Below are 72,089 nucleotides of genomic sequence, written 5' to 3'. Positions count from 1 at the left end.
TATTTCCTGCTTGAAATCAAATGTCTGAAATGGAGGTTCAGAATTTTTTTTTTTAAACCACAAAGATTCTGTGACTATTCCCAAGGAATCAACAAACAGGGAAATGAAAGTCAAAGTTGAAGCTGTCTGTGAGGCTGTCTGGGTCTCAGGAAATGCACTCTGCATTCTGGTGTGGGTACTGCTCTTCATAATTTTTAATGGTGAGGTTGTGATTGTTGTCTCATCTGGTCATTGCAAATCCACCCTCCTGTCCTTACTGAGGTAGACAGAGACTGCTAGCCCCATTTCACAGATTAGGAAACTGAGACCTAGAGTGGTAGGATAGAAGGAAAGAATCATGAGCAATGAAGTCGGTGGGGATAGGTCTTGAATACTGCATTCAGGGTCTTCACACCACTCCTGGTGTAATCTAGCACGTGTGCTCAGGCACTGTCATGTCTGACTCTTTGTGACCCCATGGGCTGTAGCCCGCCAGGCTCCTCTGTCCAGGGATTTTCCAGACAAGAATACTGGCATGGGTTACCATGCCCTTCTCCAGGGGAGCTTCCTGACCCAGGGATCGAACCCGTGTCTCCTGCATTAGCAGGTGGATTCTTTACCACTGAGCCACCTGGGAAGCCCAGTATCTCCTTAGACCAAGAAGGAGTCTTGGTCTAACTGGTTGCACTTGGGCCTCATGCCATCGCCTGATAAGAGCTGGGTGGCAAGAGGTGGGGCCTGAAGGAGGGGCTTCTGTGGGTTCTGTGTGAGAGAGCATCCCATGTCGCACCACAGCCATGTAAAATGGAGAACAGGAAATCTCCCTGAATGTAACAAGGGCTGTTAAGGGGGCAATAAAGAATGCTGGAAAGCCCGACATCCCCACCCTCGCCCCCAGACATCTACTAAGAAGGAACCAGACAGAGGCAGGCAGACTTGTTTAGGAGGCCATTGTCCAGATAAGAGTGAGAGAAGTCTGAAGTCAACCAGTGGAGAGGGAGTAGATCCAGAACTTAGAGGAGATTAAAAACCAGAAATGATGATTGGCTTTTAGGAGGAGAGAGAGAGTGAAGACAAAGACTCCTGTGTGTCTTGGGTAGACAGTGGGGAGGCCCCTGGGAAGATGGGGAGTGAGTTTGAGGGGCAAGACAGTGGTCTCAGATACAGCCAAGGGGTCAGGATCATAGTCAAGTAGAGCCCAGCAGGCACTTGAGTCAAGGATCAGGGGCTCAGAAAAAAATTCTGCTGGGAGTACTGGCCTAAGGCCATGACCACTCAAGTAACAGGAACCCTGAGAATGAGTAAGATCACCAGAGAAAGAGAATTCTGCCCAGGGCAGAATCCTACGGTACAGTGACACTTGAAGTACCAATCAAGGTGTGGGTAGGTGACAAAGGAGAAAGAGAAGGAAAGGCTTGAGACATGCGACAACCAACCAGGAGAGTGGGTTGCCATGGAAACCAAGGTAGTGAAGGGTTTCAAGGAGAAAGTAATCAACACTGTCAAATGCAGCAGAGAATTCCAATAAGATAAAGACAGACTCCCCCCCCCGCACCCCCGCCTTTGGATCTGATGATTAGTAAGCTTTGGATGCCCTCAATAAGAGCATTTTGGGGGAGTGATGGGGCAAAACTTGAATAATGTTGAGATGTGAGGAGGAGGTGAATTCGTCACCGAGAGTTCTTTGAGGAGTCCGGAAGGAAGACTTGGAGATGTGAAGGACAAGAGTGGGGAGGTTGAGCAAAGGGAAGACAGGAGCAAGTTCATAGGCTGATATCCACTCCCAGATTCGATAAGTGTTGTTTAGTGACAAAGTTGATTCATTCCACATATTCTAGTTTACCACCTGTTTGTGCCTGGCAGTCTGCCCAGCATTGTGGATTCTGTGGTGAATGAATTGAAGTAGGCAGATTTCTGTTCTTGTGGCATTTATATGATAGTAGGGGAGAAAGATGTGAATCACGTAATCACACGCATACATGTGTGATTTCCAGCATTGACAGAACACACTCTGAAAGAAAGGTAGCGAGTGCTGGAGGGTGTACCAGGGCCCCTGCCCCAGGCCAACTCCAGAGGCCTCCCTGCAGCGGCGACACTTGAACCAAGCTGTTAGGGGGACAGAGTTCATGGGACTGAACAGATTTGAGAGCCTGCTGGCCTTCTGGCCAGAGGGACCCGCCCGCCTGTGCACAGAGAGGCGCACTGAAGCCAGAGAGGCAGGCAGGGCTGGGTGGGCAGAGCTCTGGAGGCCGGGCTGAGCTCCTGTGTACCTCCCGAGAGTGAGGGAAGCGTGTTCGAGACCTGCCTGAATATTTTCTGTGCTCTGAGACTGGCTGGTCCTGGAGAAGTCATTAGAGGAAGCACAGGTGGACTTAGGGAGACAAGTTGGGAAGTTACTGTTGTCCTGGTGGACAGTATTTGGACAACACATTCTGGTCGGTCTTGGTGCTGGATGGAAGGAAGATGAGTAAGGAGGGGAGGAGGTGTTCCAGACGACCCCTGAGTTTAGGGCTTGCCTTACTGGTGGTGTGGCAGTGCTTTCCTCAGAACTGGGGAGCCCTACAAAGAAATGAGGTCTGTGAGGCAGACCCCCAAGTCTGGTGGTAGACAGCTGAGACATGCAAGCTAGGAGCTGGGGAGGAAGTGGTTGAATGCGTGGACCTGGAACCCAGAGTGAGAAATCACAGAGACCGTTTCAGTACTCCTGCGGGATCCTGAGTGAAAATGTGAACTGAAGTGGCATCAGGTTTCTGGAGCATTCTGAGGAGATGAGGGAGGCTGAGGAAGAAGAGGCCAAGCATCAACATTTGGGGGCCTGTAGAAAGAAAGATCCTCTTGGGGCACAGAAAAGAAAGGGCGAGAGAGGTCTTTCAACAGAAAGATGGAGTGGTCAGCAGTGGTTATGTGCAGAAAGGTCAGAGGTCAAGGGCAAATCCAGGAGCTCTTCTGAGGTGCAACTGCCCAATCGCCATGGCACCCCTGGAATTGGGCAGTGTAGTGTCTCTCCTGATTGGTACCCCCCCAGGGCCCATGGGAGACCTCAGGGGACCGTAGCAGAGACAGCCTGCGTGGGGGTGATTAAGGAGAGAAGTGAGGGAGCAAAGTCTAAGGCCTTTAAATGAAATTTTAGTCTTCAAGGAAATAGCAATACTGGCATACAGATATTCTGAGGGAAGGGAGCCTGAGTAATGGAGTGATTAAGGATGGAGACAATTAGTGAAATGAGTTCCCACAGGGGTTGGGTTCAAGTGTAGTGGTGGATAAATTAGTTTGGGGCAATAATGTATATTTGACTGAATGGGGCAAAACTTAATTATTTACCTTTTAGACAGTATCTTGATCTCCATGTTCTTTTGGGAGCTTTTATCTGACCTGTGTACCAAATACAACTCTAATTAGCACCACTTTTATCCTGTCTCAGGGTTGGGATCATGTCTTATTATTTTTGGTGTTTCTCAGCACCTAGCAACAGGCAGTAAGGTCTTTGGGTGCCGAATCAATATTATCTGCCTTGGAATGAAAAATCTGAAGTCAACATTCAAACTTTTTGACCAAAAAGAATCTGTGATAATTCTCCAGAAGTACAGTGTGGGAAAGAATTGGTATAAAGTCCTGGTGGCAGGAGTTTGGGGTGGTGGGGGGTGGAGAGAGAGTACAAGAGTCAGCTGTCTTCATCCTTATACATTCTGTCCCATTTATGCCTTTCACATTCATCCTCTCATATGAACTTCACCTCCCCCGGAAGAAGGAGAGCATCACCTCCCATCATAGAGGAGGGAGCAGAAACCAGAGGAGGGGAACGTCCTCTAGTGGTCCAGTGGCCAAGAATCCACCTCCCAGTGCAGGGGATGTGGGTTCAACACCTCAGGGGAACTAAGATCCCACATGCCTCAGGGCGACTAAGCTCACACACCGCGATGAAGACCTAGCATAGTGCCCCCTCCCCCAAAAAAACGGAAGTGCCTTGCTGACATCAAGCACAAATAACAGGAGCTGGATTCAACCTCAGTCCGTCGAGGATCACAGTCCGTCTTTCCAGGATCAGGTTGAGCTGAGAGAAAGAGGAAGAGGAGTCTGTGAGGTGCAGGTGGACACTCCACCTGGACATGTGCGGAAGGTTGGAGGCACGCTCCGACAGGAGACCGGATATTAAAGCATCATATAAAACTTCGGTGATAACATCTGCAATGCTAGCACCAGAGCAGATAGCTCATCCGTCTTAAGAAGCCTCCCTACCTTGTGAATGATACACACATTCTACATTTACACTGAAGACATCTGTATTTTTTTTCAATGTTTGTCTTTAGACCCATCTTAAATGTATTTTCACGTTTAATGTGACACAGAGATCTAATTTGATCTTTTTCCTAACGGATAACCAGGTGGCTAAGCACCATTTATTGTTCCAGCACTATCTTTTCTCCCAGTTCCCTATGTCTACACTCTGTTCAGGTCTGTTGATCTGTTTGTCTACTTCTGGGCCAGCACCAGATTTTAATAAGCAAAAGCTTCATCTTCCTACCTGATCAGGTAAGTGCCCCTCCCTTCCTGGCCCTTTATTCTTTTTTTATTTTATTATTTTGTTTTCCTTTATTCTTTTTTTTAAAGTACGTTGGTTGTATTGCACATTTACTTTTTCACACACACACTTTAGAATCAGCTTGTCGAAGTTCCATGAAAATCCTGTGGGAATTTTGAGAGGGATTTCACTGAAGGGAGAAATGACATCTTTGGGATACCTGTTCTTCCCATCTGTGAACTAGTATCTGTCTCCATTTAATCAAAGTCTTATTTGTTTGGGTTGATTTTTAATGCCTTTTAATAAAGGTTGGTCGATTTTGTCGTAAAGGTTTTTCACATTTCTTATTAGGTTTATTCCTGAGTACCTTATCAGTTGTGTTCTTTTTATGAGTGTAAAAGGCTTTTCTTTTTTTCTTTTTGCTTTCCAAATTTTAATCAGTTTACTAATCATGATGCTTCATTCACTGACACACTCTCGGAGTAAATGTGCTTTGTCCCTGGGTACACAAATGAGAACACAGCACACATATAAAGTAGAACTAATTGACTGGAAATGAATTAGAATTTTTGAATTAAAATTTAATTATACAAGTAATACATGAATACATTTTCCTTTCAATAAGATTAGAGTATTACAGATAAAGAAGTCTCTACTGAATACACCCCACCCCCAGCCTCCAGCAAGACCCCTCTCGCCCTGCTGAGGTAACTGCTCTTAGGTTTTTTGCTGCTTATCCAAAATGTTTTCCAAAGCCCACTGAAGCATGTCTTCTGTTCTCTTTTGTGTGTTTGTTTACACAGACATGGTGTGTACAAGCTGGAGGTGTTACTCAGCTTAGCACACTGTGAGACTCCTGGAATAGCTGACACTGGGCCACAGAGCTCCTTGCCACTGGCAGCTGGCAGCCCTAGCCAGTTACACTGTGTTTGATTTCCTATTTCCTATTGATTGACTATTAAAGCGTTTCCAGTGTCATTCCATTAAGACACACCTGTAAGAGCCTCTTAGGATTGCTCATTTTGCACATGTACAAGTATTTCTCTGGGATAGATACTTAGAAATGGAACTGATGGATTGTAGGGAATGCATATCTTAAATTCTAATAGAGATTTCTAAAAATGTTCTCCATTTGCTCCTTTCTCCTGCTCAGAGTGTGTGTGTCCATTTCCCCAGACCATGTCCAGGTTTTCCATTTTTAACCAGTGAAAAATAGTATCTTGCTTTAGTTGGTATTTTTCTTAATTACCTACGAGGCTGAAGTCTTCATGTGTTTACTGTCCATTTTTTGTCTTTTTGCTATTGATGTTTAAGAGTTCGTTATGTATTTGAATATTAATACTTTGTCATGTATATTGCAGATGTTTTCTACATTGCGATGTGTGTCATTTAATTGCATAGTACCTTTTTGTCTTCGAGAAATTTAAATTTGATACAATCAAATTTGTCAATCTTAATGTTATGCCATTTTTGCAGTCTTATTGAAGAAAGCCTTTCCTATGTCAAGGTCATAAATATTTCCTGTATTTCCTTCTCAAAAATTTATAGTTTCTACATACATACATATTTAAGCTCTTATACTATATCTAAAAAATAAATTCCTTATGCACAAATCTTAGGGTCTAACTTTAATCCCTTCCCATTCCCCCTAAATGGATAGGTAATCGTCCCAACACCATTTATGGAGTAATGTATCATTTCTCCACTGATTTAAAATTGCTGCCTCTGCCTGATACTAAACTCCAGTGGGGGTCTATGTGAGATCTCTTTCTTGTCCACTGATCCATTTGTCTACTCCTGAGCTTGATAATATGCTTTGCTAAGTGACGGGACAAATCCCACCCTCTTTGTTGTTTTTGTAAAATTGCCTTGGTCATCCTTGCATATTTGGCCTATCACATGAATTTTTAAATAGCCTGTCAAGTTTCAGGAACAATTTTGCTAGTATATTGGGATCACATTGAGTTTTGGATATCTTTGAAGAAAATTGACACCTTTTTCATATTTGAATCTTTCTCCCACTGCTTATTGCTCTGTCTCTCAGTTCTGGTCATCTTTTATGTCTTTCAGGGAAGTTTTATTTATTTATTGTAACTGGAGGCTTTCTCTAGTTAAAATCTTGCATATTTCTTGATAAATTTCTTCCTAGGTTTATTACAGGTTTTGTTGGCAACTGTGAATAGGATCTCCTCTCCCCTTGTTTGTTTGGCCCTTGTTTTTCCATATTTAATTTCAACCTGTTTACTAATCAGTGGGCTTGACTTGCAGGCACACATGCAAAGTAACATTCTTCCTCCTTGGGCACAAACATGCAAGCACAACCACACTTGCAGAGCCGGCATAATTGGCTGAAATAAATTAAATCTCTCCAGATTAGACTTTAATTAAAGAAGTAAAGCATGAATACATTTCCCATTTAAAAGTAGAACAATATGAATGTAATTAACGTTTCCTTTGGTCACCTGAGATCCTGGTCCCTTCCCCCTCCACACAGGTGACCACTGTTCAGAGTTTTATGTTTTGCCTTCCATAGTAAATATATAGATAGTATTGATGGAGGTATTTTCAATAAATTATACCGAGTCATAGGTCTTATACTGTATCCTGCATTTTTCCTTTAATCTTATATTTGGGGGGAGTTCCCCAGGTTAGTGATATAGCAGCTCCTGTTCCTGCTTTTTAACAGCTGTCTGCTTAGTATAGTATTCATGCTCACAACTGTACTGTTTCCCCTTCTCTGACATCCATAGACCGGGGGGTTCCTCCTCTCTGCCCACTATAATGACGAATACTGCCAGGAACACCTTGGCACCTGCCAGCTCCTGAAATGTTTCTCTAGGGTAGTACCTGAGAGTAGAACTCTAGCCTCTATGGTGGCCACTGTTTCAGTTTTCATAGACACAGCCCAGGTCAGCTTTGAAAGCTGCTGTGCCAATTTAAGATCCTTCCACAAGTAAATGTCAATCTCCCTTGTTTCAGACCATTGACAGCTTGTAAAGCTTATGGATCTGATGGATGATAAAAAGTGGTTTCTTCTTGGTTTCATTTGTGTTTTCCTGGCCACACCATGGCCTCTTCCCAAGTCTCCTGGCCATTCTTATTTCCTCCCATTGGGGTCATCTGTGCATCTCCTCTGTCCATCTTTCTTCTGTGTTGTTCATTTCTTCCTGACTTAAAGGATCTCTTAATTTTGTATATTAATTCCTTGTTTACTCTATGCGTTGCACATAATTCTCTACCATTGTGACCCTTGTCATTTTAACTGTATTGTATCTTTCATCATAGAACTTTTCATTTCTATGTCAAATTTAGAATCTCATCTTGCCTTAAGAAGGCCCTCTCTATACTAAGATCACAACCATTTTCCTGTGTTTTTCCTAAAGCTTTTGTAATTTTCCTTCTTGCATATATGTTTTATTATTTTCACATTTAAGTCTTTATTGAATATGAAGCTAATTTTAAGTGTGATATCAGTGCTTAATTTTTTAAAATGTCAAAATTGATAACCAATTTTTTCAATACCATTTATTGGATAACATGTCATTTCTTCAGTAATTTAAAATTGCTGCCTCTACCTGACACTAAATTCCATTGCGGCTTTATGTCAGAGCTCTTTCAGGTCCACTGATCTATTTATCTATTCCTGAGCTTGATAAAATGCTTTGCTAAGTGGTGGGACAAATCCCACCTTCTTTGTTGTTTTTGTAAAATGGCCTTGGTCATCCTTGCATATTTGGCCCACCACATAAATTTTTAAATAGACTGTCAAGTTTCAGGAACAATTTTGCTAGTTTTTTAAATTGGGATCACATTGAGTTTTGGATAAGTTTGAAGAAAATCGACACCTTTATCATATTTGAGCCTTCCCCTCGATGCTCACTGCTGTATCTCTCAATTCCAGTCCTCATCTATGTCTTTCAGGCAAGTTTTATGGCTTTCTCTAGTTAAAGACCTACGTATCTCTTGATAAATTTATTCCTGGGTTTATTACAGACTTTGTTGTCAACTGTGAATAGGACTTCCTGTTCTCTTGTTTGTTTGGCCCTTGTTTTACCATATTTCATTTCAGCCTGTTTACTAATCAGTGGGCTTGACTTGCAGACACGCATGCAAAGTGAATGTTCTTCCTCCTGGGCACAAACCTTTGAGCACAACCAAACACACAGAGCTGGCATAATTGGCTGAAAACAAATTAAAATCTTTTCTGATTATACTTTAATTAAAGAAGTGAAGCATGAATACATTTTCCTTTTAAAAGTAGAACAATATGAATGTAACTAAAATTTCCTTCGGCCATCCTCCAAGTCCTGGTTCCCCTGCCTTCCTCACAGTTTTATGTATCTCCTTCCATATAAATGTAGAGTATTGATGGAGGTATTTTGAATGAGTCATCCCACTTTATAGAGATTTTACTGTAAGCTGCATTTTCCCTCCACCATATATTTCTAGGATATACTCATATTGATACAAATAGCCCTTGCCAGTTCCTTTTAGTAGCTATGTTATATTCATTCCCATGAATGGGCCACGTCTTTCCTTCCTTAAGATCTGTGTACATCTAGTTCTATCTTATCTTTCCTCCTTCATAAGCAATGCCACTGAAAACAGCCTCACACTTGCCTCTTCTGTAATGTTTCTCTAGGGTAGTGGTTGAGAAGTGGCATTTTGCTTCTCAAGGTTCCCACGTTTTTAGTTTCAGATATTACCAAAGTGTCCTCCATAATCTCTGTACCATTTACACTTCTGGCCAGAGGGTATGAGAGGATTCCAATCCCCACACCATAAGTAGTTGTTTTAAATATTTGCCAATTTGATGGGTGAAATGGAATCGTTTTTTAAAGTTTATACATACTTGTTTGCTAGTGAGATTTTCAGATGTGTATTAGACATTTGTATTTTCTATTTTCTGAATAATCTATTTTTGCTCATTAAAAAAATTAGGTTGTTTGTCTTTATCTTACTGATTTTATGAGTCTCATGATATAATCTGTTAATCTTTTGTGTGTATGTGTATGTGTGTGGGCAGTTATTTACTTCCAGCTTGTCTGTTGCCTTCAGATTTTTTTAGGAACTTTTGTTAGAAGTTATCGATTTTGACATAACCAAATTTATTATTTTTTTTCCTTTATTCCTTTTATTTGTAGGTCGTGTTTAGGCCTTTTTTACTCCTAAGGTTTAAATATATTCTGCATTCCCTTCTAGTAATTTTGTTTTTCTGTGGGTCTTTAGTGCAGCTGGAATGTATGTTTATGATTGAAATGAGATATGATCTAACCTTTCTCCAAATGTACAGCTGATTATTACAACATGATGGATTGACTAGTTCATTCTCTCCACTGAGCTGAGATGAAGCTCCCTCACACACTGAATCGCCATGTCTAGGTAGGTCTGAGGCCCTTGTTCTGTTTCACCGGCTGTGTATTTCTGTCTGCTTCAGACTCTTTCACCATAGCTTTAGACCACCTTTTGGTACCTGTTAAGTGAAATGCTTCATTTCAGTGTGCTTCCTTTTCAATTATCTCTGCTATTAACTCCTCTTCATGAATTTGAAAACCTGCTTGTCAAGTTCTGTGAATTTAAAGATTAATTTGGGGGAAATCGACATTAATACAATACTAAGGCTTTCAATCCATGAACACAGAAGATCCCTACACTTATTCTGATCATCTTATCTCCCCTTCAGTCCCATTTTATGGTTTTCTTCATAAAGAACCTACCCATTTCCTAATGTGTTTGTTTATTCCTATACTGTTTTATTATTGTTGTCAATGAGTTCTCTCTACTTCCTCCGCTTTGTTTTTTCTCTTGCTTGCTACATTTTTTTAAATCTACTAATCACTGTATTTCATTCATAGACACACACAAAGTGAACGTCCTTCCTCCCTGGACACAAACGTGCAAGCACTGCCAAACACGCAGAGCTGACATAATTGGCTGGAAATGAATGGGAATTTTTCCAAATTAAAGTTTAATGACACAAGTGCAACATGAATACATTCTCCTTTTTAAGAAATAGAACATTGCGGATGAAGCTCAAGTCCCTTTTGGCCACCCACTGCCATCCCATTTCCTTCTTCTTCCCCCGAGGCTGCCACTGTGATGGGCTCAGTGTTCACTTTCTAAAAACTCGTAAGTACATAGTAGGTCCCCGCGGGGACTGATGGTATCGTTGACTCAAATGATGAGAAGTTTATCTTTTCCTTTTCACTTTTCATTGAGAGTCAGTTTTTGTATTGACCTGGATTTTATTGATGTTATAGTTACTGAATGGAATGTCAATATCATCCATCATAATGTTAAAGTGAAGATACGGAAGCTGGGAGACAGCAGTGGAGGGAAGCGGGTCAGAGGACTGACAGGGGTGCAGGGGGAGGCACAGGAGCATCTGTGGACACACAGTGGAGTCAGTCAGGAGTGGAGAGGAAGTAGATTTCTTAAAATGAGACCATAATTCAGAAAGATACGTGCACCGCAGTGTTCACTGCAGCACTGTTTACAATAGCCAGGACGTGGAGGCAACCTAAATGTCCATCAACAGAAGAATGGATAAACAATGGATATTACTTAGCCACAAAAAGCAATGAAATTGGATCATTTGTAGAGACATGGATGGACCTAGAGTCCATCATAGAGTGGAGTAAGTCAGAAAGAGAAAAACAAATATCATATTTGATTTTGTTCAGTCTCTAAGTCGTGTCTGACTCTTTGCAACCCCACAGACTAGCACGCCAGACTTCCCTGTCCTTCACTCTCCCTTGGAATTTGCCCAAACTCATGTCCATCGAGTCAGTATATTAACACATAAATGTAGAATCTAGAAAATGGTACTGATGGGCCTATTTGCAGGGCAGAAAGAGAAACGCAGATGGAGAGAACGGACGTGGGCTCGGGTGGGGAAGGGGAGGGCGGAGTGGGCTGGGAGGTTAGGATTGACATGGCTGATGTACAGTGACCACCGTGTGTATAACAGGTAGCTAGTGGAAACTGCCGTAGAGCACAGGGAGCTCAGCTCGGGGCTCTGTGGAGACCAAGATGAGTGGGATGGGATGCGTACATACAACTGATTCACTTCATTGTACAGCAGAAACTGCACAACATTGTAAAGCAGTTATCCTCCAAAAAAAATAAAAAGATAACCAGCAGAGCTATTTGACAGCTTTGGTGGGAGAATCAAGGAGGGAGGGGAGCAGCTTCCAAGTGACCCAAAGCCTCATCTGCCACATGGGACATTAGTGGGTCTTATGAACTAGAAATCGGGTGTCGTAAATGCTGGTCCGAGAACTCTCATGACCTAATTTTGACTAGGGTCTTGTTCAGGGACATTATGAGGCAGCTTTAAGGAAGCACTTTCCTCCCTGATTAAAGAGATGCATCTGGAAGGCTTTATTGGCCCTGCCCCTTCCTTTCCGCTTAGGTGCTGTTGGGTGAAAACATGATGCTTGGAGCTCTGACAGCCATCTTGTGACCAGGAGGGGAAGGCCAGGAGATGCAACTCTGTGCTGACTCCAGCTTGAGCACCTGGCACCACTGACTTCTGGACTTTCTTTGAAATAAATAAAATGCTCTTACTGTTTAAGTCACTCTTGGGTGTTTTGTTAGCTGGTGAAAGCAGCCTTCCTAATACGAGGGATCTAAGAGCTTCTTAGAGCTGGGAGGTGACCCCAAGGAGCAGATCACATATTCTGAGGTGAGAGTTTGGGGATGGGGAGAAGGCTGCTCTTCTATCTTCTTGTTAATATGTGGACAGTGTTTGCCTCTGGGTACTTTGGGTACTTAGCACTTTTCTAAGATGTCCACAAATTACTTTTGCAATTACAGAAATGCAAAGACCCAAATTCTTAGGAGATGACACTGAGAGAGATAAATTTTAATACAGGAAAAGGAAGGGCCCAGAGCTTAAAAGAAACATCCTGGGTAAAATCCTAGATAAAGAGTTGGCTTCAAAAGATTTGAGAGCTGCAAGATTAGGGGAGGGCAGTGGAGCAGGCAAAGTGGGCATGGATCTCATTGCTTACCGGGCCCCTGTATGGCCAGCAGCCTCCGTGGGACACACCAAGGACAGAAATGAGTCCAGCATGGGTGGGGCACACAGGTTTGGGGTGTGAATGCAACTGGAGGGAGAGCAGTGACTCATGTGTCAGGCTGAGGAGTTTGGGCTTTTATCCAAAGACTGCCACTGCTGTCCAGGTGAGAAGAGATGCAGGGCTGAGCCGAACCACAGGGCAGGTGGGGAAGAGGTGGATTCAAGATACAGAGGTAGAGGGGCTTCTCTGGTGGCCCGGTGGTAAAGAATCTGCCTTCCAATGTAAGAGACACCGGTTCTGTTCCTGGTCCAGGAAGATCCTGCATGCTGCAGAGCAGCTAAGCCTACAAGCCACAGCCACTGAAGCCTGTGCATCTAGAGCCCGTGCTCTGCAACAAGAGAAGCCACCGCAATGAGAAGCCCACTCACTGCAGAGAGTAGTCCCCACTCTGAGCAACTAGAGAAAGCCCTCAGCGACGAAGACCCAGTGCAGCCAAAAAATATATATTTTTAGAAGTGAGATGGTTAAAAGAGCAACATTAGAGGTAGAGATAGGAAGCTTGAGTCTGGCAAAGCACAAGAGATGAGAAAGAATGAAAAGTTGAAGATGGCCCCAGTTTGCTGGCCCAGAAACTGCCACAAACAGAGCCTTGCCAAAATACAGCTTCTTTTATTTCTCCATGATCAAGGTCACTCTTACCTGCACCCCTACCCCTTTCTGTTCAGAAGCACAAAATCTTTTCAGTTCAAGGTAAATGCAGTTGCATCTGGATGTTTCCTAAGTCTCTCTTAAGTAGATTCTTGGTCTGCTTCCATCTTCTCTGCTTTCCACTGCTCCTTCCCTTCTCCTGAGGGTGCATCATGTTCTGGGATCTCCTGTTTTGACCTGGTCCCAGGGCATGCATCTGATCCTAGATCACAGGCTCTATCAACTGCCATCCTCTGAACCAGCACGTCACCCCTGAATCCTTGTCCTGACCACAAAACATTTTTAAGTCCACCAGCTGTACTCACTGGCTATACTATGCCCTCATCACCCCTACCTTGCCACAAGGACTCACAGGACCGTGGAGGACATCCCAGGCCCATCTGTCAAACACCATCTCCCATCAGGGCTCTCAAGCTCTCCAGCCCTTGCTGGGAGGTGTTGGTTTCCTGGGAAATACCATGAGAAACCAGGCAATATTCCCTCCTACTCTGGGATACTCCCAAATTTCTTTCAGGAGATGTAGCATCTACTGTTAGTTCTGTCTCCATGTGATTCCCCTCCTTCTGCTAGATGGTCAGAATTTTATTCCTTCCAGGCAGAAGGACAGCTTCTGCGTTATCCCTGTTTCATGTTCATGGCATCAGTTTCCAGTTCTGAGTCCCCTGAGTTCTTTTCTGTTTACAAACCATTGACCACAACCAAACACCCTATCTCTGTTGTAGGTTTCAAGAGACTACTTGAAACCATTGACTTTCTTTCTCATTGCCTTCATGCTGTCACAACCCAAATCTTCCCCCAAAGCTGCGACTGAATGCAGAGAGGGTGACCACGGAAGCTAGTTTCCAACGTGGCTGCCAACAATTCCTGCCTCCTCGTATGCACATACTACTCACATCAAGAAGCAGGGTCTACTTTCTCTCCCTGTGAATCTGGGCTGCTCTTAGTGTTTACTTGGCCAACAGAACATTAGGCCAATGGCAGAAAAGACATTCTGGGACTTGTGAAACTAGGTCATTAGGAGCCTTGTAACTTCTGCACAGGCTTCTTGAAACACTTGGTCTCAGGACATTCCCTCTTGCAACCCAGCTGCCATGTTGTGAAAAGTCCAACCCATATGAATCCACATGTGAGCACTCTGACCCACAACCTTGGTTGCCAGCTTTGTGAATCTTGCTCAGTAAGCCCTGTTGAGCCTTTGATGACTTGAGCTCCAGCTGCCTTCTGCCTGCACCTGCATAAGTGACTTTAAGCAAGAACCACCCAGCTGAGCCCTATCAATCCCCAGAACCATGAGAAATAATAAATCATGCCTTTAAGTAGGTAAAGTTTGGGCCTGTTTGTTATGCATCAAAAGAGTGACAGGTAAGGAAGTATGTGGGGGAACACATTGAATAACGTATAGAATAGTGTCCAGCAACACATCGTGTAAGTGGACCATTATAATACAGCATGGTAAGTGCAATCATGGAACACAGATGTGTACAGAACTTTCCAGAGCAAGTGACCACTGGCCTGATTTCTTAAAGATAAGTAGGAATGAGCAAGCTACAAGGGATCGGAAGGACATTCCAAGCAAAGGAAGCAGCAAAGCAAAGCCCCAGGAGTGAGGAGTAACTAGAGTGAGCTTGAGGTGTTCCTGGAATACGAGAGAAGAAAGTGAGAATGTAATAAGTGGACTGAAGATGTGAACAGAAATCAGACCCCTCAGGGCTGTGGATGCCCTCCATATCAAGGAGTTTGGACACCATCCTGCAGCCAGTGGGTGCTGTTTTCACATTGGTGATGTGTTCAGATTTGTGGCATGGGAAAATCACTGTGGAAGCCCTGTGAAGGCTAGATTTGGAAAAGTGACAGTCTCCAGCTAAGGAGATCAATTCATAGATTCTGGTCATGGTCCAGGCAAGGTAGGATGAGACCTGACCTGGAGCAAGGGCAAGAAGGATGGACAGAACCTGGAAACTTTTAGAAAAGAAATGCACAGTGATTGTTAGCTGTCAGGATGAAAGTGAGGGTAGAGCTAAGGGGGATGCCCATGTGTCTTGGGTGGGACCCTCCGTGGATGGTGGCGGGCAGGGATACTTGGGAGGGGAAACAATACGGGGGCCAGTTTGAGGGGTATAACAATGGGCTTAGTCTCAGGTAGAGCTGTTTGGGGCTGGAAGCTGCAGCCTGGTGCGGCCCAACTGGATCCTAGACCAGGAAGAGTTTTGACTGGAGGGGTCTACCCTGGGACAGAGGTTAACGGATAATTCTTACCTAAGAATGAGTAAGGTCCCCAGAAAGAGAGTGGAGGGAGAGGACCCAGGGTGAGTTACTGTGACATTTGAGGGGCTGACTGAAGGTAGGTGGTCGACAAAGGAGAGGGAGAAGGAAAGACTTGAGGGATGAGACAACTAGGAGAGGGGGGTTGCCAAGGCAACCGAGGTAGTGAAGAGTTTCAAGGAGAAAGTAATCAACTCTGATATGGCCCAAATCTCAGAAAAATGAGAGGCCAAGTCCTTTGAATTTAGCAATCAGGGGGCTATTATGAACCTTAGCAAGTACTGTTTCAGGGAGTGAAGGGGCAAAAGCTAGTTTATAGGGGGCGCTGGAGTGACTGGGTGAGGAGATACAGACTTCTCCCACATAAGGGTTAGGAGACTAGGGGAGGAGCTGGGAGGCAACAAGAAAAATGCGAGTGATCAATGGAGGGTTTTTTTAAATGAGAGGTCCTAGAATTTCCTCCTCTTGAAAGAAGGGACACCTGCAGAGAGGGAGGGGATGAAAAGAGAATGATTTGTGAACTGGGATCCATCTTCTGAACCTGGCTGAAAGGAACAAAGTGGGTATGATTGGAGATGTCTCAGGGGAGGAGAACGGACCATGGAGAAGTCTCCCTGTGATGCCCTCTCCGATCCTGAAAACCTGGAGGCCAGGTTGTCTGATTCTGCAGGGTGGTGAAGACTGACAAGAAAGGGGAAATAGCTGGAGGGTCATTGGGTGACTGTTCTGGACATTCTTCACTGGTCCCTCCAGAGCCATCCTCTATCTTTCTGCATCCTGTCGCATGCCCTAGATGGCCAACATGTACCACCACCCATGCTCCCTGCCCTCTGGCTTCTAGTTGAGTTTAACCAATGGAAGAACCAGTGGGAGAGTCGAGGGGAAGGGGGAGTGAGTCTCCCCTGATCATCTGCCTGTGGGCTGTGGGTTTGCAGTGACACCAATCCTTACTCATGGCCACAGGTGGGGTCCCTTTCTTAAAGCCACAGCTTTCTCTCCAGGTTCTGAAAAGCCACAGCCTCCTCTCATCTCTTTAGGCCTAGAGGGCTTCCCTGGTGGCTCAGATGGTAAAGAATCCTGACTGCAATGCAGGAGACCCAGGTTCAATCCCTGGTTTGGGAAGATCCCCTGGAGGAGGAAATGGCAACCCACTCCAGTATTCTTGTCTGGAGAATCCCATGGGCAGAGGAGCCTAGGGGCTACAGTCCCTGGGGCTACAAAGAGTTGGACACAACTAAGTGACTAACAAGAGGTACTGATGGTTTCCAACCGTTGTTCGTCCCTGGGTCCTTTGTCATTGCTGGAACCTTTATCCCTGCCACACCCTGGGAGTCATCCTTTCATTAAAGTAATTTCTGTCAAATTATTTTGGTTGCACCACCTTCTAGGATCCTGACTATCCATGAACTTGGTTCATCTAAACAGTGGGACAGTTGTGTCTGAAGGTACACAACACTGAACAAAGACAGGCCTCATCTTTCCCCACCTAGAACTGCCACTCCAGCAAGGGAGCCAGATATTAATCAAGACAATAAAGAAATCCCTAATTTTAAACTCTGATAGTGCCATGGAGACATCTTCCTAGGTCAGAGAAGTAACATTTGATCAGGGGAGTGGACATTAACTAGAAATGAGAAGAGCTCTGCACATAAGGATATGCCATCTGCAGAACTCTGCTGAGTGTATGATATATTCCAGAAACCAGAAGGCCATCATGGCTACAGCACTTAACAGTAAGAATGATTTTGACACAAGTGACTGAAAACCCAATTCAAAAATTGTTAAACAGAGATTTGTTCCCATGCATAACAAGGAGTTGCAAGGGAGGAGCTCTACTGTCATCACGGACCCAGTTTTTGTACATCTTTCAGTTCGCTCAGCCCCTGAGTATGGGCTCCTGTCCCCATGGTCACAATATGGCTGCAACCACTCCAGGTATTATATCCACAGTACCAACATCCAGAGATGGATGGGAAAAAGTGGTTCTTCCTTATACTTCTTTTTGAGGACTAAGAAACCCTTCCCAGAAGACTCTACCACCAAAAACTCTCATTGATCAGATTTGCACCAAATACCTACTCAGAAGCCAGTCACTGATGAGAGAAATAGTCCTGCCCTTTGTGACTGTCAGTGATCAGTCTGTGTCATGAGGAGTGGTTTATGTTAGCAACAAGCAAAGAGAAATGACTGTCAGGTGGGAATCATGTCAAAGACCAGGGAACCATGATATATGATGAGACTGGAGAAATCGAAGTCCATCTTGCTTTGAAATCGTTCAAACCATTGAACAGGATGTGGGCATGAAAAAGATATGTATTCTTTTTTTTTTTTAACTTTTTTTTTGGCTGCACTGGGTCTTTGTTGCCACACACAAACTCTCTCTAGTTGCAGTGAGCAGAGGCCACTCCCCAGGTTTGGTGCACCAGCCTTCTTTGTTTCGGACCATGGGCTCTAGGTGTGTGGGCTCCAGCAGTTGTGGCTCCTGGGCTCTGCAGCACTGACTCAGTACTTGTGGCTCACAGGGCTACTTGCTCCCTGGCATGTGAGATCTTCCGGAACCAAGAATCGAACCTGTGTCCCCAACACTGGCAGGTGAATTCCCAACCACTAGACCACCAGGGAAGCCCAAGATGTGTACTCTTAAATGACCACTCTGGCTGCTCTGTGAAGATTGGATCATTGGAAGCAAGGGTGGATTTGAGGAGACAAATTAACAGATAACTGCACTGGACCAAGCAAGAGATGATGGCGTGGACCAAGCTAGTGGTGATGATGGAAAGGGTTAGGAGGTAAGATCCACAGCCTCGTGATGGTATGTTGCAGGTGAGGTCAAAGGAGATTCTAGGTGACTGCTAAGTGTCTCCTACATAGCAGGGGCATCATTCTCCAAAATAGGAAACCCCAGATGAGGATGGCTGGCGGGAAGAAGGATTAGGAATTTGAATGAAAAAAAAAGGATAATCAAGTGATTAAAAACAGATCAGGAGGACTTCCCTGGTGGTCTGGTGGCTAAGACTCCATGCTTCCAATGCAGGGGGGCTGGATTCTATCCCTGGTCAGGGGATTAGATCCCACATGGCCCAACTAAGAGTTTGCAAGCTGTAACTGAACATCCTGCGCGCTGCAAAGATCCCGAATGCTGTAGCTAAGACAGCCAAATAAATTTTTTTTAAAAGACCAAGAGTTTCGTTTTGGTCACAGAGTTGAGGTGTCTGAGTTGTTGGTAGATGACTGGCTCTCAGGTTCTGGAGCTCTGGACTGCACGTGGGAGGGTGGTAGTTAAAGAGAAGGATGAATGTGTTGGTCTAGAGCTCAGAGGAGGCTTGGACTGGACAGTCAGTTTGGAGAATTAGCTCCCAGTGGGTCTGCAAAGCATTAAAGATGTATGAGATTGAGAGGAAAGGTACTCAGTGAAAGAGCACACAGAGCCCTGGATGACACTGACGTTGGATGGGACCAGTGTAGGCACGAAAGTAGAGTTCGAGAAAGAGAAGATAAGGAAAGGTGGGCCTCGAAAGCCCCTGAAGAGGAGTTTCCAGGATGGAGTGGCCACTGATGGGCCAGAGGCACAGACACTGGGGGAGATGAGGTCATGCCCTGGACCTGGACTGTGGGGACCCCTGCCACTGCAACTTTGGGGAAGGGAGCAAAGCCCAACTGCATGGAGGATGAACTAGAGGCTGACTGAGAAAGCAGGAGGGAAAAGTGGGGTTTGGGGGGGACAGAAGTTTCTAGAAGGTGCTATTTCTTTCAGACTGACATTTGGAGAGAGGATGGCTGTGTGAGCCCGAGTTTGAAAAGCAGGGACAGGTAAAAGAGATGGTGGGATTAAGTGTATAGGTGAAGGGATTAGTTGTGTTTGCAGAAAGGGGCAAATTAAATCATGTATGTATTACCAAGGAACCTGATCTCCATGTTTTTCTGGAGGCTTTTTCTCTGCCCTCTGCATAGTGACTGCATCTCTAATTAGCAGTGGTTTCATCCTGCCTCATGTCTGGGGCCATGTCTTTATTCGTTTTTTCTTTTTCTTTTTTTTTTTTGTAACTCTTGGTACCTAGCAACAGGCAGCGAGCTCTAGGTAGAGACAGGATAATTATTTTCTGCTTGAAATTGAATGTCTGAAATGGAGGTTCAGAATTTTTTTCTTTTTACCAAAAAGACATTATAAGAACTTCTAAGGGAGTGAGATTAGAGGCAAAAGGAAGCTCTGAGGGTTGGTGGGGATGGAAGGGTTGGGGGCCGGGACCCGGGAGATGTGCTCAGAGGATGTACTCAGGAGGAAGGACTGGGACTTCTCCTGCCAACATGGACCAGCTCTTCATAGGTGATGGCGCTGCCCACTGGCTGGGCATCATCCCCACCTGTTCTTTTCAACAATTCCCATTGGCCCGTTCAGCTTTTCCCCCCTTCCCTCACTCAGGCTTGTGGCAGCTTCTGATCCAGCTGACATTTCTTCCTGAAAACACCTTTCCTTGGCCTCCGTGACACCAAGACCTCCCAGTTAGCCTCCCCACTAGGGACTTCCCTGGCAGTCCACTGGTTAAGACTCAGCCTTCCATTACAGGGGTATGGGTTCGATCCCTGGTCACAGAACTAAGGTCCTACATGCTGTGGGGTGCAGCCAAAAATTAAAAAAAAAAAACCTCCCCCCTCACTGTCTTCTCCATCCACCATCTAAGTGGTGATTTCCCTCAAGACTCATGGATGGGCTCTTCCATCTTCCTCTATGTTCTCATCCTGGGTAGAACTCATGACTCCAATTGCAGGTCCCTAGCCCTGCCCTCTCAAGACTGGCCTGCCCAAGCTACCCAGCTGACAGCTCTACACTGATGTTCTTCAACTTACCAAAGCCAATCACAATGCTAACTTCTTCTCCCCAAACTTGCCTTGCCCTGGACTTCCCTGGTGGCTCAGAAGGTAAAGCGTCTGCCTACAATGAGGGAGACCTGGGTTCAATCCCTGGGTCGGGAAGATCTCCTGGAGAAGGAAATGGCAACCCACTCCAGTACCCTTGCCTGGAAAATCCCATGGACAGAGGAGCCTGGTAGGCTACAGTCCATGGGATCACAAAGAGTCGGACATGACTGAGCAACTTCACTTTCACTTCTCTGCAAAAGGCCCAGCCTTCAATCTGGTTTCCCAAACCCAGCCCTTTGAGTCAGCCTGGAGTCTACCCTGCCCTCCCCGCCTCCCATCGAGTCCCAGGAAATCCTGCCATTTCCATCTCCAGAATCCTCCCCAGTCTGACCCTTCCCCCTCCACTACCACCTGCTTCACCCCCCACCCCCCATCTCCTTGCCACAAGTGCCTCACAGCCTTCCTTCCTCCTCCTCACCTCTCTCCTTATCACACAGCAGTAAAAGCAGATCCTTAATACATAAATAAGATCATATCATTTTTCTCCCTAACACCATCCCTCAGTGACTTCCCATCCCCCTTAGAACAGAATCTGGGCTCTGTCTCTCAAAGCTGACAGGGCTCACCAGATCTGCCCATTCATCTCCTCAATCCCCTTGGATGTTCAACTCATGGTACTCAGCCTGCGGCGAATTCCTCCAGTTCCTCTCTTACAGCCTTTGCTCGCTTAGTCCCTCATCCCAGGAAAGCTCTCCCACACCTCCTCCTCTCAAATGTCCAGAGCAGGGTCCCTGCCCCCTTCTTTCCTCAACATTCCATTCACTTCCCTCATGGCCCTTCTAGTCATTTCTTTGGCAGTTGCCTTTTCCCTCTGTTTTGAAGAGTGTTAGTCTCTCAGTCATGTCTGACTCTCTGTGACCCCATAGACTGTAGCCTGCCAGACTCCTCTGTCTGTGGAATTCTCCAGGCAAGAATACTGGAGTGGGTTGCCATTCCCTTCTCCAAGGGATCTTCCCAACCAGGGATTGAACCCAGGTCTCCTGCATTGCAGGCAGATTCTTTACCGTCTGAATCATGAAGCTCCACTGAAAGAGCCCTAATTCTTACTTTTTCTCCTAAAAGCTTCCTGAAGGCCATTTCTTCAGATCATTCCTTCCTTGCCCACTCTGGAATTCCTGCTCCTCACACACAGTTGTTGATTGGAGAATGAAGTTGTGTTGATGCTCTCTACTCATTTGGTTACAATAACCCCATTTTACAGAAAAGGGAACTGAGAAGTCCAGAGACACAGTGCCTGGCTGACTGGGGCAGCGCTAACTCCAGATCTCCTGATACTGCCTCCAGATTTCAGGGTTGTACCCACCCCTGGGCTGCCCCTATGGAGGCCAGTGTTGCAATTTTATTTCCATAGAGAAGAAATAGCTCGAAAAATGTATACATGTGTGGACAAATGGTGTTGTGGGAAACCCAAGATGAGACAGAAAGTTGGACATGGAAGTTGGATGCTTGGGCAACCGATCTGATAAGAAATAGAGATTTAATGTTTGTTCATAACAAGTCGGTGGACCTCTTGTACAGTACCAAAGAGAAAGAAACAGAAAAGTCAGTCTTCTAAAAAATGATATGGTGATTAGCTCTGCTAACCCTAGTGCACCTCATTGGGTACACACTGGGTAACCCAAGTACCTCATTGGGACCACATTGGGTAACCCAAGTACCTCATTGGGACAGGTGGCTCTTTCTGGAAATTGTCTTTATGAGGACAGAATTGTATTTCTTCAATTTAGTATGGCTACTCCAGGTAAGTGGGTGAACTCAGTGTTCTGGGCTATGCAGTGCAGAATCTAGTTATGGAGTTTAACTACTTGCTTGTAACTTAGTCAGAAAAAAAAAAAAAAAACTCTATAATTTCAATGTCTGCCACAGAAACTAGAGGTTTTTATCTTTTTGTTCTGTCTCCGACACTGTTCACATGTACAATACACTCCCATCAGTAAGTTCTAGACGAAGAAGAATAAAAAAAAAGAAATAGAGGTTTCAAGAGTTCTAACCCTAACAGATATTGCAGTATAACATAAAATGAAATAATTTTTTTTCAAACATAGGAAGACATCTCAATAGAATAGAACAGAAAACCCAAATGAAGATCCACAGATTATCACTGTAGTTTCTGAGAAGAACAGAAACATTACGAATGAATAGAGAATGGAAGGATTGTTCACTAAGAGGGGATGGCAAGTGATATTTATTTGGGAAACCAAAAGCAATTTTTACCTCCCCCTCCCTTTATCTTAATGATCAAAATCAATCCCAGGTGATTTATTTAAAGAGTTCAATGCAAAAAAGAAAAGAAAAGAAAAATACTACTAACTAGAAAAAGAAGTAGAAATGATTCATTATATCAACTGTGATTGAGGAAGGCCATTGTAGACTTCACAGCCATGGAGAGAATTATAATGGAAAATACAAATATAATTGATACAGGACAAGTTAGGTTCTGAGTGCTGAAAGTTCTCATAAATAAAACATTCACAGAGCAGTAAGAATTTTCATAATGAAATGTTGGGGCAATAAAAGACAGTAAGAGTCCATTTATGAAAGATGAAGTTCAAAAGGCCATCTCCGTTGAAAATGTTGAAGTTAGTTACAATAAAATAAATGTAAATTAGGATGGAGAGTTACCACTTTGGGCCCATCGAAGGAGCACTACAAAATGAGAGGCTGGCGGTGCTGGCTCCGTCCTGGTGGCGTGGGACCTCTTGTTCACAGCTGGCAGGACTGTGAAGTGGCAAAACCTTTCTAGAAGGCAATTTGCTTAAGATGTTGAAGAGCCTCCAAAGCTTCATACTGTTTAGTTCAGGAATTCCATTTGCAGGAAGTTCATCCCAAGAAAACGATCTAAAAGAAGGAAAGATGGGTACAGAAAGATGTGCCCTGTGGCTTTATTTATAAAAGGGAAAGGGAAGAAAAACAATAAAGCTATCAACATCTCCCACCCCAGGGGAATGGTTAACCAAATTATGTTTCATTCATTAGGTAGATTATTAGGCAGCCATTAAACATAATAATTACAAAGAATGTTGACTAACACAGAGAAATGCTTAGCATATAATCAGTGTAAGAGGATGGTGCAAATTACATATATAATAAAGCTATTTATTGAAAACAAATGCATAAAAAAGACTAAGAAAAGATGTGCTTTTCAGATGCATTTTCCCAGAACACATCTGTGGGTGCTGAGGTTCAAGATGTTTCTGTTCTCCATGCGTTAGTCACGTGCACATTTTCTGCAATGACCAGGTAGCACTGTTTTTATGATAACAGATTTCAAAAATACAAACGAGAACAAGAATAGTGTGATGAACACAGTATGCAATGTATTCACCCTCTAAGATCTTTTTATTACTTTTATAATAGGAACCCCCCCAAAAAAAAAAAAAACAGACATCACATAAAAGTTCAGGTCTTAAGAGAATGGTACCTGCATCAGGCAAGTTTTGAAGGTAGGAAGTAGGGATGATCAGAAACGGAAAGAAAATGGTCCAATGTCGGGGAGGCTGCTTGGGTGGGCCCCTTTCAAAGAGCCGAGAAATGCGGAGCTTTGTGCTCCTGAAATGCCCATCCTAGAACATGGCAGGAACTCTTCAGTTCTATAGATCAGTGTGTCTGTTCCTGGCCACATTGTTTAATCACTGCTGCTTTAGTCTATGCTACCTAGTAGGGTAAATTCAATCCTTTCCCTCCTATTGTGTTCCCACCACTTGTTTTACTTTCTCAAAATTATCTTGGCTATTCTTGCCCATCTCCTCTCCCTTATGACCTTTCGAATCAGCTTATTAAGTTTCCATTAGAAAATCCTGGTGGGATTTTGATTAGGAAGGCATTGAATTTGTACATTAATTTGGAGAAAATTGACATCTTCACAATATCGAGTCTTCAGGACCCTAACATTTCAAGGGTGGTTGAGTCAGAGGCTCTGATTAATGAGACTGGGAAGGAAAAAGCGTCATAGAGATGGGTTAAAAACAAGGAGAGGGTGTTGTCATGGAAACCGAGAGAGCCGAGCATTTCAAGAAAGCGAGGGTGATGAACAATATCAGACCCTGCAGAGAATTCCAATAAGACAGGGATGGAAAAACACCCACTGAAGTTGGTAATTAGGAGGTTATCGGAGCCCTCAGCAAGAGCAGTTTCAGGGGTGAGACAGAGCAGAACCCTGAGTGCAGCGCCTGAGGAGAATAGATACTCAGCGAAGACGCCCCTTTTGCCGAAGTTTAGATAATTAAGTTTAGATAATTAGAAAAGTTTCGAGGATTGTTTAGAAGCTAGAGAGCGAAGTCAGGGGAAAGTTTTCAACTCAAGTCAACAAATGTTTCCCAAGCATCTCCTTCCTACGTGCTGGCTGGCTGCTGGGGAGACGAAATGAACAGGACAGACACGTACCTGCCTACATGAGCTACACGTCTAAGCAGGGAAACAGACATGAGTGAAGCAATCACAAGAATAAGTGGTTATCAAAAATGATAACCATGAAGGACAGGTGTGTGTGATGCTGAGAGCAGCCAGGGATGGGAGGGTCTGCTGATACTTCCCAAAAGAGATCTGAAGGATGAAAGGGTATGGACCACTAAGGGGCATCAGAACAAGAGTTCCAGGGGGAGGCCCTGCAGCGGGAGGGGCAGGACTTGTGGGAAGGGAAGGGCCGAAAGGTGGGTGTGTGACAAGAAAGAGGGTGAGAAGTCAGCTGGAGAATTCAGCAAGCGGGGGATGCTTGGGGCTTGATCCCAAGAGTGATAGAAAGGGGTCTTTGGAGGAGTTTTTAAAAGCCACGACATGATGCCAACTGCATGTTGAAGGTATCATTCTGGTTACTGGTGAGGAAAGGATTGCAGGGGAGCAGGAGGGACCTCCAGGAAACCTGGGAGAGGGCAACTTACCATCCATGATCCAGACCAAGGCTGGGGTCTTGGACTAGCGTGTTGCCAGTGAACTTGAAGAGAGCTGGAAGGATTCAGGAACCATTGGGAGGTCAAGTCTCGAAGGCAGGAAGCTGGCCTGTGAAGGGGGGATGGGTGCACGTAAGCGGAGGAGGAAGATCCCAGGTGTCCATTTGGTGATGTCAGTCCATGAGACCCAGGCCTCTAGTGAAGAACCAGACTGTAGACAGACAGACTTGTGTGTTGAGTGTTTGCTGTATGAGACGCCTTCAGACTTCTGGGTTCTGGAGCTCTGGGCCTAGTGATGAGGACTAGGGGGGTGATGACACAGGCGGGGGTGCAGGGGCTTTGAAGCAACTCGGGCGGTGGATGACATTAAGAACTAGAGTATGGAGCGAATGAGCAGAGGACAGAGGCTGAGGCGAGCACAGCATTTAGAGGTCTGAATATGGAAAAAGGAGGCTGAGAAGGAGAAGCAGAAGGGAAAAGTCAGCTGCAGCGGAGGGGTTCCTAAGAGCCCAGGGAGGAGAGTTTCCAAAAGGACAAGAGCAGGGACTTCCTGTGGTCAGGGGTTAAGAATCTGCCTTCCAATGCAGGGAACATGGGTTCGATCACTGGTCTGGGAAGATTCCACATGCCTCAGGGCAACAAAGCAGGTGCACCGCAACTAAAGAGACGCCCACAGGCTGCAACGAAAGCTCCCGCGTGCTGCAACGAAGACCCAGTGCAGCCAAAAATAAATAAAATAAATAAATATTTTAAAAGAAAGAAGCCAAAGCACAGAGTGGCTGCCAGTGGGCCATGGTCAGAAGTGTCAGGGGAAATAAAAGCTGCCAGGCTTCCCCAGACTTGGTCTTCGGGACCATTTGCCAGTTTTTTGGGGGGTGAAGTCTACCTGTGAAGGAAGGAGGGTAGATAAAGTGTGCAGGGTTTTTCATCTGGTTTGGTTATAATAGAAGATCAATTTGTGTTAGTAGCTCATTTGTGTCCGACTCTTTGTGATCCCATGGACTGTAGCCCACTAGGCTCCTCTGTCCATGGAATTCTCCAGGCAAGAATACTGAGTGGGTTGTCATTCCCTTCTCCAGGGGATCTTCCCGACTCAAGGATGGAACCCAGGTCTCCTGCATTGCAGGCAGATTCTTTACCATCTGAGCCAGCAGGGAAGCCCAAGAAGAGCAATATCTGCATATTAATTTTCCCAGAGGAAGACACCTGTGGGACATGAGCCATTGCAGAACAGGGCAGTTAGCTAAATGAAGCCCCCAAGGAAATGAGGCCATATGGACCAGAAGGATCCATCCTGGGCAATAATGTGCATCCAACTCCCGGGAGAGAATTCAGGACTCAGCCTTTTACCAAGTAACCTGTGTCCCACTTCCTTTCAGGGAACTTGGATGTGACCTCTGTGACTTACCCATGTCTCACATTAGCAGAAACTTTTCATCCTGTCCCTGGCCAGGACTCTTGTCTTACTCATTTTGGAATCGTTTCCAGCCTGGGGCAGCCAAGGAAGAGCCGCTGAAGAAATTATTTTCTAACTTGAAACAAAATGTCTGAAATGGAGGATCAAAATCTTTTAGCTGGGACTTCCCTGGTGGTCCAGTGGTTAAGAACCCGTGTGCCAATGCAGAGGACGTGGGTTTGATCCCTGGTCCAGGAAGATCCCAAATGCTGCATGACAACTAAGTCCATGTAACACAGCTGGTGAAGCCTGAATGCCTAGAGCCTGAGCTCTGCAACAAAGAGTAACCCCTATTCGCTGCAATCAGAGAAAGTTCACACACAGCAAAGAAGACCCAGGGCAACCACAAAAAAAAATTAGTTTTAATTAATTAATTAAAAAAAAACTTTTAGCCAAAAAGAAATTGGTGATCAATGGAACAATCAGAAAAATATTTTGGGGCGTGTGCTGAGTCCTGCATAGCAGAGTGAATGAGAGCCTAGGAGAGGTGGGTTTTGTGAGGGAGGAGGAGGATTAGATGGTTGGCATTCTTGCTAAGCAGGACCCATGGAATATGGGGAAAAGAGGTCTGCTTGTGAGATAGAACCAAGACAACCCACATCAGCGTGGTACAGGTCTTTATACTTTACACAGTTGGGTCATAGCCACCATCTTGTGTGGTCATCACAGACCCTGTGAGGCAGATAAGGATTGGTAGCCCATTTCACAGACAAACGGCAAAGGAAGCTGAGCCCAGCAAGGGACATAGGCTGTGGAAGACCTCAGAGTGTGCTGGTGGCTGGCTGTCCTTGCTTCTGACTCCAGCATCCCAGCCTCTCTCCATCCCAGGATGAGCTCCAAAAGGAGCTTGGGTTCAAAAGCTGCCTGCTAGCAGAAATCAAGTCCTGAACCTGAAGGAAAAGTTGTGCAAGTGTTAAGAGGGTTGGAACTCTCAGTCCTCCCCGCTCCCTACCCCTCACCTGCAGAGAGAGAAGAGGGGCTTGAGATTGAGTTCAATCACCAATGGCCAATGATTCAATCAATTCTGCCTATGTAATGAAGCTTCCAAAAGGATGGGGTTCAAGGAGTTTCTGGTGGATGAGCACTTGGAGATTTGGGAAGACTGATTCAAGGGAAAGGGTACAGGAGCTCCGAGCTCCTTCCCACATACCTTGCCCTATACATCTATCTCTTCATTTGGCTGTTCATCCATTTCCTTTATGATATCCCTTATAATAAACTGGCAAACATAAAGAAAAAAAAAAAAAGAGGAAAAGTTGTGAAACATGAAAGCAGAATTTGTGGGTCATCAAGAGAAGACCTTTGGCAGAAGGCTTACTGAGGCTTGAGGTTGGACCACCCTCTTGGATATCAAAACCTCAACAACAACAACAACAAAAAACAACAAAATCAAAACAAACAAGGACATCAAAACCACATCAATGAGGCTGCACTAGCTGGGTGTGGGTCCAAGCCCTAGGCTCAGGGAATCAGTGTCAAGTGCTCACACAGCTAGTCTGCTCAGCTCCATCCTCATGTGACAGCAATCACAAGCCATCATTCTGAATCCTCCCCAGCTTCCCTTAGTCTCCCCAGGGCCCCTCAGCTCACTCAGCCCCACCAGTCCCTTTGCAGACACCCCAGACATGCTCAGATGCCATCACGAGCCTGTACCAGTGCTCTGGCTGTGCCCTCTGTGGTGTGAGCACCATGTTGGGCTGATGACTTCTGCTCTGGGATTACCCAGACTAATCTGGGACCTGAACCTATTCCTCCCTGGGACTCAACTTAGGGGCTGAGCTTCTCCTGGAGCCAAAGTTCTAGTCAGTCCACTTGAATTTCTCTCTTTCTGCCCAAAGGTTCAACTCTTTGCCCTACTCATGGGGCCCAAGCACAGTGTTGTGAATTGTTTTGTCAATCTACTGTCTATGCAGAAGCTCTTTGCCTCTTTCATTATAACTGAAATGTAGTTGATTTACAATGGTGTGTTAATTTCTGCTGTACAGCAAAGGGATATATGTATATATATATACATATATATATATCCATATATATATATCCATATATATATGTATAATGGATATATATATATCCATTAGCTTGGTCTCATGGGTCCATGGGGTCACAAAGCCTCAGACATGACTGAGAGACTAACACTTTCACACTTTCATATATATATGTGTGTGTGTGTGTATTCTTTTTTATACTCTTTCCCATTATAGTTTATCCCTGGATACCTCTTCCATTAGCTTTGACTCCAAGTCCTCTAAGCTTTGTGAAATCCAGAGTTTTGCTTTTCTCAAGCCCCAGCTCTCACCCTGAAAAGCTATGGCTCTCACTCCATAGGCTCTCTTGTACACAAAAGTCTCCGCAACCATTGTCTGTGCTGTGGGCTTACAAAAGCGTAGAAACTAAAAGCCAGGTCAGAGGCTCTGTGTCATGGCGTCCTGGGCCCCTGAGAAAAGCGTACCCAGGAAGCTTGGGCAGTGGGGTGGAGGTTGAGGTAGAGGGAATTCTACCCACACGTAGCACAGGAGAAAAATATTACCGTACTGACATAGTTAAAAGAGGGCACCCTGAAGCAGTGAGCAAAGGAAGGTTTTTAGTCAATAAAAGGTATTGGAACAATTGCTAAGCTGTTTGGAAACACAAGTCCACCTTATTCTTCACTTCATGTCATACATCAGCATCAGGTTTAGGCAGATTAAGGATTTAAATTAAAAAATCACACGTGAATAAAGTAGAATTGAATATGCATCCCAAAACTCTGGATAAGTGTTACCTTCTAAGCTTAAAAGCAAGGGAAGCATTCACAAAGAAAAGACAGAGAAAACAAGTTTGAAATTCTGGACTTATGTATAAGGACACTGAAAACAACTTCTAAAGATGTCAGGCTGAGGGTTAATATTCTTAGTGTTTAAGAATCTATACAAATTGAGTTTTAAAAATTCACATCAGTGCTGTATAAACGTGAAGGGAGAGGAACACTCAATTAACAGAAGATTAATTTTTTATGGCTCATAGGTTGAACCTATTTTCCAATATCTAATTATTTTTTAAAAAGTAAATTAAAACAACAGTGAGATAACACTTTTTGCCCATCACAGAGTGAAGAAAAAAATTTTAATGAGACTAGCCCATGCTGGCTAGGGTGTGATGAAACCATCAATAATGGTGATGGGAATGTGAATTACTACAGCCTTTGACCCGGTAATTACTCTTATGACACTCCCTCAAAAGAAAATAATCTCAAATTGACAAAGATTTATGTACAAAGAGATGTAGTGTGGCCTTGTTTATAACGACAAAAATCAAAACAACCAAAATAACCAACTATTGGGAAAGTGTTAAGCAAATTATTTTATATCCAGTCAAATGGATATAAATCAATTAATCATGATTTTTGCCAAGAGATTTGGAAAATTTTTATGATATAAAAGTGGAGCAGCAAGTGAGAAACCAGAGTGCAAAATGTGTTCCAGACATCATCTTGGCTCAGGAAACAAACAAATACTTAAAAAAGACTGAAAGGAAATGTGTTGGGACCCTAAAAACAAGGGCATAGAACTCAGGACAATTTTGTAGAAGACAGGGAAGTAAATGGCCAAGCCCTAGAACATGCCAGAGAGGGTCCTACTTGTCTTCTCAAATTCAAAGAAATCTAGAGAAGGGGGAAAGTGGAGTCTTACTTCACCCTGGTTGCCTGGTTCAGCCTGCCCTTATGTTGAAAGAAAGAATTACGCTGGCCACTGATCCCAAGAAACTGCAATTTGGGGTGTGGCGGAGGGACGGATTGGAAGTTTGAGATTAGCAGATGCAAACTACAATATTAAACACAGAATGAATAAACAACAAGGTTCTATGATATAGCACAAGGAATTATATTCAATATCCTGAGATAAACCATAGTGGGAAAGAAAATTTTAAAAATATATACATGCATACATATATATATATATATGTATATCTCACTTTGCTGTATAGCAGACATTAACACAACATTGTAAATCCACTATACACCAATTAAAAAGAAATAAAATAAAAAAGAAATTTGCCATTTGATCAGTACATTCAGAGCAACTGACCAAGAGCAGTGGTGGGGAGTTACTACTGAACCATACCAGAAGGTAGGATATTATCTTAACAACAGTGAAGAACCACAAAGGAACCTTTGTGATCTTGGGTTAGGCAAGGTTTCTTAGATATGATGAAAAAAGTAACAGTCATAAAAGAATAAACTGATAAATTGGATTTCATCAAAATTAAAAACTTACATTCTTTGAAAGACACTAGTGAGAGAAAGAAATAACCAACCTCAGACTGGAAGAAAATATTTGTGAGTCTTAAACCTGACAAAGGACTTGTAGCTAAAATTTACTTTATATATCAATTTTTAAAACCTAATTAAAGATGAGCAAAAGATTTGAATAGTTACTTCACCAAAGATTTATGGATGACAAATAAACACATGACAAGATGCTCAACATTATTGGTCATTCAGTTCAGTTCAGTCGCTCAGTCGTGTCCGACTCTTTGCGACCCCGTGAACCGCAGCACACCAGGCCTCCCTGTCCATCACCAACTGCTGGAGTCCACCCAAACTCATGTCCATTGAGTCCGTGATGCCATCCAACCATCTTATCAGTCTTAAACCTGACAAAGGACTTGTATCTAGAATTTATATATCAATTTTTAGAAACTAATTAAAGATGAGCAAAAGATTTGAATAGTTACTTCACCAGTTACACAGCTGGTGGCTGTGATGGTGCATGGCTGCGGGTGGTACACAGGCTCAGTGGCTGCGGCCCCAGGCCCAAGGCCAGGGGCAGCAGCCGAGAGGAGCTACCCCACGTCCAAGGTAAGGAGCAGCAGCTGTGCTTTGCTGGAGCAGCGGTGAAGAGATTCCCCACATTCAAGGTAAGAGAAACCCAAGTGATACTGTAGGCACTGAGAGAGGGTATCAGAGGGCAGACAGACTCAAACCACCATCACCGACAACAGGCCAGTCTGATGACACAGACCACAGCCTTGACTAACTCAATGAAACTAAGCCATGCCATGTGGGGCCACCCAAGACGGACGGGTCATGGTGGAGAGGTCTGACAGAATGTGGTCCACTGGAGCAGGGAATGGCAAACCACTGCAGTATTCTTGCCTTGAGAACTCCATGAACAGTGTGAAAAGGCAAAAAGATAGGACACTGAGAGATGAACTCCCCAGGTTGGTAGGTGCCCAATATGCTATTGGAGATCAGTGGAGAAATAACTCCAAAAAGAATGAAGGGATGGACCCAAAGCAAAAACAACACCAGTTGTGGATGGTACTGGGGATAGAAGCAAGGTTCAATGCTGTAAAGAGAAATATTGCATAGGAACCTGGAATGTTAGGTCCATATATCAAGGCAAATTGGAAGTGATCAAACCGGAGATGCAAGAGTGAACGTCGACATTCTAGGAATCAGAGAACTCAGATGGACTGGAATGGGTGAATTTAACTCAGATGACCATTATATCTACTACTGCGGGCAGGAATCCCTTAGGAGAAATGGAGTAGCCATCATAGTCACAAAAGAGTCCGAAATGCAGTACTTGGATGCAATCTCAAAAATGACAGAATGATCTCTCTTCGTTTCCAAGGCAAACCTTTCAATATTGGTCATTGCTGCTGCTGCTGCTGCTGCTAAGTTGCTTCAGTCATGTCCGACTCTGTGCAACTCCATAGACAGCAGCCCACCAGGCTCCCCCATCCCTGGGATTCTCCAGGCAAGAACACTGGAGTGGGTTGCCATTTCCTTCTCCAATGCATGAAAGTGAAAAGTGAAAGTGAAGTCACTCAGTCGTGTCTGATTCCTAGCGACCCCATGGACTGCAGCCCACCAGGCTCCTCTGTCCATGGGATTTTCCAAGCAAGAGTACTGGAGTGGGTTGCCATTGCCTTCTCCATATATTGGTCATTAGGGAAATGCAAATTAAAACCACGATGGGATGTCACTGCATGCCTGTTGGAATGTCTAAAATTAAAAAGAATGATTATACCAAGTGATGATGAAGCTGTTCAGCAACTAGAACTCTCATACATCGTGGGTGAGAATGTAAAATGGTACACTTTGGAACCTAATTGGACTGTTTCTTTACAAGTTAAACACACACCTATTGTATGATCTAGTTATACTTCTTGATATTTACCCCAAAGTAATGAAAGCATGTTGGAGAAGGCAATGGCAACCCACTCCAGTACTCTTGCCTGGAAAATCCCATGGATGGAGGAGCCTGGTAGGCTGCAGTCCATGGGATCACGAAGAGTTGGACACAACTGAGCGACTTCATTTTCACTTTTCACTTTCATGCATTGGAGAAGGAAATGGCAACCCAATTGTTGCCATTTGGGTTGGTACATGCATGTTCATAGCAGTTGTATTTGTAATAGCCACAAACTGGAAACCAGCCTGAAAATCCATCAACAGTTGAATGGATAAACAATCTGTGGTACACCCATACAATGGAATACTACTCAACATTAAAAAGGAATAAACTATCAGTACACAACAAATTAGATGAATCTCAAAGTAATTATGCTGAGTGAAATAAGCCAGAATAAACAAGAATATATCTATCTCTATTTATATAAAATTCTGGAAATTGCAAATTAATATATATTGACAGGAAGCAGATTAGTGGTTGTCTAAGGAATAGAGGAAGAAAGTTAGATGGGAAAGAAAGAGAAGTCAGTTAAGTCACTCAGTCATGTCTGACTCTTTGTCAGACTCTTTGTCTTTGACCCCATGGACTGCAGCACGCAGTTTACTCAAACTCATGTCCATCAAGTCGGTGATGCCATCCAACCATCTCATCCTCTGTCGTCCCCTTCTCTTCTCACCTTCAATCTTTTCCAGCATCAGGGTCTTTTCCAATAAGTCAGCTCTTCACATCAGGTGGCCAAAGTATTGGAGTTTCACCTTCAACATCAGTCCTTCCAAAGACTATTCAGGACTGATTTCCTTTAGGATGGATGGACTGGTTGGATTTCCTTGCAGTTCAAGGGACTCTCAAGAGTCTTCTCCAACACCACAGTTCAAAAGCATCAATTCTTTGGCACTCAGCTTTCTTTATAGTCCAACTCTCACATCTATACATAACCACTGGAAAAACCATAGCTTTGACTAGATGGACCTTTGTTGGCAAAGTAATGTCTCTACTTTTAAATATGCTGTCTAGGTTGGTCATAACTTTTCTTCCAAGGAGCAAATGTCTTTTAATTTCATGGCTGCAGTCACCATCTTCAGTGATTTTGGAGCCCCCCAAAATAAAATCTGTCACTGTTCCCCCATCTATTTGCCATGAAGTGATTGGACCAGATGCCATGATCTTAGTTTTCTGAATGTTGAGTTTTAAGCCAACTTTTTCACTCTCCTCTTTCACTTTCATTAAGAGGTTCTTTAGTTCTTCACTTTCTGCCATAAGGGTGATGTCATCTGCATATCTGAGGTTATTGATATTTCTCCCGGCAATCTTGATTCCAGCTTGTGCTTCATCCAATCCAGCATTTCTCATGATATACTCTGCATATAAGTTAAGTAAGCAGGGTGACAATACACAGCCTTGACGTACTCCTTTCCCTATCTGGAACCAGTCTGTTGTCCCATGTCCAGTTCCAACTGTCGCTTCTTGACCTGCATACAGATTTCTCAAGAGGCAGGTCAGGTGGTCTGGTATTCCCATCTCTTTCAGAATTTTCCACAGTTGATTGTGATCCACACAGTCAAAGGCTTTGGCATAGTCAATAAAGCAGAAATAGATGTTTTTCTGGAACTCTCTCGCTTTTTCGATGATCCAATGTGAAGGTGAAGTCCCTCAGTTGTGTCTGACTCTTTGTGACCCCATGGATTGTAGCCTATTAGGTTCCTATGTCCATGGGATTTTTCAGGCAAGAATACTGGAGTGGGTTGCCATTTCCTTAGATGTTGGCAATTTGATCTCTGGTTCCTCTGCCTTTTCTAAATCCAGCTTGAACATCTGGAAGCTCACAATTCACATACTGTTGAAGCCTAGCTTGGAGAATTTTGAGCATTACTTTGCTAGCATGTGAGATGAGTGCAATTGTGCAGGAGTTTGAGCATTCGCTGGCATTGCCTTTCTTTGGGATTGGAATGAAAACTGACCTTTTCCAGTCCTGTGGCCACTACTGAGTTTTCCAAATTTGCGGGAGAAGAGGAGATCACAAAAGACTTCAAGAAATCTTTTTCGGCAACGGGTATGTTCATTATCTTGACTGCTGTTGGTTTCATGGGTGTGTTGTTGTTCAGTCGCTTAGTTGTGTCTCACTCTGCGACCCCTTGGACTGCAGCATGCCAGGCCTCCCTGTTCCTCACCATCTCCCGGAGTTTGCCCAAGTTCATGTTCATTGCATCAGTGATGCCGTCCAGCTATCTCATCTCTGACCTCATCTTCTCCTTCTGCCCTCAATCTTTCCCAGCATCAGGGACTATTCATGGGTGTACACATATGGAAAAACTTTCCAGACTTTAAGTAGGTGCAGTATTTGTATGTCAGTTGTACCTCAATAAAACTATTAAATAAATAGGAAAATAGGACTTGTACTGGTGCAGCATGGTATCAGGGACTTTTCCTCAATTTCTCATCTCTATATTCAATTTCCCTGGAACCCAGATGAACCCCTGCCCTTCCTGGGCCAATAAATTCCCTTTTTGCCTGAGTTGTTTCAAGCTTGGTTTCTGTTGCTTACAACCAACATTGTAGACATTCTGTTGTAACCAACGTTGCTTACAACCAATAATCTGAATGGAGATAATGCCTGGAGTGTTTTTAAGGACAGAAGACGGGGACTGTAACCTCATCTTAGGAACCCAGAATTGGTAGAAGGTGGTCAGGAAGAAGATGCCTAGAGAAGATGATCCTTCAGCTGATTTCTCAAGGAGTCGGGACTGCAAAAGTTCCTAGACAGAGGGAGAAGCGTGAACAATGCCATTGAGGACAGGCACTGTGAGCTGTGTGGTTGGGACATTTGGGGGCTGCCTGGAATTTGGGGTGAGAGAGGCACTGTTGGAAAATGAGACTGAAAATTCAACAGGGAACAAGATATTTGTTTTGCAGGGATCTCACTGGCTTCCATGGTGGCCCAGATGATAAAGGATCCTCCTGCAGTGTAGGAGACCCGAATTCGATACCTGGGTTGGGAGGATCCCCTGAAGAAGGGAATGTATTCTTGCCTGAAGAATTCCATGGACAGAGGAGCCTGTCGGGCTACAGTCCATGAGTCAGACATGACTAAGGGACTAACACTAACACTAACCAACAGGGGCTTGGAGAAGCAGGTGGACTGAGGAGGGGTCATTGCCACGGTTCAGAGTTGACTTTGAGGAGCCCGTGGACACCTGGGGGAGGTGACCAGCAGGGAGTCAGGGCTAGAAGTCTGGTTCTCAGGTGAACATGTCACCTGGATCACAGTCAATGGCTGTGACTTGGGAAGCCTTAGGGGTAAAGAGAGCCCATCAGAGTCTGAAGATCTCCAACTCGCAACTTCAGGGGCTGTAGAGCCCGGGGCGCCTACAAAAGCCGTGGAGAGAAGGAAATGTCAGAGCCACATGGCCACGTGAGCAGAGCTGAGAGCAGGTTGTCATGGAAACTGAGCTAGTGAAGCATTTCTAGGAGAGAGGGATCAGCAGGACCAAAGGTAGCAGAAATTCCAAAGCATTGAAAGCTGAAAATTTTCTTTTGATTCGGCAATTAGAGGGACATTGATGAGCTTAATAAGAATAATTTCAGGGGATTGTGGGCCAGTGAGGGGGGAGAGATAGAAAGGGATCAAGGAGGTAAAATGGATCAGAGTTGGTGATGGGGTGCACATTGGAGGAGGAGGGGACAGCGTCAAGCAAGACCCCCCTGCCCAGGATTCTGGCCTCTGAAGGGACTGGACAGTAGTGGGCAGCACTGAAAGAGGAAGATCTGTTTGGGACATCTTTATCTAGTGAACATGTTTTGGCTTTGACAATGTGCCAGACACTGTTCTAAGCGCTTTACTTGTATTACTTCATTTATCCTTGTAACTATCCTATGAGGATAGGATAGCTACACACTCATTTATCGCCATTTACGCATGAAGAAACAGACACAGAAAACAGACACAGAGGTGGAGAAAGTTGCCCACAGCAAGGAAGGGCAGAGTACGGATTTGAAGCCAGAAAAACCAGACAAGTAGGGGTGAGGTCCCCGACCCCTGCCTCAAGATAAACAAATGGGGATCAAGGAGGCAGGTGGATCTAGGCTGGGGATGGGGTGGGGGGCTGGAGGGGGCTCGGGCTGGAGGTATAGGAGCAGCCCCACACAGGGGAGGGCCTTGATTTGCCTGCAGCCAGTGCTGGTAGGGGGTACATACTGGGGGTCACTGGGTCCAGAAGGGGATCAGAGCTTTAGGGATGGGTGATACTGCGGCCCAGACCATGCCAGCATTTAGATGAATTTGAGCAAATTCCAGGAGATAGGGAAGGACAGGGAAGCCTGGGGTGCTTCAGTCCATAGGGTCGCAAAGCACTGGACATGACTTAGTGACTGAACATATGCACATCAGGGAGATTGGAAAGGCAGGGAAGGGGCCTTTCCTGGTGGTCCAGTGGCTAGGTCTCCATGCTTTCACTGCCTGGGTTCAACCCCTGGTCGGGGAACTAAGATCCCACAAACCTAGGGGCTGGTTTGTGGGATCTTAGGACAAAAGAAAAAGCAGGGCCAGAGGGTAGATAGGGTAGATGGGGATTCAAAATTCAAAACCTACAAAGGAATGGATGTCAGGTGACAAATGTCCCTCGGGGGCCTCTGCCCCTGTCTGTTCCCCTGGTCCCCTCCGTAAAGGCAGCCAGCATCTCCTTCCAGAGGCAGAAAAGAAAAAGTCACCATGTGGAATTCTGGAATTCACAGGAAAAAGAAATCTCAGAGTATGGAAACTGAAGGGGAAGGACGCCTTGCCAAGCGAGTGATGGAGCAGAGGGACACAGGAGCCGGGGGTCCCATGGGGAGCAGGGAAATTAGTTTTGGACGAGAACGCATGTTTCATTGAATGGAACAAAATTAAATCGTCCTCCTGCTGCCAAGTACCGTGAGCTCAGCCTTCTCCCGGCTCTTGGGGCGCCCGCCCCCGGCGGCTGCTCCCGCTCCCCGGAGTCTGTCCTGCCCCACAGCTGGAACCCTGGCCCTGCCTTTGAAACACTCCACACCTGGCAGCCGAATTAATCCCGCCAGCTGCTCAAGAAACGTTTTCTGACATGAAATGAGATGTCTGAAAGGCAGCTCAATCTTCTTTTTTAATTACTGAAACCAATTGGAGTGTCAAGGGCACATGAATGGAAGCTCTAGGGCTGAGGGACAGGAGGTGGCCGGGGGCGGGGGTTGCGGGGGGAGAAGCAGGGCAGAGGCCAGGCTGCCCACCCTGAAAGTTCCTGAAGTTCTGGCTGCCTGTGGTCTCAGAAAGTGAAGCTGCAGCTGTAGGACCATCATTCCCAGAGTTGCCAGGCCCTTCTCATGGTGAGTGGGGGTGTTTGCCCCCCTCACCTTAGCAGACCCCCATTCATCAGGGCAGGGGCTACACCACTCGGAGGCCCAAAGGACTGAGATGCACTTAGAGTTGGGGTCACTGTGTCCCCTAGTGCCTTCCCTCAGCCTCCTTCTGTGACTCCTGGTGATGCCCCCCACCCACTGGGCTTCAGTCCTCTGGTTGTAGAAACGGTGAGTGGGGTTTGCAGGGAGAGCTGGCACTGGATGACCTCTCCTTGCTGGCTTCCACCATTTTTGCCCTGACCACGTTGGACTCCCAGCATCCATCTCTATCTCTAGTGATGCCCTGGTGGCCACTTAGGACCCAGGTCACTGTCCATGGGACCCCATTGTCCAAAACATTCCAGCATCATGGCACCAGAGCAAGGGGGCACGTGGGGTCAGTGGGCCTCCTCAAAGACAAGCTTCTGGTAGGTTGAAGGGGTGAGGGCTGGGCCCTGGGGTCCTCCTAAACCTGGCAGGGGGTGTGTCCTTGGGGAACCAGGAGTTCACAGGTGAGTCTTGCACAGCCTCACTGAGTGCTGAGAGCTGCATCCAGTGTGGTCCCTGCCACCCTGGCAACACCTGGCCCCCTATTCCTGCTGCCTCAGAAAGTGGCTTTCCAAGGCCTCATTAAGTGCCGTGATCCCTGAGATGGAGGAACCTGAGAAGCTGTTCTGAGGCACTAACATTTTTTATGTACATTTTAGGCTTGTTTTGTTTGTGGCTGCACTGGGTCTTAGCTGTGGCTTGTGGGATCTAGTGCCCTGATCGGGGTTTGAACATGGGCCTCCCCCATTGGGAGTGCAGAGTCTTAGACACTGGATCACCAAAGAAGTCCCATTTTAGTATTTTTAATTGAAAATCAAACCTGCATGGAGTGAGTGCCCTGGTTTCCCTCCTCAGAGACCTCCCCTGTCACCAGGTTGTCATGAATCTTTGGGACCCTCACCAGGCTGACATCAAAAGAAGGGGAGTGGAGAGACTGGAGGTGCACAGAATGAGTTGACCCATCAGATGTGGGGTGCCTGAGGGAGGGCAGTGGGGTGCTAGAGCCTGGGCTCCCACCTGGGCTCCCATCAGTTCTTCAGCATTCAGCCTTCTTTATGATCCAAGTCTCGTATTCGTACATGACTACTGGAAAAACCATAGCTTTGACTATGTGGACCTTTGTCGGCAAAGTGATGTCTCTGTTTTTATTACACTGTCTAGGTTTCCCCAGTGGCTTAGCTCTTAAAGAATTTGCCTGACAATGCAGGAGACAAGAGATGTGGGTTCGATCCCTGGGTCCGGAAGATTCCCTGAAGAAGGAAATGGCAACCCACTCCGGTATTCTTGCCTGGAAAATCCCATGAACAGAGGAACCTGGCTGGGTACAGTCCATGCGGTGGCAAAGAGTCAGACATGACTGAGCACACAGGCCTAGGTTTGTCATAGCTTTTCTTCCAAAGAGCAAGCTTTTCTTAATTTTATGACTGTTGTCACCATCCACAGTGATTTTAGAGCCCAAGAAAATAAAATTTGTCACTGCTTCCACTTTTTCCCCTTCTATTTGTCATGAAGTGGTGGGACCAGAGGCCATGATCTTAGTTTTTTGAATGTTGAGTTTTAAGACAGCTTTTTCACTCTCCTCTTTCACCCTTATCAAGAGGCTCTTTAGTTCCTCTTCACTTTCTGCCATTAGAGTGGTGTCATCTGCATATCTGAGGTTGTTGATATTTCTCCCTGCAATCTTGATTCCAGCTTATGATTCATCCTGGCATTTCTCATGATTTACTCTGCATTTAAGTTAAATAAGCAGGGTGACAATATACAGCCTTGTGGTACTTCTTTCCCAATTTTGAACCAGTCAGTTTTTCCATGTCCAGTTCTAACTGCTGCTTCTTGACCCACATACAGGTTTCTCAGGAGACAAGCAAGGTGACCTGCTATCCCCATCTCTTCAAGAATTTTCCACAGGTTGTGATCCACGAAATCAAAGGCTTAAGCATAGTTAATGAAGCAGAAGTAGATGTTTTTCTGGAACTCCCTTGCTTTCTTCATGATCTAACGAATGCTGGAAATTTGATTGTTCCTCTACCTTTTCTAATCCCAGCTTGTACATCTGGAAGTTCTTGGTTCACATACTGCTCAAGCCTAGCCTGGAGGATTTTGAGCATAACCTTGCTAGCATGTGAAGTGAAAGCAATTGTATGGTAGTTTGAACATTCTTTGGCATTGCTCTTCTTTGGTACTGAAATGAAAATAGACCTTTTCCAGTCCTGTGGCCACTGCTGAGTTTTCCAAATTTGTTGACATATTGAATGTAGCGCTTTAACAGCATCATCTTTTTGGATTTGAAATAGCTCAACTGGAATTCCATCGCCTTAAACTAGCTTTGTTTGTAGTTATGCTTCCTATGGCCCACTTGACTTCACCGTCCAGGATGTCCGGCTCTAGGTCAGTGATCACACCGTCATGGTTATCCGAGTCATTAAGATCAATGGCTCACATCAAAAAAAAAAAAAAAAAAAAAAGGCCATCAACACCACATTGCCGATTCCCAAACATCCAGCCTACCCAGCCCAGCACTGGACTCCACATCCAGGTAATAGCAGCCACCTGATGTCAACTGTCCAACTCATGCTGAAATGTGGGATTCATCCCTGACTCCAGTCCTCCCATGCCTCTCCTGACAATCAGAACCAAGTCCAGCCTGTTCAGTCTGGCTGACATTTCTTAGACCTGCCCCCTGATTTCCATCCTCACTGCCTGGTCCAGGTGCTATTCTCACTCTGCTCAGGACTGCGACAACCCCTGACCTCTGCCCCCAGGCTCACTCTGGCTTAAAACAATCTCCGCTGCTTCAAACAATCAGTGGCTCCTCACTGCTCTTAGAATAAAAATGATACTGCATGATTCTGCCCTCTGCCCTCTTTTCCGGCCTCATCGCCCACCATCCTGCCCTTCACTCACTACTCTCCCACTGCAAGGGCCCATTAATCCCTCCCATGTCATCCTCTACTTCCTGCTTCAGGGCTTTTGCGCTTGCTATTTTTGCTGTTTGAACTAACCTCCCTTTGCAGTGTGCCTCTCTCTCATAGTCAAAGCTATGGTTTATCCTGCAGTCATGTTTGAATGTGAGAGCTGGACCATAAAGAAAGCTGAGCAATGAAGAACTGATGCTTTCGAACTGTGGTGCTGGAATAGACTCTTGAGAATCCCTTAGACTGCAAGGAGATCAAACCAGTCAATCCTAAAGGAAATCAACCCTAATATTCATCGCAAGGACTGATGCTGAAATCGTTCATTGATTTCCTAAAGGAAATCAACCCTAATATTCATCGCAAGGACTGATGCTGAAGCTGAAGCTCCAATACTTTGGCCATTTGATGAAAAAGGCCAACTCACTAGAAAAGACCCTGTTGCTGGGAAAGATTGAGGGCAGGAGGAGAAGGGGATGACAGACGATGGGAAGGTTTGATGGCATCACTGACTCAATGGACATGAGTTTGAGCAAACTCCAGGAGATGGTGAAGGACAGGGAAGCCTGGTATGTTGCTGTTCATGGGCTTGCAAAGAGCTGGACACAACTGAGCGAATGAACAACAACAGCTCTGTCTACTTCAACCCACTAACACCGGTGAAGGGTCTGTCTCAGCTCAGACATCACTTCTCGGGGAAGGCTTCCTTGAAGGCCACCATAAGCACCTGGTCTGTCTCCCTCATTGCTTATTTTTTGTAAGATTGCTTGTCAGTAGGAGTCTTTTCCCCTGCAGACGGGATGCTCCATGAGGACCAGGATTGGGGCTGTTCTATTCCCCAGCATTTTCTTTTCTTGGCCATGCCACATGGCATGTGGGATTTTAGTTTCCCTGATCAGAAATCAAGCCCCTGCCCCCTGCAGTGGAAGCGAGGAGTCTTAACCACTGAACAGCCAGGGAAGTCCCCCTCACTAAGTATTTTCTGATTGGCTAAATGTATCCAAGTGGAGATATTAACCAGCAGCCACCCTGTGCCAGGCAAAAATGCAGGAGATACAGCTGAAGATGCCAAAAACCCTTGACCACATGGAGCTCACAAGCAAGGATAGGAGACAGACAGCCAACAGGCACACAAATAACAACATCCTTGCCTTCAGTGATCATAAATGTGATGACAAAATGCAGGATGAGGGCAAGAGGCTGAGACTAGCTAGAGTTTTCCTTGCTTATGGGTTGGGGGAAGGGTCAGGCTGTTTAGATGGGATAGGCAGAGAAGGCCTCTCTGAGGAGTTGGCATTTGGTCAAAGATGTAAATGACACGAGGGAGTGAGTGATATAAGGACCGGGGGAGGAAGTGTGCCAGAAAGGGGGAGTGTATTAGTTTGCTAGGGCTGCATAACAAGTACTACAATTTCAGCAACAGAAATTCTAGGGGCGAGAAGTCCAAGTTTAAGGCACTGGCAGGCTCAGCTCCATCCTAAGGCTGCAATGGAGGATCTACCCCACGTCTTCCTCCTGCCTTCTGGAGGTTCTTTGGCGTTCTTTGGCTTGAAAACAGAGCCATCACCCTGATCTCCACTATCATCTTCACCTGGTTTTCTTCCTATCTGCCTATCTGTGTCTAGATTTCTTATAAGGACATCAGTTGCACTGGGTTAGAGGCCCACCTGACATCAGTATAACCTCATTTTAATTTATTACATCTGCAGTGACCTTATTTTCAAATAAGGACAAATTTGGAGATGCTGGGGGTTGTGACATCAACATATGAATTTGGGGGAACTCAATTCAACCCATAACAGAGAGACTTTAGAACAAGGGACCTGCAGTTGGTCAGGCTGATGTGCTCCCAGAATGGCAAAGGGCCAGTGTGGCTGCAACGGAGAGCAAAGCTGGGAGTGAGACAGGCAGGCACCCCAACCTTGTTGGTGTTTATTCCAAGTGCAGTGGGGAGCATCGTGGCTCTGAGATATGATTTCCATTTGTAAAGGCCCTTCTGGGGACTTCCCTGGTGTTCCAGTGGCTAAGACTCTGCACGCCCAATGCAGGGGGCCATGTTTGATCCCTAGTCAGGGAAATGGATCCCACATGCAGCAACTAAAGGGTTCTCATAGCTACAACTAGAAGACTGGGTGCAGCCAAATAAATATTTTAAAATATATATGTTCTGGCTGCTGCGTGGAGAGGGATGTGGGGGCCCTTTCAACTAGAGAGGGGGTGAGGAGGCCCAACTGGAGTGTAGTAGGAGACAAGACACCATTACAGAAGGACAGGCTCCAAGTGTCAGCTGAAGAGCCGGAAGGCCAGCAGGATTCCTGGAGTCAAGGGCTCTGGGGACCAAGGAGGAGACACGCTAGAAGACCTGAGCCATCTGTGTGCACCCGAGTGGGGAGGGGGCTGGGAGGTGTCTGGCATGGTTGGCATCTGGGGGGCTTAGGTGGCTTGGCCTACAGCTCAGAGACCAGATCTAACCCAGAACTCAGGCAGAGAAGGAGGAGACAGTCCACAAGGCAAAGACACACAGAGGAGAGGAATCAAGAGCCTTACCCTGGAACTCACCGCCAGAACGGGGCGCTGGATACAGGGAGAGAAGCCCAGCAAGGCTACTCAGACAGGGCTAAGTGGGGGCCAAGGGGGACAGGAGAGGGTGGTCTGCCAAACAAGGGAGCAGGAAGGTGGGAATGGAGAGATGAGGAGAGAATGGTGACCTCCAGGCTTGGCAAGCTTTGGGAAGCTTGGGGGGACCTCTGTGAGAGAAGCTTTTCAGGAGAGGGTGTTGGGGAACAACCAGTTGAGAATACATACACCGCCCCCCCCCCGACCCCGAGAAGGGAAGGCAGGAAAGGGAGAAGAGCATGGGCCAGTGGGGCCCTATTGTCTAGAAAGTGAAATGTAATATACTAGTTGTCTGAGAACACACATCAGGGACATTGAGCTAGTGGGGATGTGACAGCTAGGGGCCAGATGGGGCCAAGGGTGTAGGTGAGGGGATTATCATCAGACATGTGTTAAGTTCGACATTTAATTAAACTGACTCTCTTTCCAGAAAGCTTGATCCCTCTGTGTTCCTCTCCATGGTGATGGGGCCCCACAAAGGTACCAGTTTCATCTTTCATCATGGCTGGGGTACGTGTTCCCCACCTCCTGACACTCTTGCCCACTTGCCATGGTTGATAAAACCAATGAGTGCTGAATATATTTATGTTCAGTTCTCAGTCATGCCTGACCTTTTGTCACCCCATGGACTGTAGCCCTCCAGGATCCTCCATCCATGGGATTTCCCAGGCAAGAACACTGGAGTGGGTTGCCATTTCATACTCCAAAGGATCTTCCCGACCCAGAGATTGAACCTGCATCTCTTGTATCTCCTGCATTGCCAGGTGGATTCTTTACCACTGTGCCACTTATTTAGTTTTGTATTAAAGCTTAGTACACAAGACGTACAGCAAGCAAATCTTCCCTTCTCTAAGAAATCTTCCTGACCCAGGGATCCAACTCAGACCTTCTGCATTGCAGGCAGATTCTTTATCTTCTGAGCCACCAGGGAAGTCAAATGATGAACACATCCATGTAACCATCACTCAGGTCAAGATAAAAGCAATTTCAATCCTCTAGAAGTCTTCCAGTTAGCACCCACCACCCCGTGTGCAGTGTGGCCAGAAAACAGCTACAGCAACAAAGCTGTGGCACGTCCATCCAATGGAACAGTTCTCTGCAATAAAAAACAACAAATACTGAAACTTACAACAATGTGGATGAATCTCCAACGCATTATAGTGAGTAAAAGAAGCCCGACCCCAAGAGCTATCCACTCTGTGATTCCGTTTATATGACGTTCTGGAAAAGGCAAAAGTGCAGGACAGAGAACCATGGTAATGCTTGAGGGAATTTGGGGAGGTGGATGAAATGTTTTATATCTCAATTATGGTGGTGGTTATGTAACTATATGTAACTACTGTGTAGGGTAGTAATTACCATCCTGACTTCTCTATCACCCAAGAGTGGTTTTGCTTGTTCTCGAACTTCACATGAATGGAACTGATGTATACAGTTTTGACAAATGCATATAGTTGCATAACCGCCACCATAACCTACAGCCCATAGGGTCGCAAAGAGTCGGACACGACTGAAGCGACTGAGCATGCGCGCACACACGGGTATGCAGCGGTTCGTGTCTTTTGCCTGTATTTTTGTTGGGTCGACTGGGAGGGTTTTGAGTGGAGGAAGGGCATGATCAGATGTCAGATGTGTGTTCGAGGGCTGGCTGGAGGGGACCAGAATGGATGAGCCTGTGCCCTGGGACCTGGAAGGAGTTGACGCGTTGTCTGAACGTTGTCTGGCCACACCGGGGGTGACTATGAGGATGGGGGAAGGAGAGAATCTGAAAGGAGTGTGAATGTATTCAGGAGGGGCTGGTAAGCCTTGGCTGTTGTGATGTCCACTGACCTAGATCAGGGTCCCCAGAAGCAAAACATAGGACAAGCATTTAGAGACAGATGGCTTATTAAAGAAGTGGTCTGAAGACAAACTGGTAAGGGAATGGGGACGTAGGACAGGAAAGGGGAGGAGACCCATCTCAGATAGGTCCTGCAGAGTGGAGACCCAGCCTGATCCCCTGGGGAGTTCAGGAGGGTTAGGCACACGTCCAAGTTATCACTTCTGGAAGGAAGGCAGCTGGACTTGCACACGCTTGCACCAATCAGGCATCGGCTGAGGGGCTTGGGGGTGCAGAGTGGGGCTGGAGGATGGAGCCCTAAATCCCCATGCATTTTTGGTTCTTAATACCTGTGGGGTGAGTAGCTCCTGACGGATGCCTAAGAATAATTACCCCCTAAAAGCAACTGCATGTGTGAGTTGTGGGAAACCAGACACACCAAAGGTGAGGATTAAAGGGCACAAAAAAAGCCAGTCAAAAGAGATCAGGAAGGATGCCGACAGAGTATCCACACTGTCCAGTCCCGATGACGCATCATAGCACCGAGATCAAGGCAGGCACCTTGCTGATGCTCAACAAACCCTTCGGACTGAGTGAGATGGATACTCAGGAAGAAGGGCCAATTCAAGAGGAAAAAGGAAGGGTTTGGTTTGAGGCCTGATGCCCCGGAGGCAGTGAGGGGGCAGTGGGTGCTTTTAACTAAGGGCCTGGTGCTCGGTTGGAATTCCAAATGGTTGGAATTCTTTTTATTTCAATTTGCTAACCAGGTGTCTCAGTGGGTAAAGAATCCGCCAGCAATGCAGGAGACACAGGAGATGCGAGTTCGATCCCTGGGTCAGGAAGAATCCCTGGAGGAGGGCATGGCAACTCACTCCAGTATTCTTGCTTGGAGAATCTCGTGGACAGAGGAGCCTGGCAGGCTGCAGTCCACGGGGTCACAACGAATCGGACACGATTGAAGCAGCTGAGCACGAAGGTACTGGTGCTCGGAGCTGGGCACAGGAAGGGACGTGGAGAGAGAAGAGGCAGAAGGAAGACTGAGCCACTGGGAGTGCAGGGAAGAGGAGCCACAAAGGGTGAGAAGGTGGCCAGAGATGGGAGAGGGAGACCAAGAGAGACGTTGATGCTGAGGAAATCCAGGGGCCAGGGGCGACGAATTTGAGGAAGTAAAGGTTGTCGGCCACCTGGGTTGAAGCCGCTGGCGGGGACCCTATGGGCCGGACTGATGACACCGGCCGGGAAGGTTTCACTTGCCTTGGAGGGCCTGGAGCGAGCCGGAAGGGGCAGCCAGAGACAGACCTGAGAAGGGGCTACTGCAGGCAGAAGGGGCAGGAGCGAGGACGGCTGTTGTAAGAGGGAAGAAGTAGGCGGGGAGGGGGGCGGGGCGGGACGTTGACAGGATCCAGGCCAGGTGGAGGGATTAGTTTTAAACAATACCTCAGTGTTGGGCTGAGCTGCCTGAGGTGAATTAATTAAGTCCTCAGCAGGAAACGTTATCCCCGTGTCCTGGGTGAACTTCCTGGGGTCTCGAATCCTCCCGGGGAAGGGGGGTTGCATCCTGCCTGGGGTCTCCACTTAACTGTGACCACTGCTGGAAGCCCCCCAAGTGGGCAAGCGGGCCAGCGAGTCCCTGGGAGCCCTTGGGAACACCAACCCGAGGGGAAGAAGGTGAGGCCGGCAGGCAGGATGGCAGCGGCTGCAGAGAACAGCTCTCCCAGGAGGGCGAGGAGAGGGACCTGGGGGAGGCCAAGGAGGTGCCTGGGGGCTGTTGAGAATTCTTATGGGCAGAGAGAAAAGAGCAGGCAGAGAGGGAGGAAACGGAGGAAGAAGAAGAAAGGGGGTGTGAAGACCAAGAAGAGAAGGGCACAGCTGGCCTGAGACATGGGAAAGGTGCTGGCAGAGCGCTCCAGAGATGCTTGGGAGGGGAGTGGGGGGACCGGGGGCCCCCCCAAAAAAGCCTCTGTTTACTCCACAGAGAAGGAGCCCAGGTTGTCTGTTGAGCCTGGGGAAGAAAGGGGCACAGGGGTAGGGGTGGTTCAGGCAGAACAGCTGTTGCAAGGGTAGAAAGGGAAGGAGTTTGGGGACCACTTGAGGGGGTGCTGAGCTGCATTTAAGACCTAGCTGGGGTTGGAGAAAATGAATCTATGTTGGCGCCAATCAGCGTGGTGATGTGATTTTCGCCTGCCGTTCTTGGCAGCCCAGAGGTGGAATGGAGAAAACAGATGGTTTTCTGAGCTCCTGCTCATCCACCGTCTAGTTTAATCTGCTGGCAACCTTGGCCGCCTCTGACTTACAGATGGGGAAACTAAGGCCCAGGGAGGGGAGACCACATGCCCAGGATGTTGCAACAAGGAAGTAAGGTCGAGCCCAGCCTGAGGACCTGGACCTTCTGCTTGGGGCAGACCCCCTGGTCCTGGTGCCTTCTTCTGGTTTGCAGCTCCTTGCCCCCCACCACCCAAATACTAACTGAGCCCACTACCTCGTATGCTCAGAACTGCTCAGCTCAGTTTTGCCTGCTCCCTGAAACCTCTCTGCCAGGGACCAGGAGGAAACAGAGGCTCAGAGATGGCACGTGATTAGTCTAGGGTCACACAGCATGTGACTCAACATCATTAAGATGTCTCCCCAAATTGATGTATAAATTCAACACACCTGCAATCTAAATCTTAGTAGGCTTTTTGTAGACATCGACAAACTGATTATAAAGAAGATAAAGAAATGCAAAGAACATAGAATGGTCTAAAGAATTTTATGAAAAAAAGAACAAAGTAGGAGGACTTGTGGGGCTTCCCCGGTTTCTCAGCAGTAAAAATTCCACCTGCAATGCAGGAGACCAGGGTTTGAGCCCTGGGTCGGGAAGATCCCCTGGAGGAGGGCATGGCGATCCACTCCAGTATTCTTGCCTGGAGAACCTCATGGATATAAGAGCCTGGCAGGCTACAGTCCACAGGCTCGCAGAGTCAGACACAACTGAAGTGACTGAGCACACAAGCACGCATGCAGGAGAACTTGTACTACCTAATTTTGAGACTTACTATAAATATACAGAATTGACTATGTGTGGTTCTATTCGATCAAGTGGAATAGAACCACGCATACGTAGTCTATTGATGTTTGGACAAGAGTGCTGAGACAATCAATGGGGAAAGGATGATTTTTCTCAAATGGTTTGGGAACAATTGGAAACCCATATGAAACAAAATTAACCTCAACTCTTACCTCACACTGTGTTCAGAATACATAAAGAACTTCAATAACTCAATACTAAGATTGTCAAGCTGTTTTTTTAAATTGGAGAAGATCTGACCAGATACTTCACCAAAGGAGATATGAGTGGAAGGTAAGCATGTGGTAAGATGCACAATATCATTGGTTATTCTAAAGATGTAAATTAAAACCACAAGGAGATACCACTACACACCCACTAGAATGCTAAAGTTAAAAAGACTGACGATATCAAAGTTTGCAAGACTGTGAAACAACTGGAACTCTCATGCATAGCTAGTGGGAAACATTTTGTCAGTTTCTTATAAAGTTAAATGTGCACAAACCATTCAATCCAGCAATTCCACCCCTATACATTCACCCAAGAGAAATGAAAAACTTGTGAATACAATGAAACACACAATGACCAGCTCACAAACATCATAGTAGCTTTATTTGTAATAGCCTAAAACTAAAAGGGAAAAATAAATGTTCATCAACATGCAAAAGGTTAAGCAAAATTTTATCTGTTTACACATAGGAGTACTACTCAGCAATAAAAAGGAAACTTATACATCCAACAACATGGATAAAATCTCAAAAACATTCAGTTCTCAAAAACATTCAAAAACAAGTCGCTCAGTTGTGTCTGACTCTTTACGACCCCATGGACTGCAGCATGCCAGGCTTCCCTGTCCAACAGCAGCTCCCGGAGCTTACTCAAACTCATGTCCATTGAGTTGGCAACACTGAGCAAAATCAGTCAGACGCAAAACAGTGCACACTACATGATACATATAAAACTCAGGAAACTGAAAATCTAATCTATAGATGATGGAAAACAGATGATTGATTACTTGAGGTGGGGAGTGGTGGGAGAGTGACTGTCAAGGGGCATTGAGAGGAATTTCTGGAGGGATGGAAAACTATATCTTGATTGTAGTGATGTTTACATTGCTGTAATACTTTGTCAAAACTCAGCAAAATGTACACTTAAAATGGATGCATTTTATTATATATAAATGTTATACCTCAATATTTTATTATTCTTTATTATAGTATATAAATTTTATATATTTATATATTATAATAATTTTGTTACAATATAAAAATTATACTTCAAAGTATTATTTAAATTGTCAACACGCAAAAAATTAGAACTCTGCGGACCTTATACTTACTTCGTGGTTTTTCAATTGTTTTGTTTATTGTTTGGGTAGATGAATCATAATTTTGAAGACCCTGAAGGCCTTACGCCAGCCCTGAAGGCTGGGAGATGCCAGCACTGAGAGCAGAGAGTCAGTTCACCCGGGGAGTGTGTAAGGATTAGAGGAGGAGGAACGGAAGACACGGGACAGACAGACAGACCCTACTCAGAGCTAATACATGCTGTTGGTGGAAGGATAGGTGGGCAGACAGATGGAGTGTCTGCGAGAGTGGCTGCGGGTGGGAGCCAACCCAGACCTGGCCTGGGCAAGACGTGACCCACTGGCGGGTACACACACACACACAGAGACACACGTGCTGACACAACAGAGTGAAACTCCGCAAACTCCACAAAGAGAGGAGGAGTGAAGAGGGCCCCCAGACACACACACAGCAGGAACGACTCACAAGCAGAAATTCAACCAGGCTCCTCTGGAAAACGGGAAGGAGAGCGAGCCACTGAGCGAGGTGAAGCCAGAATCAGTGAGAGGAGGGGCAGGAGCGGGGAGAGGGGCTCAGACAGACACACAGACAGGCGAGATTCCGACACAGCCCATGGGAAGGGCATAAACACAGACCCACACATGCGAGCCCGCCCAGGCTCCAGCACCTGGAATATGCTCGGTGTCTGAGGCCAGTGGATGAACTCATGGGAGGGGAAGTGGGTTTGAAGTCACCGAGCAAATGAGAATTAGAATGAGAAAACCCGTAAGTGTGACCTGTGAGACACGCAGCCACAATTGCAACATGGCATGAGGACCAAATCTAGAAGGACAATGAGACAGTAAGAGAAACAGTGGGGAAAGGAAGGAGACTCAGAGTCGGAGGCTCAGAGAGGCGGACGCCTGCACACGGACGGACAGACAAACAGGTGCTTCATAGCCTTACATGGGGACCCCAGACAAGCGAGACACTGAAGGAGGCTGTGCATAGAAGCCTGCCTGCCTTCTTTCCTTCCTTGCTCCCTCCTCCTTCCTTCTCTCCTTTCTTTCCTCCTTCTTCCTTCCTTCCATCTAGCTATCAGAATAATTCACAGCAATCTGATAATGTGGATCCATATGGGAGAATATGTTAGAAACCAGGATTTAGGGTAATCCTTCCTGCAATGTTTTACTCTTTTTTTCAAGTTGAATGTATTCACACTATCGCTTGGATAATTAAAAATTAATTTTCCGAAGAAGGAGAATGAAAGAGGAAACAAAGACAGAGTCGGAGAGAGGAGATACCCACAGGCAGATACGTCTATTTGTCCATCCATCCTCCCCTCCAGCTACAAACATTCCTCAGCCTCTCCTCTGTGCTGAGAGGCAGTGAGAACTCAGAATCAGTCCCTGACCTCGAGATGTTCATGGTCTGATGGGAAAGAAACACGTGCCTCCAACACACCCATGTGCCTTGTCGTTCCCAGAGACGCCTGCGATACTGTACCACGGGGGCTCTCAGGGGAGAGGGGACACTGGACTTCATCAAGAAGGATGAGATGCCTGAGTCAAAAGCAGTTTTGCTGTTTGTCTGGCAGACCAAGAGAAAGGGCATCTGTGCAGAGGGCCAGCTTGAGCAAACAGGAAACAGCCCGTGCTTTCCTGCCACTGCAAGAGGGAACCTGCCAAGGAGGGCAGCGGGGCAGGGTACTGACCCAGCAGGGGTCAGGCCAGTAAAGGGAGAATTTTGCCAAATGGGAGATTTAGGGAGGTGGCTGGGGCAACTGCACCCAGTGTGGATAGGAGGGGCAAGACTGGAGGTCGGCATTCAGATAAGACAGCGATGGACTCCTGGGGACAGAGGAGGGTCCCCATTTGTAATGGAAAGGACCTGACAGCCCTATGGCGGGACTCGGTGTGGCCAGGACTCAAGAAGACGGCTGTGACTTACTCGGGGCTGAGAAAACCAGTGTGGAAATGGCAGGGAAGAGTCTTCAGATGTCCATAAGGAGCCCCCATCGCCTACTCCCCTGCTCGGGTACATGCATGAGCAGGTCCCTGTTCAGGGAACTGAGCTCTGGAGAGCATCAGCACTGGGTGTGGGAGGGTATGGGTAGATGGAGGAGAAATGGCAGAGAAGTGGCCCGAGGGTTGGGAAGAAAGCCAGGCGCATCCAGACAGAGTGTCTGGAAGCAAAGCTAGGCACCACAGTCTGGGCTGCTGATGGGCCAGCGGAAGTGAGCAGACAAAGGGGACATGGGGCTTGGCAAGCAGGAGTCTATGAGGGCTAGCTTAAGTACCATGATGGACTCAGGGCCACTGTGGTCAAGTGCAAAGGACTGAGTGGGGGTGGGGCACAAATAGAGGCAATCAGAGCCAAGGGTTCCTTTCCTGGCTCTTGTATGGCTTGAGAAAGAGAGGATGGAGCAAGAGAGAGAAACAGTGGATAAGGTCTCTGCTCGTGTTGGAGGAAAGTGGACCCTGAAAGAGGGGAAAGGATGGTTGTTGCCAGGGCAACCGTATGGGCCATGGAAAGGAAGAGGAGCCAAGGAAAGCTGAGAGACTTTGGAGGAAGAAGCAGCCAGACTTGAAGGATGGAGGCAAAGAGAGAGTAAGGCTTGGATTCTTGTTCCTAGAGATGGAGGATGGGGAGCGTAGAGGAGCAGTGGAGAGGATAAAGTCTGGTCCGACTTGGTGAGCCTGTGATGCTGGTGGTATGACTGAGTGGGGCTGGGCAGGTATGGTATGACTGTGGATGTATGTGGCTGGAGCTGAAGGATCTGGGAGAGGGGGAAGCCAGAACGGAAACGTGGGGCATTTGTGTAGAAGAAATCTCTGAAGTCATGGAGTGGACAGTGTGGTACATGAGAGCGCTTGGAGGGGGACACACAGCCCTGGGAAGGCTCAGCCCTGGACAGATACAGTCCCAGGGAGCACTACTAGGGAAGATCAGGAGGAGGGAGGCAAGAGACTGGTTTGAAGAGATGGCCAAGGCAGACCATACACTAGCATGCACACACACACAAAAGGGATGCTAAGAGTGACTTAGAGACTTCAGAATTCCCCATCTCTCCATCATCGAGCATTTGATCACTGGTCTTTGTTCCCCCGGGATTCCTTAGAACTCATCCTGGGGCTTTGGAACTCTCATCCTCAGAGTGCTCAGGTGCCTGATGGATGTCTGCTGGTGGATAGATGGATGATGGATGGATGGATGACTGGTTGGCTGGCTGGATGGTACAGTCATCCAATCATCCAGCCACACGATGCCACAGCAGGGGCTGAGAGGATGGGGGGCTTGAGGAGCCCCTTGGAGAGTTGGCAGGGAGGGGGAACAGATGGGCCGTGGGTAGCTAAACAGGAGTATTCAGAGACAACTCAGGGCTCCTGGCTGCAGGACGGCACCGGAGAAGCAGTGACATTCTGTGTTAATGAGAACAGGAAAGAGGCTGGTTGGGGGGCATGGAGACGACGAGATGAGTGTGAGGCACCTATGGTGGGGACCAGTCCACGCTGGCTCCAATCTGTGGCTTGAGAGAGAGAAGGGGATGGAGCAGTCCTGAGGTGCAGGAGGAGATTGGGGTGTCCTCCCAGAGGGCAGGAGGTAAGTTTGGACACAGTCCAGGTGGTGTGAGAGGAGGGGCATCGAGGGAGGAGAGGAGGAGAGACCAGACAGACAGACAGACAGATCCAGGTCCAGAGGTCACCTGCCATTCTGCGGACAGATGGGTGGATGTGCCATCAGATGACGAGTGCATAGGAGTTATGGAGGGGTTGGGAACCAACCCTGACCATCTCTGGAGAGATGGGACTCACAAATGTGTACAAGCACACACCTACACACACAGAGAGAGAAACACAGAGAAGGAGCAAAACTCCACAAGCTTCCAGAAAGACAGAGAAGGAACTGGAGGGGAAAGCAACAGGCGCACATGCATGTACACACAGCCACACACACACGCAGAGCAGGAATGACAGAGACACTTGCGAAGCAACATTCAGTGAGGCTCCTCAGGAGAGCGGAGCGAGCGTGGCGGAGCGTGATGAAGACGGAGGCGGGGCTGGGGGCACATCAGTAACAAAGTGAAAAACCAACATGAGGGGGACCCTCAGGGAGACTGAGGCAGGCTGATGCAGAGATACGGCAGACATGTGTGCACGCGCGCGCACACCCGCACAGGTGAGCAGGTGAGGGAGGGAGGAGTGGGAGGAAAAACCTGCCATGGAGCCTCAGAGAGAGGGGCCCTGTGATCCTTGGCCCACACCGAAGCAGACAGCACTTGTGACCCTCAGGACAAGGACCAGATCTGGAAGGAAGAAGAAATAAGGCAGAAGGAGGAGAGAAGGAGAGAGGCAGGCCCGCGGACCTCCGGACGGGCAGCCATGTGCAAGCTCAGACAGACAGACAGAAAAGGACCCACCTACTGGAGAGGGCAATGGCACTCCACTCCAGTACTCTTGCCTGGAAAATCCCATGGACGGAGGAGCCTGGTGGGCTGCACTCCATGGGGTCCCACAGAGTCGGACACAACTGAGCGACTTCACTTTGACTTTTCACTTTCATGCATTGGAGAAGGAAATGGCAACCCACTCCAGTGTTCTTGCCTGGAGAATCCCAGAGACAGGGGAGCCTGGTGGGCTGCCGTCTCTGGGGTCACACAGAGTCAGACATGACTGGAGCAACTTAGCAGCAGCAGCAGCAACTGGGGTCATACGGACACATCCTGGAGGGATGACCCCAAAACCAGAAGAAGTGAAAACAGCAGGAAGGGATGTCTGAGCACAAACTTCCATGGCAACTCTATCTGTCACAGTGAAAAAGAGAAAACAGCCTATACGTCCTTCCACAAAAGGGGAGCTTATCAAATGCATGTAACTGTATTCTGGATTGTGCTCTGGAGCAGATTTTTAAAAGAGGGTGCATCCTGGACTGGGCTAGCGGACTGGCTCTCTGGGTGGGGGCGTGGAGCATTCCCAGTCTATAGCTTTTGTTGATTTCTGTGGCATAAGTACAACTACCAAAGCCAATTTCAAGCTACGAAAGAGCTATCACTGGACAGAGTTGGAAAGAGATGGCTGGTGTTGGCGGTTGCAGCCGGAAGAAGCAAGCTCCAGCACAGGGGCCGTGGGTCAGCGTGTTCATGAAAGAGCTTGAAGACTGGCCATTGGTTAAGAAAACTTGCTGGCAAAACCTGGGAACGGTAAATGGCACGTGTATTTAAAACACTCTGCCCCTCCCCCGCAGGGCAATTCTATTTTATGTAAGTAAGATGAAATGGACAGCTGCACATAGGCTGGGTCCCAATGACTCCTCTAGAGCAGGCTGGGGGTAGTGGCAGGGCAGAAACTTCAATCTTTCCCATCATGCTTTAAATGTTTGCAAAGAAGACACCTTCACATATCACATGTACAATGAAAAACTGCTAGGTTGGCCAAGAAGTCCATTCAGGTTTTTCCTTAAGATGTTACCAAAAAACATGAACAAACTTTTTTGGCCAACCCAGCATCATTTTAATCAGAAAAGGAAGAAAACTGGAGAGGGGAGAAGGGAGAATGAGAGGAAGGAAGAGGAGGAAGAGGTCTTCAGATCTTTGGTCTGTCTGTCTGTCTATCCAACTACATTCCTCAATCCCCTCCCCTGTGCTGAGACACAGAGAAATCAGATGCAGGCCTTGTCCTCAAGGAACTCACAGCCCAGGGAGGTGGTGGGTGAGGGTGGTGGGGAGGTTGGGGGAGACGCCCAGATGGTTAGACACATGCTTCTGTATGCCCTGAGCATGTGGAATCCTCAGTCAATAAGGTGGGGTCCCCAGGGAGAGGCTGACAAAGACTTCTATAAGGAGGATGTGGGCCTCCTGGAGAGCACCCGAGACCCTGCTCAGCAGAGGTCCAGCAAGAAGGAGGGGTGTCGGGTATGGTCAGCAGGAGGCAAGTCACCCAGGCCCTCCAGAGAGACCACCTAGAGGAGCAGACAGGGGGAAGGGTGAGGATGGGTCCTAGGAGAATGCATACAGAGGGGTGGGTGAAGCCAAGGAGGCTGCAAAGGAAATAGAAGTGCCGCCCCCCAAGCCACCAAGGTGAGCACAGAGTGACTGCCATGAAGGCTGCAGAGGACCAAGGGCTGCAGAAGGAGTAGGGGGGTATGGCCAGAGCTGAGAGCCCCTCCTCAGCTGTTCCGTGGATGAAAAGAGAAAGGGCAGGAGGGAGTTGGGGGAACACAATGTCGAGGGACACTGTGACTCTCAGGTGGGAGAGATGTGAGCGTGTCCACCTGCGGAGAGAACCCAGGGAAGGACAAGGGAAGGGGACAACAGTTGCCAGGGCAACAATATTTACCGGAAGGATGAAGATGGGACTTTGGGGTAAGAATCAGCCATAAGTTGGACATGGGAGGCAGATAGAAGGGAAGGGGCTAATCTACATTTGGGGACATGCAGGGAACACAGAGCTGGTAGCAGACAGTGAGTCGATGATGCTGGTGGGGTCTTCAATGCATGATACTTCAGAAGAGGGGCCTAGAGTGGACTCAGAGACATGGGGGCATCTCTTTCACATATAAAACCCCACACACTGATACTCAGAGTGGCATGTAGCAGAGCTCCCTGTGCCATACAGTAGGCCCCTGCTTGTTATATCCATCTAAAATATAGCAGTGTGTACCTGTCCATCCCAGACTCCCTAACTATCCCTTCCCTCCAATCTTTCTCCAGGAAACATAGGTTCATTCTCTAAGTCTGGTGCGCTTACCCCTATATTTTTATTACAGATAATTGCTTCCTCGTGGACTCAGCTCCACCAGGATGTAACCTGGGTTGTGAAGTCTGTGTCCTCAGCAGAGCATCCAGTAGGTGTTCAGTGCATGCTTGTTGGATAGATGGATAATGAACGGATGGATGGATGGGAGGAAAGGAGGGGGGAAAGAGAGAGGGAGGGAAGGAAGGGAGAAAAACAGATGAATGGATGGATAGAAGAAAGAGTGGAGATGCCTTGAGATGCTCTAGGTCTGCATTGGTTTCAAATATGAAGCTGCATCTGGGGCAGAGTCCAGGCAGTGGGAGAGAATCAAGGGTGTCAGCCAGAGGAGCAGGGCCAGGTCAGGGAGCAGGGGCCCCGTCCATGGGAAGAGTGGGGAGGTGGCCAAGAAGGAAATGAAAGGACAAGGACTGACCGTGCCTGGAGCTCAGTGAGCAGTGTGTGTGCAGACAGGAAAATGGATGGACAGATGTGGTTTACACAAGGGATATCGGCCACATCCTAGGGAGGGAATGGGTGCGGACACATACATAAACCACGCACACACAGTGAGACTGACATGAAGTTAGAGAAAATACCACAGATCCAGAAAGAGAGGGCTGAGGGGGTGGGTGGCATGTGCAGACAGTCACAGCTGGGCGGATGTGCAGACTCAGAGCAAAATTCAAGATCGCTTTGGAGAGAAGGAGGGAGCCTGGCTGACAGAGATGAAGACAGGGCAGAGAAAGGATAGAGGGCAGAATCCTCGGTGAAGCAAAGAAGAAGGCGGCATGGATGCAGGAGACTCGGGGGTACACACATGTGGTGGCACATAGGAGGCGATGGCTGGAAGCGGATGGACGGATGGACACTTGGGGTGACAGGGGAGACAGAGTGCCTTAGAGACACAAGTGGCTGACATGTGCGTGCCCAGACAGACAGACAAAAAGGGACACATGTGCAGTAGGCTAAGGACAGATGCTGAGAACCCTCTAGAACTATGCTAGCACGGGGGTGCAGTAGCCACGTGTGGTTCTTGAGCACTTGAAGTGTGACTAGTCCGCATTGAGATCTGATGTGAGTGCAAAACACACACTGGATTTCAAAGCCTCTGCACCTTAAAAAGGTGAAATAGTTCATTAATAAATATTTACATTGATTGCATGTGGGTCCAAGGATGTTTTGAATGCATTGGATTAAATAAAATATTTATTAAAGCTAATGTCATCTATTTCTTTTTACTTTTTAAAAAGATTTTTATTGATTTATTTGGCTGTGCCAGGTCTTATTTGACCATCGTCATTGTGGCATATGGGATCTATCTAGTTCCCCAACCAGGGGTTGAACCCAGGCGCGCTGTATGGGGAGTGTGGAGCCTTAGCCGCTGGTCCGCCAGTAAGGTCCCTCTTTTTACTTTTCCATGTGGCTGTTACTGCTGCTAAGCCACTTCAATCGTGCCCGACTCTGTATGACCCCATAGACGGCAGCCCACCAGGCTCCCCCGTCCCTGGGATTCTCCAGGCAAGAACACTGGAGTGGGTTGCCGTTTCCTCCTCCAATGCACACAAGTGAAAAGTGAAAAGGAAGTCGCCCAGTTGTGTCTGACTCTTAGCGACCCCATGGACTGCAGCCTACCAGGCTCCTCCATCCATGGGATTTGCCAGGCAAGAGTACTGGAGTGGAGTGCCATTGCCTTCTCCACCACTTGGCTGTTAGAAAATGCAAAATTCTATACATAGGTCGCATCATATTCCTACTGGACAAGGCAGGGCTAGAACCTTGAAGAGGGAGACAGAAGAGGAGGCAAGGGGCCTGCGAGTTGGTGTCAACTTGTATGGAATGGTGATAGAGTGAAAACAGTGGAAACAAGTTAAACATCCATCAGCGAGGGATCAGCCAAGCAAACGCTCTTGTCAGAGTCCTCGGGACACTTTGCTTTGGATCTAAGAACAGCAGGGCCTCCCCATGAGCTGCCAGGGAAAGTAATTGCAGCTGGTCATCGAGTGAAAACCCCATACAGAACCGTATACACTTAAAGTCACATTTAGATTTCGGGGGGAGGAGAACTAAAAACACTGCATTTCTATGAGCACCTAAGGAAAAGGGTCAGAGGACTTTCCCCCCACCCAACGATCCCTTCCATTTCCTGGGTGTTCAAAGAAAACATAGCCTCGTCTGTAACATGTTAATATGTAAAAAAAAAATCGTTCAGTTGTGTTATTTCTGTAATGGAAAGTTAATTATTTTTTAGAAAAAGAGAGAGAAAGCGAGGGCAAGAGGGAGAAACTAACAAAGAAAGATGGAAAGCCGCAGGCAAACAGAACTTCTGTGTCAATCTGTCTGTTTATCCTTCTGCCCAAACATCCCACAGCCTTGTTGAAAGAATCACACCCTGCCCTCAAGAGTTCACAGTCCAGTTCGGGCCAAGACCTCCCCACACAGGTGTCAGGCCTCCCCTAGGTGGTGATCATGTGGGCTGGGGATGTCGCCAGAGGAAAGGGGTCAGCAAGGCTCCTTCAGGGACGACAGAGTGCTGGGTCCCCAGGGATGCCAGGCTGTAAGTCAGACCCAAGGGAAAGGCATTCCTGGCCAAGGAATTCCAGCATGAGGAAAGGCCTGGAGATGGGAAATAGGTTTTCTAAGGACTGTAGGTGGTTCAGGGAGCTGGGCTAAGACAGAAGGGCCTCCAAGAGACTCAGGGATGAGGGAACTGACACCTGGTCAAGGGAGACCTTGAAGCTGGGCCAAGGGCCTGAGTGTGGTAGAAGGACCCTGGGTAATGACCAGGCTTGGGAGGGGCAAGCTGGCCAGGCATAAGTCTTAGAAAGGGTGCCCACTATTCACAGTAGCTGAGACATGGAAACAACCTCAATGTCCACTGACAGATGAATGGGTAAAGAAGATGTGGCACCGAATACACACTGGAATATTACTCAGCCACGAGAAAGAATGAATTTGTGCCATTGAAGTAACATGGCCGCAGCTAGAAATTATCATACTAATGAAGCAAATGAGAAAGAGAAAGATAAATACCATATGATGTCACTTGTACATGGAATCTAAAATATGACACAAATGAAGTATCTATAAAACAGATCTATGTTGTATCTCACCAACATAGAAAGCAGACTTGTGGTTGCCAAAGCGAAGGGGTGGGTGGGGGGATGATGAAATCAGAGTTACATATTGGGGCTTCCCTGGTGGAGCTAGTGGTAAAGAACCCATCTGCCAATGCAGGAGACATAAGAGACGTGTGTTTGATCCCTGGGTCAGGAAGATCCCCTGGAAGAGGGCATGGCAACCCACTCAAGTATTCTTGCCTGGAGAATCCCCATGGACAGAGGAGCCTGGAGGGTAAGAGTACCTAGGGTCGCAAAGAGTCAGTCACGACTGAAGTAACTTAGCATAACAGAGCACATTGGTGGCTCAGAGGGTCAAGCATCTGCCTGCAATGCAGGAGACCTGGGTTCAGTCTCTGAGTCAGGAAGATCCCTTGGAGAAGGGAATGGCTACCCACTCCAGTATTCTTGCATGGAGAATTCCATGGACAGAGGAGCCTGGTGCAGAGTCTGACACGACTGAGCAACTAACACTTTCACTTTTTCACTTTCATTAGCAGATGCAAACTATTAGATATAGGATGGATAAACGGCAAGGTCCTACAGTCTAGCACAGGGAACTGTATTCAGTATTCTATGACACACCATAAAGGAAAAGAATATGAAAACATACACATACATGTATAACTGAATCACTTTGTTGTACACCAGAAACTAGCACGACGTTGTCAATCAACTCTACTTCAATTAGAAAAAAGTTTTCTAGAAAGAGTACTCAGGCATTTGAGTGGGCATGGCAGGAGGAAACTGACCTTTAAGTTTAGAGATCAGGCTGGTGGCCTGATGGGGGGCAGTGCCAGGAGAACTGGGAGAGCTTTGGGTTACTCAGGAGGTAGAGAGGCTGAGCTGTAATGGGATGGATGGTGTGAGGGGAGGAGTAGCCTGGGATTCTGGACCAAGTTGGATAGTGTTCCCCCAAATCCACATCCTTCCCAGAACCTCAGAATAGGACCTTATCACAGAGAGGGAAGTTGGCCATGTGAAGGCAGAGGCAGAGACTGAAATCTGATAACTTAACCACCAGAAGCTAGGAGAGAGGCATGGGACAGATTCTCCCTCTGTTGTTGTTCATTCGCTGAGTCCTGTCCGACTCTTTGCAACCCCATGAACTATAGCACCACAGGCTCCTCTGTCCTCCTCTGTCTGTCGGAGTTTGCTCAGATACATGTCCATTGAGCTGGGTGATGCCATCCAACCATCTCATCCTCTGTTGCCTGCTTCTCCTCCTGCCCTCCATCTTTCCCAGCATCAAGGTCTTCTCCAGTGAGGAGGCTCTTTGCATCAGGTGGCCAAAATATTGGAGCTTCAGCTTCAGCATCAGTTCTTCCCATGAGTATTCAGGATTGATTTCCTTTAGGATTGACTGGTTGGATCTCCTTGCACTCCAAGGGACTCTCCCTCTGAATCCTCAAGGAAAAAAACCAACCCTGCACACAACTTGATCTTGGACTTCTAATCTCCAGAACCAAAAGGGGATACATCTCTGTTGTTTTAAGTCACCCAGGTTGTGGTACTCTATTATAGCAGCCCTAGGAGATTAACACAGGTTCTGACCAGGCAGGTGGGCAGGTGAGAAGGGGCAGGAGCGCATGGATTTGGGGAAAGGAAAGGATGAGGTCTGTGGTGGTCACACCAAGTGTGAGAAGGTGCGTGTGGATGTCCACAGCATACTTCCATGTGCCGCTGGGGCTCTGCAGAGAGTCTGGAGCCGAGAGAGAGAGAGTGTGTGCACTTACTGGGAGGTTAGCATGTGGACAGGTAGTGCCACCTAGGGGGCGGGAATGTCCTCCAGGAGATCAGGCAGTGCAGGAAGTGCAGAAAGAAGAGAATCAAGTCCTAGAGAGCAACACAATGAGGAGTGGATGGATGCAACAAGAAACAAAAAGGAAACTTAGGAGGGACTGCTCAAATATGGTCAACTGGTGGTCAACATGGGTGCCAAGACAATTCGAGAAAGATTAGGCTCTTCAGCAAACGGTGCTGGAACAACCTGACATCCACCGGCAATAGAAGGAACTTAGACCCCTATCTCATACCATATCCAAAAATTGACTTAAAATAGATCGTAGACCATAGCTCATGAAAGAGGCTATAAAACTCTCAGAAGGAAACATAGGCATAAATCTTCATGACCTTGGACCACAATGATTTTCTTAGATATGACACCAAAGGCACAAGCAATGAAAGAAAACACAGATAAATTGGGTGTCATCAAGATTTAATATTTTTGTGCTTTAAAAGTCACCACCAAAAAGTGAAAGACAACCAACAGAATGAAAATGTATTTTTTGCAAATTATATATCTCATAAGGGACTTGCATCTAGAATATATATATATATATATATATATATAAAAACTATTACAACTCAATAATTTTAAAAAGTCATGTAGCCCAATTTAAGAGATGGGCAAAGGATCTGAACAGACATTTCTCCAAACAAGTTCTACAAACAGCCAGTAAGGACATAATGAGATGCTCGACATCATCAGTCATCAGGAAAATGCAAATCAAAACGTCAATATGATACCACTTCACACCCACTAAAATAACTATAGTCAGAAAGATATATAACAACAAGTGTTGGTGAGGCTGTGGAGAAATGACCAATCTCAGTGAAGGTACTGGAATCCTCAGCACCAGGAGTGTTGCTTTGGAGAACAGTTCTGGCAGTTCCTCAAAGGATCAAGCATAGAGTTATCATATGGCCCAGCCATTCAATTCCTGGTCTATACTCAAGAGAAATGAAATACTACATAACATGCCCACACAAAAACTTGTACATGGATGTTCATAGCAGTATTATTCATTAAGAGCCAAGAAGTGGAGAAGCAAAATGTCTTTCAACTAGTGAGTGGAAAAATTTTATGTGGTCTATGCATGCAATGGAACAGTATTTGGCAAGAAAGGGAATGGAGTATCCGGTACATGCTACAACATGGATGAAAACATGATGCTAAGTGAAAAGAGCCCGTCAAAAAGGACTACACATCGCATGATTCCACTTCTATGAAATGTCCAGAGTAGGTAAATTCATAGGGCCAGAAAGCAGATTGATGGTTGCCTCAGGCTGAAGGGGATGGGGAAGGAATGGAGGTGATGGTTGAAGGGTGGGGGGTGTCATTTTTGCAGGATTGAAAATGTCCTGAAGTTAATTGTGATGAAGGATGCACAATTATGTAAATACACTAACAACCATTGAATTGTATCACTTTAATGGCTATGTAAATTAGCCTCAATAAAGTTGTTTAAAAAACAATAAGAGGTAAGGACTTCCCTGGTGGTCCGGTAGTTAAGAGTCTACCTTGCAGTGCAGGGGAAAGGAAAGGAAAGTTAATCCCACAGTCGTGTCCAGACTCTTTGCGATCCCTTGGACGGTAGCCCGCCAGGCCCTCTGTCCATGGAATTCAGGCAAGAGTACTGGAGTGGGCTGCCATTGCCTTCTCCAGAGCCCATGGTACACAGCTATTGAAGCCTGCACTTCTACAGCCTGTGCTCCGCAACAAGAGAAGCCACCGCAACGAGAAGCCCACGCACTGCAGCTAGAGAGTAGCCTCTGCTCGCCACAGCTAGAGAAAGCCCGCACGCAGCAACACAGGCCCAGTGCAGCCAAAAATAATTAATTAATTTAAAAAATAGAGCCATAAGAGGGAGTGCCCAAGAGGCAGGGGGGCGGTGGGGGGAATGTGAGTAGAGGGTGTCCCATGAGGAGAGAAGGAGGCAAGATAGGAAGGGCATCCGGATGTGAGGTTGCGAAGGCAGAGGCCCTCAGTGGGCTGGGAGGTGAGTGGGGAAGCAGGGCCACCGGACCCCGGAAACGAGAGGCTGGTGGGGTTCTCCTCCCACACAGGGGTGGGCTCAGGACTGACCGTGCACAGTGGGAAGGCTGAGGGGAGGGTGGTCCTCCCCAGCTCCTCTGGGCCTGGGAGGTGGGGTGGGGGAGGGGAATAGGTGCCCGGTGGGACAGGCACTGGGGAGAAAAATTCTTTCTCCAGGAGAGAGTTGAGTGTTCATCTGGGTGTTGGATGTTGCCTTGGGGACGGAGAAGAGAAAAAGACTCTGGGAGAGACAGTCAAGGGAGGAGTTGGCAGGAAGACTGGAGGGGGGAGGTCAAGGTGTAGCAGGGGGAGAGTCTTGGGATTTCTTACCCCAGAGCTGGGGCCACAGGGAGCCTGCGCAGGGAATGGGAAGGCGAGGAGGCTGACTCTGCACTGGTTTGCATTGCTGGGGCTGAGGAAGCTTCCGTGGATGTGCGGGTCTAGTGCTTCCTCCGCAGGGGCTGGAGTGGACGCAGAAATGAGGCAGCCATCTCTGTGGGGAGAGGCTCTGAAAGCCCTGGAGCTGGACGATGTGGTCCTGGAGAGAGAGGAGGGAGGAGGGCACAGTTCTGGGGAGCACAGTGTAATGGGAGTATAATGCGAAGATGGGGAAAAATCCAGTGACGAAGGGAGCAAGACAGGAAACAGATCCCTCCTTTTCTCTCTTTATTTCTCCCCTTCCCCATGTATGTACACACACACACACATCACACACACCTGCAGCTCAGGGTGACAAAAAGATTTGAGACTGCTTTATCACTGTCTTCTCATGGTGTGTTAACTTACCCATGTCCTCTGGGGCTCTGAGGTCCTCAGCAAAGAACCCAGTGGATGCTCAGTAAGGTTAGAAGGAAGGAAGGAAGGATAGATGGATGGATGGATGGATATGACCCAAGCATAAAATTCTTCCATCTGAGCTGAGGCAGGGGCTCAGAGGATGAAGAGGGAGTCTTAACTTGTGCTTTGGAGGGAGACTTGGCAGGAAGAGGGCAACAAGTGGGCCATGGAGATAAGAATAGGAACAGCCAGAGATGACTTGGGGTTCCTGGATGTGGAGCCTGGGGTGATGGTGATGTGCAGTGCTAATGAGAACAGAGATCATCAAGGAGGTGTAGAAACAGTGCATGGGGCTGAGGAGCTGGGTAAGGGCTTCCGCAAGCTCAAGTTTGTGGCTGGAGGGAAAGAAAAAGAAGGTCTGGGCTGCCAGTGGAGGGAATCCACACAGTGGACAGTGGACAAGTGAATCCAGGAATGTAAGTGTGGTGAGCAGAGATCCTGGGAGGTGAGAGAGCAGGAGGAGGTAGGGAAGGACAGGACAGACAGACACTGCACTAATTAAGCAGTTTATGGATACCTACAAGAGCCAGCTGATAAACAGACAAGGAAAGAGACAAAGAGGGTAGGAGCCAACTCCAGTCATGTCTCAGAGGAAAAGACGAGACCCACACGTGTTCACACACGGTGAGACGGAGCAGAGAAAGGACATGGGTACTGGCACCCGCTGCAGGGTGCTTGTGGGTGATGGATGGGTGGATATGGGTGGGTGGATGGATGGAGAGATAGATGGAGTAACTCAGGGAGTAAGAATAAAATCAGATAATGGAACCCGAAAGAGAAAGACTCATGCATGGCCACTCTGCTGGTCACTTTCCCGATAACAGATTTCCTGCGGGGAAGGGGTGGGGGAACAGAGTGGGGGGGCATCAAAGAGAATTTCAAGGCTTTAGAACAAAACTCCACAAGCCCCCAGAAGAGAGAGAGAGCTGCGGGGGAAGGGTAGGCAGCCCAAGCACGCACACACATATACGCAGCAGGAATGACGCACAGCCTCAGAGCAAAATTCAATAATTCTCCTCTGGAGAGAGGGAAAGAGCAGAGATGAGCAAGACACAGTCAGATACAGGAAGAGAAGGGGGATTAGACATCAATAAGAAAGTTGAAAAGAAGCGGGGGCAGCAAGACACGCGGGCAGACAGAGGGGGAGCACGCAGAGACCGAGGGCTCACGTGTGCGCACACGCACCTCACCAGGCACCCCACCCACTCAGGACACGGGGAGACATGCCCGATGGTGGATGGATAAATGGATGGATGAGTGGAGGGGGCTGGGCAGATGAATGGATGGAGCAACCTGGAGACCAGAAACAAAAGCTGACAAAGGGCCTGGACAGAGAAAAATTTAGATGTCTTCTGCTGGCTCCTCCAGTTCCCCGCTCCACGCTTCTCCTCTGCTCCAAGAGGTTGACTACCCTGACTACCGCCAGTGGCCTCCCTGCTCTCTGGGTTCCAGCTGGGTTTGGCTCCTGGGCTGCCCTGGCAGGAGTCTAGCGGAAGAGGAGAGAGATTCCCGGGTCACCTCCTGCCTGCCAGTCCCTAGACTGATGTCGCGGCTCCTCTCAGGGCAGCCCCTCTTCAAAACTATTGCCTCCAGTTTCTGGGCTTTGTACCCATCCCTCGTCCCCTAAAGAGCAGAGCTGGCCACAGCCTCACTGCTGTTGTCTCCAGGTCTCTGTAAAAACCCTCAGGGTTTTTCTATGACCACACTTGGCAGCGTAGAGTCTCTGTAAATAAACTCTCCTTGAATGCTCCTAACTGTGAATGTTCCATTTCCTTCCTGTTAGGACCCTGACTAATACAAACGCACAATGAGAGCAGACAACGTAAATGTGTATATATGTGCACACTCACACATCCTCACTCACAGGGACACAAAGTAATGACACATCCAGAAGGAACAGGGAGATTGGATAAGCTGAGCAAATGAGGAAGTCAAGGAGAGACAGTGACTCAGAGACCCGGAGGCAGACAGAGAAGGGACATGGGGACACGGATGTCCATGGCGATCTTGTTTTAATGGCAAAAAAGTATAAATCATCTAAATGTCTTTTACCAGAAGAAAGGCTAAATAAACAATGATACGGCTGTTCTCTGGGCTTCCCCTGTGGTGGCCCAGCTGGTAAAGAACCCACGTGCAATGCGGGAGACCTGTGTTCAATCCCTGAGTTGGGAAGATCCTCTGGAGAAGGGAAAGGCTACCCACTCCAGTCTTCTGGCCTGGAGAATTCCATGGACTACAGTCCATGGGGTCGCAAAGGGTCGGACATGAGTGAGTGACTTTCATTTTCATTTTCATGGTTGTTCTCTGGGATACCATGCAGCTCGTAAAAAGGCTGGTGTACACCCATATGTATTGAGAGGGAAAGAGATCCCCCAAAATTGTTTAGTCAAAAATCTCACAGCTGGTGAGAGGGAGGTCTTCCCTGTGGCTCAGTGATAAAGAATCCACATGCCAATGCAGGAGACACGTGTTTGATCCCTGATCTGGGAAGATACAGCATGCCTCGGAGCAACTACGCCCATATGCCACAACTACTGAGCCTGTGATCCAGAGCCCTGCAAGCTGCAGCTACTGAAGCCCACATGCCCTACAGCCTGTGCTCTGCAACAAGAGAAGCCTCCGCAATGAGAAGCCCTTGCACTGCAGCTAGAGAGCAGCCCCCACTTGCCAGAACTAGAGAAAAGCCCGCAAAGCAATGAAGACCCAGCACAGCCAGAAATGAATAATTAAAATTATTATTTTTTTAATCTAACTGGGAAATTCCTTGGAGGTCCAGCAGTTACAACTCTGCACTTCCACTGCAGGGGGTAAACATTTGATCCCTGGTCCAGGGAGCTAAGATCCTGCAAGCCACGCAGTAAGCCCCCCAGCCACACAAAAAATCTCACTGAACAATATATGTAGCTCAAAATAATCTCTATTGGGAAAAGTGCCCTAAACTGAAACCTACCAAAAACATTTTCCATTTCCATAGGAAAAAAGCATACACATACATATATACGTATCGTATATACGCATATGTGTGGATCTAGGAATGTGTGTATATGTATGCATGTATATGTGTCTAGGATGGAATGATACCTGCGAAAGTAAGGACCTGTGGTCTCCCCCAGAGGAAGTGCTTGGAGAACAGGATGGGAGGAAGTTCAAAAGGACCCCTTGGTCTTATCTGTGATACTTCATTGTTCATATGAAGATGATGTGTTCGTGTGTCACTTAGGCAATTAAATACTAATTTTTCACAGGAGAGGAAGAAGCAAGGGGAGCAAGAGAACAAGAAAGCTGCAAGAAGAGAAGAGACCTCTAGACAGACACAATTTCCATCTGTCTGCCCCCTCATCCTCCTCTCCTGTCACAGCTATCTGTCAGCCCCTCCTCTGTGCTGAGACATGGGGACCTTGCTCCAAGACATCCAAGCCCAGATTGGGTGTCTGGGTGTTCCAGATGCCCTGGAGGTGCTTCCCCCTGGGAAAGGTCAGCAGGCGTTTCTGGGAAGGACACAGATCTTCCTCTGGATAGACATTGGGAGGGGAAGGGGAGGCCCGTGGTGGCCATGCCAAGGGGAGCCATTCCCTCCAGCCAATGGACATAGGGGCCCAGCTCAGCAGGATGAGGCTGGACCACAGACACAGTCATATGTGGCCAAGGTAGGAACGGTACCCAGGCCATGGGAGGCGGGGAACTGACCTGGAGGAAGCAGGCAAGCAGGCGAGGAAGGCAGGGAAGGGTCGTGGAAAGCAGAGATGCTGCAGCCCAGGGAGGAAGAGAACCTTCCATTAGAAATGGAGCAGAGACAGCTCAAGAGGTGGGAGAAAAATCAGGACCCTCATTCCAGAAGCTGAGGAAGAGCAAGGGTCCAAATGGCAAAAACAGTCTCCAGAGGCAGGGTCCCTCTGGACTGGCGGGGGTGGGGGGGAGAAAAAATCAGATTCTGATTAAAGGTCAATGGAAGCCTTGATGGAGCACCATGATGGGCTCAAGTCAGCTGCAGGTGGTTGCAGGGAGGCGGTGGGGAGGATGGGGAGAAAGAGCCTAATGTTTTCTCAAACCAAGCTCTTTTGTGGACTTAAGGAGAGAGCAGACAGGAGGTATTGGGAACAAAAGGTCAATGGAGGGAGGTGAATGTGTTTGTCTCAGAAAAACCCAGGAGAGGGGAAACATGGTGTTGCCAAGGCAACCACGCTGACCAAGGGTGATGGAGAGAAGTGAAGGGGAAGATGGGAGTGGGGGTTCCGAGGAAGAACCAGCCAAACGTAAAGGTGGGAGGCAGGATAGGAGAAGGGGGCTTCGATTTCTGTTCCTGAGATTGGGGCGGGATGAAGTTTGGAAAGTCAAGGATTTCCTCCCAGACTTTGGTGAGTTTGTGATGCTGGTGGGACACCCACGTGGGGATGAAAAGATGTTTATATACATGGGCCTGGGTGGGCACAGACACGAATGAGGGGATGTTAGTGGTCCCCAATGTGGATGGCATGGCCCAGGGACACGGGGTGAGTGGAGATGAACAGAAGAAAACACAGCCTGAGGACAGTTATACTAGAGAGATACAGTTTGGAGTAGACACCCAGAAAGACCCCACTACACCCCGAGTGTGAGACTCAGAGACCACAACTGAGGGAGCCTTTATCCCCCTCCTCATTTTCTCCTGATGGAATAACTGTTTTGTCTTCCCCTGGACTCTTGAGTCTCCTCAGGTCACAGCTTGGGACTTTGAGCTCTTAGTCCTCAACAAAGCACACAGTAGGTGTTCCACTGGCATTTTTTGAATATCTACTGGGTATGTGGGTAGGCGGGTGGATGGGTGGGTGGACGGGTGGGCAGCTGAATGGGTGGATGAATGTCATCCAAGATCCTGGGTCGTTGCTGAGGCAGGGCTGAAGAATCAGGCAGGGGTTCTTGAGCAGTCTCCTGGAGGTTCACTTGAAAAGAAGGGGGACCATGTGGGTCATGAGTGGTAAGAGAGAGAGACAGAGATCATTTGGGGTTCCAAGCAGTGGAGTGACATTCAGCACTGATAAGAACAGAAAGCAATGCCCATGTGGGGTTTGGAGATGCTGTGGGAGTGTTGTGACGCTCTGATTTTAGACACCCAAGGGGCGTCCCAGCCAGTGTTGGCTCAGAGAGGCTCACATCTCCAGGAGCACAGTGGGGGATGCACACAGGAAAGGCATGGCAAGATGGTCCATGGAATATGTATGGAGTAGAGAGGAGCCACAGGAGTGGACCAAGGCACCGCAAGGTGGGAAGGTGGGTGGAGGAGGAGCAAGAGTTAGAGAAGAACATGGCGAGACTCAGGACACCGTGGCTCAGAGCTCTCCAAGAACCCCATTAACAGATGGGCAAGTGGATGGATGGATGGATGGATGGGTGAGTGGGTAGACGGATGAGTAGATGGATGGGTGAATAGATGGGTGAGTGGATGGATGGATGGATGAGTGGATGAGTGGATAGATGGATGGATGAAAGGACAGATTAGTAGATGGATGGATGAATGGACAGATGAGTAGATGGATGAGTGAGTGGATGGATGGATGGATGAGTGGATGGATGGATGAATGGATGGGCAAGTGGATGGATGGATGGATGGATGAGTGGATGTATGGATGAATGGATGGATGAGTAGATGGATAGATGAGTGGATGGATGGATGAATGGATGGATGAGTGGATGAATGGATGTGCGAGTAGATAGATGGATGAATAGACAGATGAGTGGATGGATGGATGGATGAATGGATGGGTGAGTGGAGGGATGGATGGATGAGTGGATGGATGGATGAATGGATGGCCGAGTAGATGGATGGATGAGTGGATGGGTGGATGAGTGGATGGATGGATGAATGGATGGGTGAGTGGATGAATGGATAGATGAATGGATGGATGAGTGGATGGATGAATGGATGGGCGAGTGGATGAATGGATGAGTGAATGGATGGATGGATGAATGAATGGGTGAGTAGATGAATGGATGGATGAGTGGATGGATGATGAATGGATGGATGAGTGGATGGATGGATGAATGGATGGATGGATGAATGGATGGATGGATGAATGGATGGGTGAGTGGATGAATGGATAGATGAGTGGATGGATGGATGATGGACAGACGGAGACAGATGAAGCTGGACAGAAAAGATGGGCATCAACTCAGACCGTGAACACACATGTACACACACACACACACACACATAGTGAGACACAGAGAAAGAAAGACCACCCCCCACCCAAGCCTCAGAAACAAGAGAGAGAAAGCTACAGGGGAAGCAGCAGCTACACACACACACACACACACAGCAGAAATTATGCACAAACAGAGCAAAATTCGATCAGGCTCCTCTGGAGAGCTGAAGGAGATGAAGCTAGAGGCAGCAAGAGAGCCAGCAGCAAAGTTTCAAAATTCAAAGAAAGGGAGCAGAACCCCCAGGGAGGTGAGGCGGTGAGGGTGTGAGGCACAGACACGCCGGTCCAGGACCTCCTTTCAGTCCAGGACCTCCTCCGAGGAGACGCTCACTTGTGTCTTCAGGGAGAGAGATGAACCAAAGGGGTGAGAACCAAGCCTGAGGAGGGCCCCAGACAGAGGAAGGACCTGTGCCCCCCAGGGTGCAGGGCAACTCCCCAGAGCTCTGGTCTCAGCCCTCGGCTTCCTCCCAGCTCTCAGCCCCCAGGAGGCTGGGCTGTGCGAAGGCAGGCAGTGCCTCCCAGCCTGAGACCCCAGCTTCCCTCTGAGTTTGGCCAGAGGGGCCATCTGGGGAGTTCGGTGTGTTCAGTCCCGTGGACCTCAGGCTGCTGTGTCCTCTTCCTCTCGAGGCAGCCCTGTCTACACGATTTTGGAAACTTCTCCCAGTGATAGTAACAATTCATTGCCACCATTCCTAGCTTTCTGCCTGATGGTCCCCTAATCCACACCTCGGTACCTTTGTCAACAGAGCCTCCTCAAATGCCCTTCATTGCGGAGAGTCCTGTTAGGACCTGACTGAGGCAAGGATGGAACCAGAGGTCAAAGGAGACTTCAGTCTTGGATGCTGTGCTGTACTGTGCTTATTCGCTCAGTCATGTCGGACTCTTTGCAACCCCATGGACTGTAGCCCACCAGGCTCCTCAGTCCATGGGATCCTCCAGGAAAGAATACTGGAGTGCGTTCCTCCCAACCTAAGGGATCTTCCCAACCCAGGGATTGAACCCAGGTCTCCTGCATTGCAGGCAGATTCTTTACCAGCTGAGCTACCAGGGAAGCCCCAGTCTTGTATAGGAAACTTTAATTTTTTTTTTTTACAACTACAAATCAGTTCTTTTATCACCTATGGAATTTTAAAATTATTTTCGAAAAGGAGAAATGAAGCCGGAGAGGAGAGAGAACAAGAAAGTGGAAGAGGAGACCCACAGACACCTGCCTGTCCAGCCTCCCTTCAGAGCAAACCCCAAGAGAAAGCCAGCCCAGCCCCAGGGAGCCAGCCACCCAGCAGGAGAGAGATGAGCACAAGCACGGGGCTTGGTGCTGCCCGGGGAGCACTCGCTGAGCCCCACAGGGCCCCAAGGGAGGGGTCAGCAGGGGCCTCTCTGGGGAGGACCCAGAACCCAAGGCCTTT

This window comes from Bos mutus, chromosome 13, assembly GCF_027580195.1.
Source record: "Bos mutus isolate GX-2022 chromosome 13, NWIPB_WYAK_1.1, whole genome shotgun sequence".
Lineage (NCBI taxonomy): Eukaryota > Metazoa > Chordata > Mammalia > Artiodactyla > Bovidae > Bos > Bos mutus.
Note: the sequence above shows the minus strand (reverse complement) of the source record.